The sequence below is a fragment of the Podarcis filfolensis genome, assembly GCF_964270895.1.
Source record: "Podarcis filfolensis genome assembly, chromosome: 13".
NCBI lineage: Eukaryota > Metazoa > Chordata > Lepidosauria > Squamata > Lacertidae > Podarcis > Podarcis filfolensis.
In genome coordinates, this window is record NC_139615.1 from 7,739,981 (window position 1) to 7,812,069 (window position 72,089).

At 40.6% G+C, this 72,089-nt stretch overlaps 1 protein-coding gene and 1 long non-coding RNA gene across 2 annotated transcripts; one reads left to right on the forward strand and one right to left on the reverse strand.

Moving 5' to 3' along the window:
• Positions 1–10,105: 10,105 nt before the first annotated feature.
• On the forward strand, positions 10,106–59,689 carry LOC310748501 (extracellular calcium-sensing receptor-like; the record flags this gene model as incomplete). The annotated part of the gene is made up of 5 exons (XM_083584331.1): positions 10,106–10,260; positions 11,503–11,794; positions 14,869–15,096; positions 15,958–16,084; positions 59,643–59,689. 5 exons carry the CDS (start codon positions 10,106–10,108, stop codon positions 59,687–59,689), a joined length of 849 nt encoding a protein of 282 aa, XP_083440457.1.
• On the reverse strand, positions 25,094–26,097 carry LOC310747215. Its single transcript, XR_014540907.1, has 3 exons — positions 25,965–26,097; positions 25,368–25,431; positions 25,094–25,139 (listed from the first exon to the last, which is right to left on the reverse strand). It is a non-coding gene; the product is annotated as an uncharacterized lncRNA (long non-coding RNA).
• Positions 59,690–72,089: the final 12,400 nt, after the last annotated feature.

Consider the following 72,089-nt stretch of genomic DNA (forward strand, 5'->3'; position numbering starts at 1 on the left):
TTACTCTCACCATTCTAGGAGTAATTCTGCTTTTCAGAACGTGGGAGGGATGTGTAAGAGCTTAATCATAGACATTGGATGGATTGTTGCCAAGTTCCAGGGGATGGGTTTTAACCTGGAAGGGGTTGCACTCCCTGTAAAAGCTCTAGGTCAATGTTCTTAAAATTCAGATTGTTGTAGTGAAACAGAGACCAGCAAAGAAATTGTCATCCTACTTATTGACTGTAACTGCAGTGTAGGACTGTCCTTGTATGATACAATAAAAAGCAAGGTTGAGTTGAGATTTCAAAGGAAATGTTTGTATGTGGGTTTGTGTGCTATTGGGTTGATTATGTTTTAATTTTGATTATGTATTTTGTGTTCTTATATTGTGATTTTATTTGCAAACTGTCCTGAGAGCTGCAGGTATGGGGCAGTATACAGATTTATAGAAGTATACAGTATACAGAGGTAGAAGTGTTGATGCTAAAATAACGTAACTAAATAACATAACATAGCTCTCCTCCATTAGCACCTGTTATTTCTTTGACACTTCTTAAACATTATTGTGGGAGGGAGGAGGGGTTGCTGAAAAATGTATGATACCTAACTCAATGGGACTTGTGAACAGGAAATCAAAGAAAAGTAATATAGAGGGTTTAAAAGATAAAGACGTGAATGTGGAGAAAGTGAAAGTGGGGAATCAAAATGGAGGAAAGCAAAGAAAGAAAAAGAAAAAGGGGAAAGAAAAGGACAACTGAATCTTTTGGAAAGCTAATCAAGTACCAGTTGCGTTGACTAGTAATTATTTTAACTGAAGCGAAGCAGCATTCAAGAGGTAAATATACAAGGTACTTAATCACACAGCATGGCTTTGAGAGTTGCAGACAAAGGGATATGTCTTATTAAATCTTTGGACTTATTTTGTTGGTATTTTTGCGGAATTGTTTATTTTTCACCACCGTTTCCCACTCTCTATCTTGATCCATAAATCCAGTTTGACTGTTACTCTCCTGTTCTTTTTAGGCTAAATCTTGAGTTCGCAGTTCAAGTATTTCTGGGTCTGGTGAATATATTATTAATTGTTATTGATTAAATTTGTACATTTTCCTTTGCGTGTTGATCACAGGACAGTTCAAAACATAAAACTGCAATTAAAAACCACAAAATACATATTAAAACTAAGATCCACAACAAACCAGTAATTCTCACTTTGATTAGCTTCTCTGTTTGTAGCAGTAAGTTGAGCTAATCCTAGCATAACTATGAGCTTAAAGAGAAACCCCCAGCTGTATTTGATTTTCCCTTCCTGTAATTTTAAGGTGCAAAAACATAGTTCCTATTTATATCAAGCAAATCATATTATAATATTCTGAGAAGGAATATTTTCAGTTTAGGGTGAGTTGCTCTATCTGCTCTTTCTAAATCCAGTGTTGACAACTTTAGGTCAAGGATCAAAGTTGTTAACTCTGAAAAAATAAATTGTGCTGGGTCTCTTCTTTCAGCATCTTCCTTGAAGAATGAAATATGAAGGGTAGATCTTTTTGATCTGGATCCCAAGTCCATTATTTATTTTTAATTTCAACATTTCACCTGTAAGCAGGGCAGTTTCTTCATCCTGAAGAGTCTTAATTGTATCTTTAAGTATTTCTTGTTGTTTTACTAATAGGTTTCTAAATTATGTCTGCTACTGACTCCTGCTCGGCCATCTGTTTTGGTTCCTCTGATCTTGAATTTGCCTTGGCTCTTGGAGTTGAAAAAAAGTTTGTAAGATCCTTTTTAGATGTTTTGGAATTGTCATTCATTCCCATCAATGTTTTGCAGGGTTAGAGATTTTCTTGCTGGTTTGGGTCTATACCCAAGCCAATTTTGCAAGTGGCTGTAGAGGAGCTTTGATTCTAAATGGTCATCTGCAATCTGACTTGGCCTTGTGCCCTCTCCTCCAGAAACACTTCTATAATATCAATTCATTTTCTCCTAGCTCACCTACGGCTCCTTTCCTCCAGAGGAAAGTCTCACAAGTCATACGCGATCCTTCTACTGCATGGTCCCCAACTCAGCTCTTCAGTACACAGGGATAATAAGACTGCTTAAACATTTTGGATGGACCTGGGTTGGACTCTTTGCAGAGGATGATAACACTGGAGAATATTTCCTGTATTATATGGAGACATTGCTTACCCAGAATGGAATTTGTTCAGCCTTCACAGAGAGAATCCCACAAGAACCGCATTTAGATAACCTTGATGAAATGTATGAGAAGTGCTTGAGTTTGTATGCAGCATTCACAGAAAATACTGTCAGTACATACATAATCCATGGAGAATCTTTGGTAATCGCATGGCTGAGAACTGTTATATACATGCGAGATCCTGCAGATCATGGACTTAGATCCATTAGAAAAGTGTGGATTATGACATCTGAGATTGATTTCATGTTATTGGACATTCAAAGGGGTTGGGACCTTCAACTTTTCGAAGGTGCCATTTGCTTCACAATTAATTCAAATGATCCTTTGGGGTTCAAGGATTTTCTTCAGAGTAGGAAACCTTATTGTAACTTGAGAGATGGATTTCTCATGGATTTCTGGGAGAAAGCATTTGATTGTAAACTTCCAAAACCCCATGATTCAATGGAAGGCAGTAAAACCTGCACTGGGGAAGAGACTCTGGAGAGCCTTCCTGGGCCTCAGTTTGAAATGCGCATGACTGCCCACAGCTACAGTATGTATAATGCCGTCTATGTTGTGGCCCATGCACTGCACACCATGTATTCTGTTTGGTCCAGCTATAGAGCAATGGAGAGTAGGAAACACTTTGAACCTCAGGAAGTGCAGCCTTGGCAGGTAATGTGTGTGAACTGTATTCTTTCAGTTTGGTTGGCTTAATCCAAGGTAAGAATATATCCAGATTTCCATCCATCAGTAACCACGTCTTCCATGATGGTTTGTGGATTCTCCTTTCCTCCTGTCCATTGAAACCGGAAATAATTGTAGCTTCCTGCCACTGTGTTACAAACTTTCCATCTGCCATATCAAAATGCCTCATTGTTCATATTTGGTATTTCTTAAATGAAACCAAACAATATTGGAGAGGAATGGTAGTTTTAGGTCCATTCCTCCCATCCATCTCTAATAAATAAAGGCTGATTAAAACTTTTGGTCAGCCTGGACAAGGTTGCATTTGTGTGAATATATCAGCTTATGCTTGCTGGTGAAGAGCTATAGGCAGTATAGGCAGTAACACCTTTCATTTTTTAATGAGTTTATTTTTTCATTTTAAGGTTTGTAAACAACAAAGAAAACAATCACCATACTTTTCTATGTATAAGACTAGTGTGTGTGTGTGTGTGTGTGTATATATATATATATATATATATATATATATATATATATATATACACACTAAAGATAATGGTAAAAGGGGAGATATTCTTATTCACGGGGGCAATCTCCCCACATTTTCTTAATTTTAAGTCCCCACCCAAAAATAGGGAGTGACTTATTCATGGGGGCATGTTGTGCACGTAAAAATATGGTAAAATATAACAAGTAAATCCCCTTTGACTTCCCTCCTCCCTTTTTGATCCTCATACCAACATTATTGTCCTGAATCTCCTCTATTACTCCTATATTACTCTATTACTTCTATCAAAACTTTAAAAAGTCCATAATTCCACTTTTACCTAAAACTATTCAATCAATGCTACTAATGATTTTAATTGTTTACAATAATTTTTCAGATACATTATGTACCTTCCCCATTCCTTAATAAAATTTTATTCTTCCTGGTTCCCAATTCTTTCGGTCAGATTTGCCATTTCAGCGTAATTCATCAGTTTTATCTCCCATTGTTCCTTGGTAGGGACTGCTTTTCTCTGAGCTAAAAAATTCTGGGCGACTGTAGTTGCAACCTAAATAGTCTCTTTTTTTATAATAAATTTTTATTGGTTTTACAACATATATTAACACACAAGACAACTAACAATTTACAACATAACACATTAACAAACAAACATTTAAACACATATAATTTCTTAACCTCTCTTTCTTAAACCCTGTTTCAACGACTTCCCCATACCTCCCTTTTCTGCATCCCTGTTTTAAATTTTCCCAGCAACCCCTAATTTCAATACTTGTAATACAATTTCTGATCTTTTTTCTCTTATCCAATTACTTATCACTGCAATTCTATTTTACATTACCCATAACATTTTAGCACTCAATAATTTTACAACAGTTCTTAAGATAAACTTTAAATTTCTTCCAATCTTCTTCCACCGTCTCTTTCCCTTGGTCACGGATTCTGCCAGTCATCTCAGCCAGTCCCATATAGTCAATCACCTTCGTCTGCCACTCTTCCAGCGTGGGTGCAACCTAAATAGTCTCTTCAGGTCATTTGGAATCTCTGCATCTAAAATTCCTAGAAAAAAAGCTTCTGGATACTTAGAGAAGGTCATTTTAACATTTTTTTTCAACTCATTGTATCTCCCAGAATACTTTTACTACTTCACACATCCAACACGTATGATAAAAGTTGCACTCTTTCTCTTTACATTACCAGCCTGCATATGATCTTGATTGATAGGTTTTGGCTTGTTTCCTAGGGGTCAAATACCATTACATCATTTTCATATAATTTTCTTTCAGGATATAGCATGCTGTAAACTTTAAATCCTGGTTCCATAACCTCTCCCATACTTCCAGTTGGATGTTAGAACCAAAACCTCTTGCGCAGTGTATCATCACTGACTTGACCTGTTCATCTTTCGCATGCCAATCCAATAATAATATATACATTTTAGAAAGTAATTTAATCTTATTTTCTAACAGCTCCTTTTCAAATTGAGAGGTTTCATTTAAGAAACCTTTATTTTTCTCCAACTTAAATATATCATTGAGTTGATGGTATTGTAACCAAACAGTTAATATTCCTCTTACATTTTCAAACCTCTTTAATTTCAGCTCTTGAGCTATTCCCATTAATAGTTCTTTATAAGTTACCCAGTCATTTTTCATTTCCCCCGAAAGCTATTGATTCAAGTGGAGAGAACCACAATTGTGTTTTTTGTTCTAATAAACTTTTATATTTCTCCCACACTTTCCTTACTACATTTCACCCACCACTTTCCTTACTACATGGTTCAGAAAACCTTTGTGAACTTTGTCCTTCTCATGCCACAAATATGTGTGTCAACTGAATCTATCATCATGCCCTTCAAGTTCTAAAACATCAGTATTTTTAAAAAATAATATCCATTCCTTTAACCAGCAAAGACAGGGTGCCTCATAATATAATCTCAAATCTGGCAGGGAGAATCCACCTCTCTCTTTGGAATCTATAAACAATTTATATTTTATACTTGGTTTCTTTATGCATGTTATACTTGCAAACCATAGCACAAAAATGTTCATTCATTCCTTGTCTGTATGTTTTTCTCCTTTACTCAGATTCACCCATTCCTTCAAACAATTTCCTTTAACAACTCAGCTGGAGAAACAGTGTTCTTTGATGAAAAAAGGGAATGGGGTAGTGGATTTGACATAATTAATATGATCATGTTCCCAAACAATTCCTTCCTTCGTGTGAAAGCTGGAAGGGTGGAGGATCCCAGGTCACTTGAAGCAAAAAGATTCATCATAAATGAAGATGTAATTGTTTGGCACAGAGGCTTTAACCAGGTGGGGAATCTAGAACACTCCTAGGGATGTAGATGGAGGGGATTGCTTCCCTGTCTGGATGCATAATTTGGATGTGAATAATTCCTTTTGATTGCATATTTCTGCTGTGCATCTGTGATAGCACCCGTTCCTTGAAAACAAAGGAATTGCTGTTGGTCAATATTGAAAACAATGACCTGAATGGATCTATGGCTGCATTGATTATAAGGGATAATCCCAAGCAAAAGACACTGGGTTGATTGACTGCGCATGGTTGTTGTTGTTTGTTGTTGTTTAATTTGAAAATAAGCACTTACACAACATAAAAATAAAATAAAAACTCCCTGTGCAATCCTTTCCTGTTTAACCGCAGGTGCCTCCCCTTTCTGTGTGTAATGAACACTGCCAGCCTGGTTATCAGAAGAAACGGAAAGAAAGAGAACAATTTTGCTGCTATGATTGCATACCATGTCCAGAAGGGAAGGTTTCAAACCAAACTGGTAAGTGATTTGGTACATCAGTTTCCCCATTATACAGGGCTAATTCCTTTTGGGGTCAAATTGGCAACTTACAAGTGTTAAATAAGAATGGTGTGTAAATACGTTTCTGCCTCCCAGGATTGCTGAAGAAGACTTTCAATAAAGCTGCAGCTAAATGCATCCTAATAAGGGAGTGACCTCCATCGCACTGAGCATGATCTAATTACCCAAGATAAACTAAGCAACTAGAAGCAAAAGAAGAATTGAATAGACGTTAAGTGGCATTGTTATATGACCACCAGCTCATTTGAAATTAACAACGATTTGATCATTAAATTCTATCTCTTTCCATGTTTCTTTCAGATATTGATGACTGTTTCAGATGCCCAGAGGAAAAGCATACAAGCAAAGACAGAAATGACTGCATCCCTAAGACAATAACCTTTCTATCTTACCAAGAGTTTTTAGGGATTAGTTTAGCCGTGATTGCTGTTTCCTTTTCCCTGATCTCAGCCTGGGTGTTGGGAACTTTTATTTGGCACAGAGGTACGCCCATAGTCAAAGCCAACAACCGGGACCTCACGTACACGCTGCTCATCTCCCTCCTGCTCTGCTTCCTCTCTACATTGCTGTTTCTTGGAAGACCTAACACAGTGACCTGCCTCCTCCGACAACCAACTTTTGGCATTGTCTTCTCAATGGCTGTTTCTTGTGTGTTGGCCAAAACCATCACAGTGGTTGTAGCTTTCATGGCTACCAAACCAGGGTCCAACATGAGGAAGTGGGTGGGGAAAAAACTGAGCAACTCCATTGTCCTCTCCTGCACTGTTATCCAAGGAAGTGTTTGTACTGTATGGCTGACCACTGCTCCCTCATTCCCTGATTTAGACATGAACTCTGTAGCACAGGAAATCATTGTGCAATGTAATGAAGGCTCCGTTGCAATGTTTTACGCTGTCCTAGGCTACTTGGGCCTCTTGGCTATTGCCAGCTTCATTGTGGCCTTCTTAGCCCGCAAATTACCAGATACTTTTAATGAAGCCAAGTTCATTACATTCAGCATGTTGCTGTTTTGCAGTGTTTGGTTGTCCTTTGTTCCAACCTATCTGAGCACCAAAGGGAAGTATATGGTAGTGGTGGAGATCTTCTCTATCCTGTCCTCCAGTGCTGGGTTATTGGGCTGCATCTTTGCCCCTAAATGCTACATCATAATGCTGAGGCCTCAGATGAATAGCAAGGAGCAACTTATACGGAGAAAGAATTGAAGGATTTTGCTGTGTATCCCATTGTATCCTGTATGTGTAGAGCTCAAGTGGCTTAGGATGCAAGAGCCTACTGTAACATTATATATTTTTAATGTTGAGAGTCCCTGCTTAGTTGCATTTGATGCCCTAAATTCATTTGGAAGCAACTAGTGATGGGCAGCAAATTCAATTAAATTTGCATTTTAATATTTTTTTAAAAATCATGCTTCCTGAAACATTACACAAAACAGAACACAGTTTTATTTCCAAATTGTGACTCTCTTGGTTTTTTTCATGCAGCTCTCGCAGCAATTAATTTGCCGATTGGTACACAAGCTGCATCAAATCAAATAATGTACAAAAGATGTTACACACACACACACGGGAACATTTGTGCAAAAATGGATGTAATAGGAGAAATAAACAGTTAATATTGATGAAACTGCTGGAACTGCTGGAATTTGTATTCCAACTTAATATATATCTTTGACAGTAGATATATACTTTGACAGGAGAGTCAATATACTTATTTGAACAAACATGGTGGAAGATCTAATGACCGCATTATAGTCTCTCCCTCATTACTCACTTTTGTGAACACTTTTGAAGTGTTAGAATGAATGGAAAGCCATTATTTTTCAATATCAGTGACCATATGTCCTTGAATGGAATATATACCTATAATGGAATCTTCAAGAATGAGTGGAGAAATACATGACATGAAAAGACTGAAATAGTCTCATTTCTGGTGAGCAGAGAACATGGCCAACTGACTGTCTTCTGTTGGTGACTTGCCAACAGAGATAATTATGTTGTGATAGAACCTATTTAAGCAGAATAAGATCACTATATTTGGCAAAGAAGAATCCAAATTACAAATAGAGTTATTAAAAAATCCAGAAAAGATATTATCTAAAATGTACAATCTATTATTAGAATAGGAATTAAAAGATTAAGAGATGAAGGAAGTTTCATGTCCTTTTTATTGGCAGCTTTCATGTCACTTTTACTGGCATCTTTGTAATAGAGGGTTAGTCTGCCAACAGGCCCAGTGCCTGAGGCCAGCTCCCCATACAGTGGTACCTCTGGTTACGAACTTAATTCATTCCTGAGGCCTGTTCTTAAGCTGAAACCATTCTTATCCTGAGGCACGCTTTCACGAATGGGGCCTCCCGCTGCGCGTGTGCCTCTGGTTCGCGATTTCCATTCACATCCTGGGGCAAAGTTCGCAACCAGGAGCAGCTACTTTCGGGTTAGCAGAGTTCGTAACCTGAAGCGTTCATAATCAGAGATATCACTGTATAGCACATCCCTGGGGATCATGCCACCTTCCATTCTATGTGCATGACCAAACCAGCATAAATTTAACCGAGGCATTATGTTAACATGCTGAAAATATGAGCACATGTCAAAGCCGTGTGATATGTAAACAACATCTCATGGATGAGAACCCACCACAGTTTTGTCTTGGCATGGAGACACGCCAGGTTGAACAGACCTCTGTCACTTCTTGATCTACAGCCATGTTATTGATTCATTGGGGTGTGGGTGGGTGTTGCCTAGTGGTTCAATACAGGGTTACCCCTGTGCATTTTCTTTTATTCTTTTGTCTCTTGAGCTATGAGCCAAAGTAGTGGCATATCTGATTGGCTGCCATTGCAGCATTGCCCTCCTTGCTACAGTGACGCTGCTGAACTCTAGGTCAGGATGCTGCAGGAGTAGTGGAGAAGGCAAGGGGGAGGGTGACACATTATTCCCTTATTTTGAAATTAAATATGATGAATTTATGCGTATTTCCAGGCAATTTCCCACACACATCAAATTGATACCCTCATGGTAATTTCTACAAAAAAGCATTTATTTGAATTATTTATATGACATCCTATACAAAAGACTTTTCAGCATGGCTAAGTAAATAAAAGGAGCAAGCTAGAAACAAAATAAATAATACAGTAGATACTCCATTTTACACCAGATTCTTGGCACTAAGATTAAATCAAGAATCACTGCTCCTTTCCCTTATTCCACACCTGTTGTTTTTTTTTAGCTGAAAATGTGTTGTTGCACAGAGAAATTGTAGGCATGAATTCCCTTGATAATACTTGAGTTTGATAATAGCTTTGATTATTAGTTTTTAGCTGGGATGTTTCGTGTGTCCAAAGACAATGACTTAACTCTTGTTCCACTCTGCTGCTGCTCACGATGGAAAACTCTAAACCATCTGGCACTGAGGAGCAGAGGATCTGGTCAGATCTGGGAATGGGACAGAGAAAAGAATTGTTCATTACCAAAGGTGCTACTCAGGGCCAAAACTCTGAAGAAGTAATTATCTCTCCCTACAATGATCCAAATATCTATAATTTGTTCCCATAATAAAAGCTGCACATGCTTTCCGGAAGGCACAAGAGAACAGATGATAATAAAATCCAAAAATGGTTTAAAACTCCTGTGCCACGGAGAGCTGGGAACAGAGGCAAGAGGCAGGCAGGGATCTGTCAATTTCATTTCTGAAATTCCAAGTTGTTTTCATGCGCTTTGTCAGAATCAGAGGGTTGGCCATCACAATTACTAAATGTCTGAATTTCTAATCCTTCTATGGAAAAGTAGGACCGGTACATTTCAAGTCTGCATTCTGCTGTGGTTGGACACAAAACAGTCTGCAGTTACAGAAAAAGATTGGCCAGATGTTGTGGTTATTGGTGTTGTTATTTCTTTTTATTCCTGTTGTGCACAAAGTAGATACCATGAAGTGCCCTATAAATGATCCCATCGCTGTTCCACAGGAGTGGTACCAGCCAGGTCACCTCCTGATTGGTGGCATTGCTGGTCATATCTTTTACATTTTCTTTGAAGCTTTCTTCAAGGAAAACCCATCGCAGAATCTGTTTGAGTTTCCGATGTAAGGACCCTTTCTCCCTCTCCATCTTCTGGGCTTTTTTTTTTAATGCACAATTGACAGAAAAGATATTGGTCCTCTGTAGGGAATTCCTCCTCCTCCTCGTTTGAGACTTTTGCATTGCCCTAAGCTTGCAACAGCTCAATAAAGTTATGTGTATTCAGAAACATTTTATTCATGTTGAATCCAACTCTCCTTTTCCACAAACCATGCAACATTTATAACAATCTCTTTAAGTGCAATTTCTCTCTTCCAGAACCCTAGTCTCAGGCTCCACTTATCACTGAAATCTTAAGAGGCTTATAAGGCAACAGTTTAGCATTTCAAAATCAGAATTCACTTTTCTCACTGTCACCATTAGAAATTAATATTGACACAGTACAGTCCTATACATATCTATTCAGAAAGTTGAATGGGTCTTGCTTGCTGATAGATTAATGTAGAATTACAATCCAGCAGTACATTTCTAACCATGTCTAATGAGAAGTAAGTCCTATTCAATTTCAGGAGGTTACACTCAGGTAAATTGGGCTATGATTTCAGCTTTAGTGTGGATCCACATATAAGAAATTAGTGTGGGATAAATTTTCATGGGCCAAAGCACACTTTATTATTTATTCAATAAAATTTATACACGGCTTGATGGCAGAAAACCTCAAAGCACTTTACAAAAAGATAAGGCAATAACATCAAGAAAAAAATTACAATACTGCTTTAAAACATACAAGAGTTAAAACACTAAAACAGAAAAAAACCCTCAGTTTTCTAAGCATCTGAGTAGGCATGCCTAAATAAGAATGCTTTTAGCCGGCTTTGGAAAAGGTAAAATAAAGTTGCTTGCTTGATCTCAATAGGCAGCAAGTTCTGAAGTGAAGGTGCAGCCACACTAAATGGCTGAGTTCTTACAAATGCGGAACAGGTATTTTGTAGTACCTGTAGTAGTATCAGGTATTTGTGTATTTTGTCCCCCCCAAAGTGAGTTGAAAAAGTTATGCAAGTGTGGCTGTAGTGGTGTCGAAGCACTATACAGATCCCAAATGCCCTCATAGCATACATAAAATGCATAATATATATCTGTAATGATAAGTATAGTGTCTATTAGCCAGAAATATTTATTATAAACCACAGGATTTCCCAGTAAACTCAGTCAGTTAGGGAAAGAAATAACCATTGTAGTGGCATGTCGGTTTCATGCACCACAGAATTCTCGTTTGAAATTGTAAATTAATTCCCTTCATCCTGCAGTCTGGCGACAAAATTCTACCAGCATGTCCTTGCTTTGGCGTTTGCTGTGAAAGAGATAAATGAGAATCCCCAAATCTTGCCCAATGCCACTCTTGGATTTCATATCTACGACAGCTATTATGATACAAGGATGACTTATCGGGCCACTCTGGATCTGCTCTTCAAATCCTGTAGTTTTGTCCCCAACTACAAATGTGATTCCCAGAAAAACCTCATAGCCATCATTGGGGGGCTTGGCTCAGATACTTCTTCTCATATGAGGGATGTCATAATTCTTTACAAGATTCCTCAGGTAGGATCTACGAACAGGGGCATTTTCACAAATTACACCCTTTTCTTGATATTCTGGATGTGATTTTGAGCTTTAGCAAGAGGTTATGATTGTGGCTCAAACCGAACAATGTTATTGGTTCTGTTGGTGGATGGTTTCCAAATTTGTAAACAGTGGTTTAGCCAGTTCTTTCTCCAGATGAATTATCTCTGAAACATCAGTTACAGTGTCTTGAGTTTTCAGTTTCTGTCAGTAGAAGCTCAGCATAAGTGTCATGAGTAACAATGTGAATTCTTTAGCACCAGCTAAAGCTAACCTTGGTTATTTTTGTTCCGGTAACCTCCTAGATACTTTAAAGAAAATCAGTGCACAAATGTGCTATACAAAGGAAAGCTCAAGGAATACTGTCACCGTAAATAACAGAAAAAATATGGCCTGGATAACACCTTTCAAAGCTAATGTGCTGATCAGAACTTAGATATCCACTGCATTTTGCACTTCTCTGAATGTTGTGATGCTGCTGTGATGTAGTTTAACCATATTAAAATATCCATCTACATAGTAGCATGTGAAAAAGAATATAAATTTTCTATATGTATTTTGAGGGAAAGCACACATTTAAATTTCTGATACTTAATCCTGACAACATTGATGACACTTTCATCCAAATATCGTAATGACTTTACCCAATGGCTTCATATTTTGAAACTTATCTATATAATAACTCTAAATTTCCTTTCAGTTCACATATGGCTCGTTTCCCCCAGAGAAAAGCACTAGTAATAAGGCCACTTCCTTTTACCATATGGTCCCCAATGAAACCCATCAGTATAAGGGGATTATTCTCTTGCTTAAGCATTTTGGATGGACGTGGATTGGGCTTTTTGCTGTGAATAATGACCGTGGAGAATATTTTTTACAGACCCTTGAGCCTTTGCTTTCTCAAAACAGAATTTGCTCAGCATTCACACAAAGAGTTCCACAACTTCCTCGTATTGATAAATGGGGTGACCTGTATGCTATGCTGAAAAGCTTTTATGCAAGCTGTACAGATGTTAAAGCCAATACATTTATTCTCTACGGAGATGTTTTAACAGTTATGTGGGTGAGATTTCTTTTATTTGCACGAGATCCTGGGAAGGTGTGGATCATGACAACCCAAATTGATTTAACGTTATCAAGCTTGCAAAGGAACTGGGATCTTCAGCCTTTCCAAGGTGCCATTTCTTTCACAATTCATTCGGAAGATATCCCAGGATTCAAGGAATTTCTTCAGAGCAGGAAACCTTACTGGGACCAGGGAAATGGCTTTGTCAAGAACTTTTGGGAGCAAGCATTTGACTGCATATTTCCAAAACCTGGAGTGTCAATGGAGGTGAATGAAACATGTACAGGGGAGGAGAGGCTGGAGACCCTTCCTTGGCCTCAGTTTGAAATGGGCATGACTGGCCACAGCTACAGTATCTACAATGCTGTCTTTGCTGTGGCTCATGCCTTGCATGCTATTTACTCACTTAGATCCAAGCGCAGAGCAGAGATTGGCAGCAAAAGATCTGAACTTCAAAGTCTGCAGCCTTGGCAGGTAATATCTTGAAAAGAAATTCTTCTTGGGTCAGTTAGCTGATGAGTAGGTGATACTGTTAAAAGATTCACACTCACAAATAGATGCTGAAGTGGTATGGTACATTTTATTACCTGGAGGATTTTACTGGGTTCACATTTTCCTCTTGGACATTTAGAATGAACAGAACTTTCATATTCTAATTCTGTTTGTATATTTTCTCTCTCCATAAGGTAAAGGTTAAAGGGACCCCTGACCATTAGGTCCAGTCGTGACCGACTCTGGGGTTGTGGCACTCATCTCGCTTTATTGGCCGAGGGAGCTGGCGTACAACTTCTGGGTCATGTGGCCAGCATGACTAAGCCGCTTCTGGCGAACCAGAGCAGCGCACGGAAACGCCGTTTACCTTCCCACCAGAGCGGTACCTATTTATCTACTTGCACTTTGACGTGCTTTCAAAGTGCTAGGTTGGCAGGAGCTGGGACTGAGCAATGGGAGCTCACCCTGTCGCGGGGATTCGAACCGCTGACCTTCTGATCGGCAAGCCCTAGGCTTTGTGGTTTAACCCACAGCGCCACCTGCGTCCCTTTCTCTCTCCATATATTGTCTCAAATTAGCTCCCTTTCCAAATTTGATCCTTTTTGTATGAAACTCTCTTAAAGTTTTAGGGGAGCTTTTCTAAACAGGAATTTCTTCTTGTCCCTGTTATCAAAGAGCATATTATATCTTTGTTATTTGTGTTATTTAGCAAATTAACTTTGTTAAAAGTAATACAGTGGTACCTCGGGTTAAGTACTTAATTCGTTCTGGAGGTCTGTTCTTAACCTGAAACTGCTCTTAACCTGAAACTGTTCTTAACCTGAAGCACCACTTTAGCTAATGGGGCCTCCTGCTGCCGCTGCGCCACTACTGCACGATTTCTGTTCTTATCCTGAAGCAAAGTACTTAACCCGAGGTATTATTTCTGGGTTAGTGGAGTCTGTAACCTGAAGCGTATGCAACCTGAAGCGTATGTAACCCGAGGTACCACTGTATATAAAAAATGAGTGCCAATTTTGGATTCATTTCTATATTTTGCTCCACAATTCTTCATGATTCCAAAATGACTACAGTGGTACCTTGGTTCTTGAACGCAATCCATTCCTGGAGTCTGTTTGACTCCCAAAACCATTCAAAAACCAAGGTGCAGCTTCTGATTGGCTGCAGGAGCTTCCTGCACTCAAGCAGAAACCGCATCAGATGTTCGGCTTCCGAAAAATGTCTGCAAACTGGAACACTTACTTCCGGGTTTGCACTGCTTGGGAGCCGATTTGTTGGGCAACTAAGCCATTTGGGAAACAAGGTTCCCAAATTGGGAACCAGGATTCTTGTGCTAGCTTGGTTTTAGTTTGAGCAGAAATCAGTTTGCTTTGAGGCACAAAACACCAACAAACTACCAGATCCACCCTCAGCATTTATATCGCAGCATACATGGCTCTTCCATTTAATTTCCACTATGTTGCTACATCTTGGTGTCTTTTTGTCTTTCCAATAGCTCCATCCATTTCTTCAAGCTGTCTCGTTTAACAACTGTGCTGGGGACTCAATCTTCTTCCATGACAAAATGAAAGCAGGGAATGGATTTGACATTGTGAACATGGTCACATTCCCAAACAAGTCTGTCTTTCGGGTGAAAATTGGAAGGGTGGATCTTGAGGCATCTGAAGGAAAAGCATTCATCCTTAATGAAGATCTAATTGTGTGGCATGCAAGTTTTAATCAGGTATGGATTCTGCAGTATTCTTTTGGGGTCCCTATGTTCTTCAGATGGGTCATGCCCTATTGGATAGGGTTATAATTTGAATATGGCTACCAAGCACATTCAAATGTAGATGAAGCATTGAACTGACAAAACTTCCACAGGTTTCTGTAGAAGTGAGACCTGAATAGCATTAAGTATAAACCGCTTATAAAAACATGGCTTTGTGGGAAACTGATAAAAACAGCCACCAGTCAGTGATCTCATTTTTTGTTGGACAGGGCCCCTAGCTTAGTTGCAAACCACATGGATTGCATTGAGAAGTTCTTAGGTCTAATCTCTTCCATCTCCAAACAAGTAGGATTAGAAAGAAAGAAAACCTTTATGTGAAGGTTGAGGGACCAATGGTAAGTGTCTGGACTAGGTGACACAGATCCATTCACCATTCTCCTACACACCTGACCCAGCAGAAAGTAAATTCAGCTGGGTCAGAGTTCTTATCAGGATATGACATGGTCTGGTACATAGATTCCTACTCTTTTTATGCCAACATATAATGAGGCAAATACTCTGGGATGAAGCCAGTAAGTGGATGGACAGTCTGGGAGAAAGGAAGCATGGAGCTGGATAGTTGGGCGAAGGTTTCTTGGCTAAAGGAAGGGGAGAACCTACCTTTGAATATGTTTTTATACATTGCTTCTTAGCCTAGCCTACCTCACAGGGTTGTTGAAGACGGAAATAACCACATGAGCTCCTTGCAGAACGGGGGGGGGGGGGTAATAAATGCAAGGAATAAATAAATGTTGGAAAATCAGTTGTGGGTTTTGTTTTTGGTTTTAAAAAATAATATTTACTCTTCCATGAACTTTTCCTTTTAATGGATAGACAAATCCCCTTTCCGTATGCAATGAATGCTGTCTCCCTGGTCAACAAAAGAAGAGGAAGGAATGGGAAAAATTTTGCTGCTATGATTGTGTTCCATGTCCAGAAGGGAAGATTTCAAACCAAACTGGTAGGTGATAGAGTCCTCCTTCCAATTTCACCATGCAGGGTTAATATGTATATTATACCTATTTACAATAATCATATTACTATGGTGTGCATTTAACCACACCTCACTGCTTAGAATATCAATATATTTCTCTACTGTCTTCCAATATCTTCCAGGTCCTCCTGAAACTACTGTCATCAGAAGGTCCATTCTATACAGTATAGGAATTGGTTTTAAGTATGGTGGCCCCAAACCTTTGGTACATTACAATCACCATAGATACTGCCTTTTTGGTGCTGATTGAAGAGCTGTATTTTTCATTAAGCTTTTCAGTTGGAATTTGGGTGTGTGGGGGGGAATCTGTTCTGTATCTGTACAGGATCTGATTTTTTTAAATGTGTGAAACTGATCTAATTATTTTCATGTACTGTTAAATCTCAGTTGTCGAACATAATCCTTTCCAAAAGCCCGTTCGGCTTCTGAAATGTTTGACAATGAGGTGCGGCTTCCAATTGGCTGCAAGAGCTTCCTGCACTCAAGCAGAAGCCGCGTCGGATATTCAGCTTCCAAAAAACATTCAAAAACCAGAGCATTTATTCTGGGTTTTCAGGAGCCGAAACGTTCCAAAACAGAGCTGTTCGGGAACCGAGGTTTGACTGTATTAAATTGTTATAATTATATTTATTGTTAGTGCATTTATTGTTAAATTCCTTTGAGGTATTTTATGGGAAGTGATTCATAACTGGAATTAAATAAATGCAATGAATGCAATTCTCAAGGAAGTCTTTAAGGACGAATAAAGCTGCAGTCCTAAATAAAGCCCCATTCACTTCAGAATGAGTTACTTGTACATATATACTTCAAAATATCATAGGAACAAATATAGTTAAAGTGGTTCAAACACAATTCTGATTAATTCAGAAGATAAACATTGCTGATGCTTTTGTGTTATTTTTACAAGAATAATTGTAGCAAATGATAAATATGTGACAGTAGGAGAGGAGAAGTAAGCTGGACCAATTGCAAAGCAGGGAAAACTACCACCTTCCTGCTTTGCCTTGCTACTGCTTCCCCCTGCAGGGAGAGAAGAGATGCTAGACCATCCCTGGACCCACTGACCTGATTTGCTGGCCTGACACCAGACGTTTGGGTGGCGTGAGAGTTTAAGGGGGGGGGATAGTTGTTTATCTGCTAATCCATGAACAGGAGTATTCTTTGCTTATCATTTGGGTATAGTTAATATTGTTTGTTATCATTTATATGCTGGGTGTGTTGTTTTTGTTTTTTCATAAGTGGTATGTTAGGCAATATATTAACGTATTATATGATTAGCCCTTTTTTATTCCCTTATGGTGTTATGTGTGTATGTACATTGTAATCCGCTTGGTACTGGCTTTCTGTAAAGAAGATTCCCGTGTTCCTATTTTCTTAGGATGACTGGTTTGCTTGGAACACGAGCAATCACTTCCATAGGGAGGCACATAATTGTTCATAAGTCACTGAAGTTCAACCTATTCCTACTTTTCAGATACAGAATATTGTTTCAGATGCCCTGATGATCAATATCCAATTATGAGCAGAGATAGATGCATCCCAAGAACAATACACTTTCTTTCTTTTGAAGAACCATTGGGGATCAGTTTAGCCTCAACGGCTGTTTCTTCTGCCTTTATCACAGTTTTGGTGCTAGGAACCTTTCTGAGGTATCATAATACCCCCATTGTAAAAGCCAACAACAGGGATCTCACTTACACCCTTCTCATCTGCCTCCTTCTCTGCTTCCTCTCTTCGTTGCTTTTCCTGGGCAAACCCAATAAAGTGACCTGCCTCCTCCGACAACCAACATCTGGCATTATCTTCTCAGCAGCTATTTCGTGCATCTTGGCCAAAACCATCACAGTGGTTGTAGCTTTCAAACCAGGATCCAACATGATGAAGTGGGTGGGGAAAAGATTGGGCAACTCCATTGTCTTCCTCTGCACTCTTATCCAAGCAAATATTTGCATGGTGTGGCTGGCAACCTCTCCCCCCTTTGCTGATTTAGACATGCAATCGGTAGCGAAAGTATTAATTGTAAAATGCAATGAAGCGTCACTTTTCATGTTTTACTTAGTCTTGGGTTACATAGGCTTTTTGGCCATTGCAAGTATCATTGTGTCGTTTGTAGCCCGTGAATTACCTGACAGCTTTAACGAAGCCAAGTTTATTGCATTTAGCATGTTGCTCTTTTGCAGTGTTTGGCTGTCTTTTGTTCCAGCCTACCTGAGCACAAGTGGAAAAGACATGGTGGCTGTGGAAATCTTCTCCATCTTGGCCTCAAGTGCTGGGCTGCTGGGTTGCATTTTTGCCCCTAAATGCTATATCCTTCTGCTGAAACCTGAGCTGAACAACAAACAACAACTACTAAGAAGAAGAAAATAATCTGTGCATTTTTCTGCTATGTGCATTTTTCTGCTATTATATTTTATTTTTGAAAAGTAAGGGCTTAGCATAGAATGATATGGCTATTATATTAATCACAGAATTTTATCTAAAATTCTTTACTAATCTCTCCAGAAAGTTTCTGATGCTCCTAACATTTCACCTCTGCTACTGCACCAATAGCCTGCACCACATAACTGTCACTAGGGCTGCCCCATGTGTTGGATTCTGCACATTTAAGTGAGCCAGGGAGCCAGCTGCACTGTTCTATTGCAGAAAAGCCAGCTTCATTGCAGCATAATATGGGATAGAATGGCATGGCTGTTAAACAACAGAACAATATGAAGATAAAAGATCAAATTCAACTCAACAAAATGATGCTGAGGAGAGCTACAAACATGTGTAGCAGAGAACAGGCATAAGACACAAGGTTTCAAAACACCAATGCCTTTTGACGGCTCATTTAATTGAGCTGAGACACAGTACATGTAGGATTTCCCCTCCTTCCCTGTTCTTATTCAAAAGGCTTTACTTTTGGAACAGGTATAAGGAAAATATTTTCCTTCTAATTTAGGGACTCATGAGCCAATTTGCATGAGAGGAAAGGTGAGTGTTCCTGCCCCTCTATGCCATCCACTACTGATTAAGTCCTAGACGTTTACCTTTTGTCACCACCTTTGCCTCAGTTCCTCACATTCCATTCCTGAGAAAGTTACTTCAGGCAAAAGGACCTGTCCTAAATCTTCTCCTGTGGTGACAACATATGGAAAAAATTCATTCAGTTTTTCTACAGTCTCTTTTTCCTCCCTTCACTTCATTGTTATTGAAAGGCTTAACTTTGGCAAAGGGTGTTTAAAGAGTTAACTGGAGTTAAAGCTGACTGAAAGTCCAGAGGTAGCATTACTATCAATTATATGTTGGGGTGGAAGGTACACAGACTATGAAGGACTTGCTCACATATTTATTGACAGCTGCACAAGTTATTATAGGTAGGAAGTGGAAGGGGCAAGGTGAATATAAAATGGAAGAATTGTACAAAGAGGTGTGGGGTATAGCTATTAATGATAAATTAACTTGTGCTATTAAGATAAGACGGGGGATATGAAGGAGAAATGATTTTGAGGAGATATGGAAGGCGTTTGTAGAATTTGTACTATTAAAATGGAAAGGGGTCGAACCATCGCGAGAGGTGTTGAAATTTTGCGAGGTTGGATTGTTACAATGGTCTGGGGTGCACATATTCAATCTTATTTATTTATTATTACTACTTTGTCAAAATCAAAATAAAATTATTAATTAAAAAAGCTACTAAAAGGAAAAGAAAGGAAGGCCTAACTGCCTTCCAAGTGGTCATCTGTTTCTTATGCATTGAAATAATATTTTATTGTTGTATTTATTTAGCAAAATCCTCTTTGAATTGTGCTTGCACTTCTTTTACAGGATATGTTTCCTTTCACCTTTCTTATTTGGAAAAGGCTTTCTCTGAAGGAAGCTTTCTTGCTGCTTATAGCTTCCTTGACATTACTCATTAATGATACTTGAATCCTGTTGGCCCTGAACCATGGTATGCAGTCCAATAAAATTGCATTAAAAATATATTGATACAAATCAAACCGATTATATATATATATATATAGAGAGAGAGAGAGAGTCTCACAGAATCACAGAGTTGGAAGGGACCCTGAGAACCATCTAGTCAAACCACTGAAATGAAGGAATATGCATCTGTCCCTTACAGGGATCCGATCTGTAACCTTGGCGTTATCAGCACCATACTCTGAGCAAGCTGATGTACATGGTTCTTCCTATCCACATGTTTACAACAACCCGATGAGGTAGGGTAGGCTGAGAGAGAGAAAGCAGCTAGCCCAAGGACATAGAACAGGGCTTTCTAAACTTTGTGTCATGACAGGTTAGTAATTTGGCTGCAGTGTGCAGGTGTGTCACACAAACGGTTCCAACACTCCCACCCACCCACCCACCCTGGGCTGGAAAGGGGTTAGTTTAACCTCTGGTTTGCAAGTAAAATGGAATTGTTATGTCAAAAAATGATGCATGTTTAAAAAGTGTGTCACCAATATGAAAAGTTTGGAAAGCTCTGATATAGAGTGAGCTTCATGACGGCATGGGGATTGGAACTCTAGTCTGAAGCACAACCATAATGGATTGTGTGTGTATATATATATATATATATATAGTAGGGGACAAACCACACCCCATCCCAGCTGCACTCCTGAATAAATTTAGGGACATGACTAGTGTTTAATTTAAATAAATTATTCATATTCCAGTGTGTGTGTTTTTCCCAAAAATATTTTATTAAATTTTAGTAACTAGACACAGGTTACATAGAGAAAGAAGAAGAGGAAATTAGTTTTAAAAGAAAACGGGGGATAATAAGCTGTCACAAATGGCAATAAAGAAATATAGGATACAGCTATGTGATGTACTAAGTCCATAATAAAAAACACACCAAGAAGAAAATTATGTGGCATCTGTAATTATAAAAGGTTTCATCATCTATATAATTACAATTACAAATGTTTATTCCAAAAAAGGAAGTTTAGAAGAACCTTGAACTAGTCTAAAGCCTTATCACCACCATCATCACCATCACCATCACCATCACCATCACCATCACCATCACCATCACCATCATCATTATTTTATTTTATTTTATTTTATTTATGCCCCACCCATCTTGCTGGGTTTCCCCAACCACTCTGGACAGCTTACAGGGTATCTAAAATTATAATAAAAACACCAAGCATTAAAAACCTCCCTAGAACTGTTGTTTATGGCAAACACTTTTCTATTTTCTAAATTTCTATTTCAAATCTTTCCTTCTTCTTTATTCTTTTACTCCTTTTTTCTTTCTTCGTTTATTCTTTTTCCCCTCCTCCTCTTTCTTTCTGAATATTGCTTTATAGATGTATAAATAATTATGTTTATGTGTATATGTATGAAATCTGTTCTGTATTTCCTTTCTTATTTGATATTCTTTTTTTGTATTCAATAAAATTCAATTTAAAAACAAAACAAAACACCTCCTGATACAGGGCCGCATTCAGATGTATTCTAAAAGTTGTGTAATCCTTAACTCCTTTACAGCTGAAGGGAGGGTGTTCCACAGGGAACTCAGGTATAGCTGTGATATCTGACACTCCTAAGCTGTTATAGTTGTCTACTTACAGATCTCACTATTTGAACAAAATACATTCTCAGAAAATCGTTTTTTGGGTGAGTGTTTCCCTAAGGAGCCAACAGTTCCCATTAATACCTATGAGAACATTCTAATGTGTTCTACACCTCAAAATGTTGACCCTCAAAGTGTGAAAACCCCATGAAAACACTCTGAAGCCTTCCAAAAGGCAAACATGGAAGGAAGATCACCTTGTTTCTTTACAGTTCTAAACACACGTCCAACCTTTGGGATATCTGAGCCTGTGGTGCATATAACAAGGTTTGGGCACTAATTACTCATGTTAGAATAAGAGATTTTTCATATAAAAGGCATTTGGATAGTGGGACCTGTGTACAGAAAATATAAATAAACAAATGGCAAAAAAGTGATCTCAGGTACGTTTGCTACTGGTATATATACAGAGAGAGAGAATTTGGTCTTCAACTCTTAACTATCACATATTTAAAATTTACCAGAGCGAAGGGAGAAAAACCTGTTTAATTCTTTTTTCTTATAAGTTGCTCCCTGTTGTTCAGTTCTGGCCTCAGAATAATGATGTAGCATTTAGGGGCAAAGATGCAGCCCAATAACCCAGCACTGGAGGCCAAGATGGAGAAGATCTCCACAGCCACCATGCCCTTTCCACTTGTGCTCAGGTAGGCTGGAAAAAAAGACAGCCAAACACTGCAAAAGAGCAACATGCTGAAGGTAATGAACTTGGCTTCATTAAAACTGTCAGGTAACTTGCGGGCTGCAAAGGCGGCAACGAAGCTGGCAATGGCCAAGATGCCCATGTAGCCCAGGACACAATAAAACATGGTGACTGAGCCTTCATTACATTGCACAATGATTTCTTCTGCTAAAGAGTGCATGTCCAGATCAGGGAATGGGGGACATGTCATCAACCACACAGTACAGATAGTTGATTGAATAAGAGAACAGGGAAGCACAACTGAGTAGGCCAGTCTTTTCCCTACCCACTTCCTTATGCTAGACCCTGGCTTAGTGGCCATGAAAGCTACAACTACAGTGGTAGTTTTGGCCAACACACAAGAAACGGCTACAGAGAAGATAATGCCAAAAGTTGGTTGCCGGAGGAGGCAGGAGACTTTGCTAGGTTCACCCAGGAATAACAAGGAAGAGAGGAAGCAGAGCAGAAGAGAGACAAGGAGAGAGTAGGTGAGGTCCCGGTTGTTGGCTTTAACTATGGGAGTGTCTCTGTACTTAATGAATGTTCCTAGCACCAAAGCTGTGATGAAGAAGAAAGAAAGGGCAACCGATGCTAAACTAATCCCTAAAGGTTCTTCATAAGAAAGAAAGGTCATCGTTTTTTCAATGCAGGCAGTTTTGTTCTTGTTAGGATACTGAGTTTTGGGGCATCTGAAGCAGTCATTCATATCTGAAAAATAAACAAGGTCAAATTTAAATACTGATTGAACAGCACTTTGTCTGCTATGTGACTGCTTCACTGACATGAAATGCATTGAAATGCATGTATTTTAGTGAATTGAAATGCATGTATTTTAGTTCTCCAATATAAATGCTTTGATCTCACTTATTCTGAAAGCTATCGTACTTTTCAACAGTATTTTATCTTCCATATTGCTTCTTTGCTGGCATGAAATGAAACCTATTGGTTCCATGTTTCTCAGTGTTCATATATGAGTGTTTTAAACTCAGTGTATTTTTTTAGGCTTATTAAAATAATTTGTGTGCTAAGTTTATAATATCTGTGTTGAAATCCTTCTAACTGCCTTTCTGTTTCACATACGAACATAAGTGCCTGCTACATCAGGACATCAGGACCGATCTTATTTAGATTCCTAATTTCACAGTGGCCAACCAGATGCTTATGGGAAGCCTGAAAGCAGGACCTGAGTGAAACAGAAGTCTCCCCCAATGCCCACACTTTCCAGCAACTGGTATTTTGAAGATTTCAGTCTCTGATGATGGAGGCAGAGCAAAGCCATCAGAGGTCATAGCCATTGATAGCCTTGTCCTCCATGACTTTGTCTTATCCTCCTTTTAAGGCTTTCAAGTGATTGCTTCCAACTGCATCTTGTAGGAATGAATTCCATGGTTAAATCACGAACTTCATGAAGCAGTTAATTTTCTTTTGCCTGTTCTGAATCATCCAGCACTCAATTTCCAAAGATGCCCACGAGCTCTAGTTTTCTGTTTATCGTATTTTCCCATGCATTGAAGAATTTTAATCATTTTTATCATGTTGCTCCTTTCTTGCTTTTTGCTCTAAAATAACCCCCTGAAATGCTACCATCTAGCCTTGCTACTGTCCTTAGAGGAAGAAAAATATGAGCGCTGCATGACTTACCATCCTGGCTTGAAATTTCCCCTTCTGAACAAGGAGCACAACCATAGCAGCAAAACTTTTCTCCTTCTTTTTTCTTCTTCTGATTGCCAGGGTGACAGTGGTCATTACACAGAGAAAGGGGAATCACCTATCCACAGCAGGAAAGCCGTTCAGAAGATCGGAAAAACTCATTGTTTATTTGACTTGTATTTATGAAATTCACTACTCAGCAAATAAAGGTTTAATATAAAAGAGCTGCATTATGCAGTTGTGTTAACTATGAATCACGTTATTTGGGATTCCCTCCAAACCTATGACAAACTTTGCAATCATTTTGCAGCGACATCCCCAAATTTTGAAGTGTCCCAAAATATTGTCAAACTTCTCCAACAAGGTGCAATGCTGGTCACCCCCATTCCAATATTCTTCAATTCAAACCAAACCTGTGCCAAGGTTTTGCATTAATGGAGAGGGGTGACCAGTAGGGCACTAAGTTTGTCAGGTCAACCATACAGTTCAAGGGCTGTTTCTTCTGCAAAATGCTGGAAAACAATTGAAAAACAGCTCAACAGGACTTCATTTTAACCCTGCCTGGAGATGCAATGGATTGAACCTGGGAACTTTTGCATGCAGTACGTGTTCTATTACTGAGTTATTGTCTCCATGCAATAAGAAAAGAGGTTACCGAATGGGCGCCTATGTAGTAATTTCATGTATGTATGCCAAGGCTTTGCTTTATGTAGATGGAAGATATAGTTATACAAAAATGTAATGTTTTTTTCCCTGTTATCAATTTTTAATGTGCTAGGCAGCCACATTTTTCCTTGGCCATATCAGATAGAAACAACAGTTTTAAACAAAATGGAATTTCCAACACCTAAAGAAAACGTCATAAGACCAGTGAGGAACAGAAGGATTCGTAAACTGCAGACCTGATTAAAACCTCTGTGCCATACAAGCATATCTTCATGAATGACAAATGCTTCTCCTTCAAGAGTATCAGGATCAACTCGTCCAACTTTCATTTGAAGGAAGGACTTGTTTGGGAATGTGATCATGTTTGTGATGTCAAATCCACCTCTCAGTTCCCTTTTATCATTAAAGGACATTGTTTCACCTGCTGAGTTGTTGAATGAAATGCCTTGCAGAAAATGGTGCAGCTGATTCAAACAGAAAAGGGAAAAGAAGGAATATATATATCTAGAATGAAGGCCAAATATCAACAATGGGCTAAATTTATGGAAAGGTTATGACAAAGCAACAGAAGGCAAAAATTCTGTACATACAAAATGTATAGGAAATAATCACAATCACAAAATGTTATCACGTGATGTCTTGCCAAAGAGAAATTCACTGACTGAAATAATATTTTTTTTGCAGCAGGTTACCTGCCAGGGCTGCAGATCTTGAAGTTCAAACCTTTTGCCTCCAACCATTGCTCTTTGCTTTGATCTGTATGAATAAATAGCATGCAAAGCATGAGCGACAACATAGACAGCGTTGTGGATACTGTAGCTGTGGCCAGTCATGTCCATTTCAAACACATGCCCAGGAAGACACTCTAACTTCTCCTCCCCTGTACATGTTTCAGTATCTTGCATGAGCAGATCTGGAAATGGACAGTCAAATGCTTGCTCCCAGAAGTCCTTGAGAAAACCATCACCTGAATTCCAGTAAGGTTTTATGATCTGAAGAAATTCATTGAACTTGAGAAGCTTTTTGGAGTGTATGGTGAAGGAAATGGCACCTTCAAAGAGCTCAAGATCCCAAGACTTTTGAAAACTCAATAATATGAAATCAATCTGTGTTGTCATGATCCACACCTTTCTAAATGATGCGCTTTCCTTATTTTCAGGATCTCGTAGATACATAACGGATCTCAGCCAGCTCAATGTCAGAGAATCTCCATAGACAATGAATGCATTGGCTTTATCATTTGTGACACCCACGTAATACCTATCAAGCATATCAAAAATTTCACCAACCATATCAAAACGAGCTATTTTTTCCATTTTTTGTGTGAAGGCTGAACAGATCCCATGCTGGTAAAGCATGGGCTCTAGGGTCTGCAGGAAATTTTCTCCTCCATCATCATCTGTAACAAAGAGTCCAATCCATATCCATCCAAAATGCTGGAGCAAGCTGATAATCGCCATATACTGATGGGCTTCATTGGGCACCATGCGGTAAAGGGAAAGGTAGTTATCTTTATCACTCTCCTCTTGGGGGAATGAGCCATATGCGAGCTAACAGGAAAAGAACAGACATTATCAGTATTATACAGAACCTCTCTAGCCCTGCAAATGTCCAATAGTGCAAAATAAATTAGGTCCTCCTGGGTAATCAGTTACCCAGGTCCTCCAAGGAGGCAGAGCCTATGGTCAGCTTTGTAAGTCTTTAGGTCAACCTGGCTCCTTGCAAAGACAAATTTTCTTGCAGTTGTTGTGTAGAACAGGTTGGTGGAATTGGAAGTGTCCAAGGTGCTACCTGCTGCCTGTTTGCCTCAGACTTTCACTGGTGTAGCAATCTCTACTGGTCAGGAGTAATCTACATTTTTGACAGACATTCCAGCTTGTAATACTTCAGCATCAGTCATATTCACCGTCTGAATCTCAAAATTGCTTTCAGAATGATAAGAGAAGTGTGTGATTTGTGGAACAAAAATTTATGACCCTACTCATAAAACCTAAGAACTAATCAGAACCTGGACACAGGTGGCGCTGTGGTCTAAACCACAGAGCCTAGGGTTTGCCAATCAGAAGGTTGGTAGTTTGAATCCCCGCAACAGGCTGAGCTCCTGCTGTTCGGTCCCAGCTTCTGCCCACCTAGCAGTTTGAAAGCACCTCGAACTGTAAGTAGATAAATAGGTACCGCTCCAGTGGGAAGGTAAACAGTGTTTCCTTGCACTTCTCTGGTTCTCCAGAAGCGGCAAAGTCATGCTGGCCACATGACCCTGAAGCTGTCTGCAGACAAACACCGGCTCCCTTGGCCTATGGAGTGAGATGAGTGTGCAACCCCAGAGAGGTCTGCAACTGGACCTAACAGTCAGGGGTACCTTTACCTTTACCTTTTACTCATAAAACCTACCTGTGGAATCTTGTAGAGGCTTAAGGTATCAGCCGTATGGAAGGAGGTGTCAGAGCTAAGTCCTCCGATTATGGCGATGAGGTTTTTCTGCGAGTCACATTTATAGTTGGGAGCAAATCTATGCATTTTAAAGAGCAGGTCCATGGTGTTACGATAGGTCAGCCTTGCATCATAATAGCTGTCATAGATGTGGAACCCCAGTGTGACATTGGGCAAGAGGTTGGGATTCTCATTTATCACTTTTACAGCAAATGCCAAGGCCAGGATGTGCTGGTAGAATTTTGTTATCATGCTGCAAATGAGGAGAATTTCAAATTTCAGAGGAGAATTCTATAATGCAGCAAGTAGACAAAACAAATTGCCGTTCTGTCTCAAACTTATACATATTCAATGATAACCTTCTTATCTTTTATGGTGGTCTTAAAATAATAAATATCAAACTCTTCAGCCCTAATAAAATGTATTACTCATCATGCCATTTCTATATTTCTTTTACCACCTTTTAGTTAGCTCTTGTTTGGTTTTTAATATCCACCTCCCCCCCCCCCCAAATGACTGCAACAACATCCAACTGTTTCTCTTTCTACTCCAAATGGACATGAAGCTGATTATTCTATGCATCTAGACCAGGAAAGCAACAATATTTCATTGAATTAGTTACAGTCACTACCATCCTTATACAAGACAGTTTCTGGTATTCATTTATAGGACTGCACTATGCATTTGCTTTAAAAATAATTATCAGTTTAATAAACAAGTTAAAATAAGACAAGTTAATGATTACTTTAAAAGCGACATTGTTTTTAAAAAGAACTAATCAGAACCAACCTAGCACAGTTCTACTCAAATGCAAGTGCAAATGAGTTAAGTGGGGATAATTTCCAAGTATTTTTGTATAAGATTGCAGACTTAGTTTAGGTGCAATCATTCACTTCTAATATACCAGAAGTCACCTCTTCTATGTAAGACAGGTATAGAAAAATAGGGTGAAATGTTTTTTCTTCATCACAATTTTAAGGTTCTTTCCATCACCACTATCAAATATATTCAATTCTAAATTTCACAGAAGAATAAACTAACTCCTTTACTTCACTTCTCTATCACTTTACCATGGTCAGTAATGCATACAGAGCATATTGATCTTTATTTCACTAATTTAATGACTGTGTTCTTAAGCCATAAAATCTCCACGGGGTTCAATCATTTTTGAAGCTTGCATTTGGAGTTCAAGGAATTGGAAAGACAAAAGTTTTGGAATGCAAGTTCATGTCATTGAATTATTTTAATTCAAACAAAAAATAGGAATTTTGCATATTAGAATGAAGAAAACATCCATATTAGTGCATGTAAATAATTGCAATTAGCATGCTCTAATAGTATTTTTTGATGATTTATTATTTATACCTCATGCTAACAAGAGCAAAGCTCATACCTTTTTTTTAATCACCCAAGGCTTGGGAAAGGAATTAATCTCCCATCAACTTACTGTTGCTACAATCAGTTTAACAGACTCCCAACACACACTATATTTTGTTAAAATTTCTAGATTTCACTTATCAGCCAGTGCCAGGTGTCACTTCATAGATGAATGAAATATATTGAAACAGGTTTATATGTCACAAAGCAATTCTCAAACCATGAGGTCAATATTTCACAAAGGAGACTCAAAACAGTGTCTGATTCATGGCATCTTTTCTAGGAAGATTGGACACTTTCAGATTAGGTGCCCCAAGAACATGCACAGCAGTAACCCTATTATCACAGAGAGCAAAGCAATTATTTACTGCCAGTCATTTTAGGAGAATACACAATACTAAACAAACAAACAAACAAACACTGGAAGGACTAATCCAAAAAATGAAGGAGGAGGGAGAGTCTCTTACTGTGGATTATTATCAAACAGATTCTGTGAAGGATTTTCAATGAAGCGTTCTTCAATGATGGAATAATAGAACTGAGAAGCTATCCCACCAATGATGAGACCACCTGACTGGTACCATTCATGTGGAACAGGAAATGTATCAGTCTCAGGGCACCTCATAGCTGCTTTGCACACAACAGGAGGCAGCAGAAAAAGCAAAGTGAATGACCACAGCATCCTTGTAGGCAAGCTTCTCTGCAATCTTGGATGCTCTTTGCCTATCAGTCCCTGCAGAATGACTTAAGCAAACTAGATGGCATGATACCTGGCTCTGTCAATAGAGCACAACAAAAGAGATTGGCACACCTTATTTAAAAATCAAAGCAGTATAAACACATGCTTTGGATGCAAGGTGAGATTTCCAATGCTCAACACTCAGATTTCAAGGCAGACCAATAATATGATGAAAATACTAAATGGGAGAAAGAAAATAGGGAGCCATGGCTACCTCTAGATACTATCCCTATCTCCTCATGATACAGAGATTAATCATTATAATCCCTTTCATGGCTGTTTATTGACAGTTTTCTTATGCCTCTGGTGTTCTGACAAGGTGGGCAAATTATAGTGATTTGGATAATTGTATGGTGACTTAATAACTTTTGAAAAGTTTTAGTTCCAATGAGGGTTGGTGTTTATTTCTTTTATTGCATCATGTTGAGTTCTGTGTTTATTCTCAAATCTGCCTACGATGCCCTATGCACTGCCTCTGCCCTTTTGTGGGACAAAAAGTGGCAATTAGCTTGAAGTGTTCCATGGTATGTGAAAACATCAGCAGGAAAGTCAAAGTGAGTCTATTTTGTATTGTGACTCAAAGCAGCAAATCTTGAAAGAAAGGTGACTTTCCAACTCCAGTTTTGCCACATGACTTGGCAGCTCTTATTTCTCTACGTGATCAATTTGTGGCAAAATCCAGATGTACCATCAAGATGAGGGAAACTATACTATTGTGACAATAACCATGAAATAAAGAGGTGTGACACAAGTGAAGTGTGTTTATTTAAATGGTACTAATTCTCTTCAGTGTGATTTTGCTCAAACTCAGCTGTTAACAATTCTGGCAAAGCCCACACTGCCACCTAGAAGGGGTTGGATTTAACTTCACCTACTTCCATCAGACCCACACCAAAGGGGAGAGGGAGGCCTTCTTGACCCGCCCCTTCTTGGGGCCCCACAGCTCTAAGAAAGTGCTACATGGTAGTTCCAAAGGTGATCTGTACTCAACGTATAGGCCCCAGAACCAAGAAGAAAATAGTTGGGTCTCACATTTCTCTGCATCTGTAATTCCAAAAGGTTTCATGATCTATATCAACCCAATTACAAATGTTTATTCCAAAAAAGAAGTTTAAAAGTAACCTTGAACTGGTCTAAAGCCTTATCACCACCACCACCACCACCACCATTATTTTATTTATACCCCACCCATCTTGCTGGGTTTTCCCAACCACTCTGGACAGCTTACAGCATATCTCAAATCATAATAAAAACAACAAGCATTAAAAACTTCCCAATACAGGGCAGCAATCAGATGTATTCTAAAAGTTGTGTAGTTCTTAACTCCTTTACAGCTGAAGGGAGGCTGTTCCACAGGGAACTCAGGTATAGCTGTGATATCTGACACTCCTAAGCTGTTGTATTTGTCTACTTACTGATCACACTATTTGAACAAAATACATTCTCAGAAAATTGTTTGTTAGGTGAGTGTTTCCCCAAGGAGCCAACAGTTTCCATTAATACCTATGAGAACATTCTAATGTGTTCTAGACCTCAAAATGTTGACCCTCAAAGTGTGAAAACCCCATGAAAACACTCTGAATCCTTCCACAAGGCAAACATGGAAGGAAAGTCAGCTTGTTTCTTTACAGTTCTAAACACACGTCCAACCTTTGGGATATCTGAGCCTGTGGTGCATATAACAAGGTTTGGGTACTAATTACTCATATTAGAATAAGAGATTTTTCAGATAAAGTCATTTGGATAGTGGGACCTGTGTACAGAAAATATAAATAAACAAATGGCAAAAAAGTGATCTCAAGTACGTTTGCTACTGGAATATATATATATATAGAAATAGAGAGAGACAGAATTTGGTCTTCAACTCTTAACTATCACATATTTAAAATTTACCAGAGAGAAGGGAGAAAAACCTGTTTAATTCTTTTTTCTTATAAGTTGCTCCCTGTTGTTCAGTTCTGGCCTCAGAATAATGATGTAGCGTTTAGGGGCAAAGATGCAGCCCAATAACCCAGCACTGGAGGCCAAGATGGAGAAGATCTCCACAGCCACCATGTATTTTCCACTTGTGCTCAGGTAGGCTGGAAAAAAAGACAGCCAAACAGTGCCAAAGAGCAACATGCTGAAGGTAATGAACTTGGCTTCATTAAAACTGTCAGGTAACTTACGGGCTGCAAATGCAGCAACGAAGCTGGCAATGGCCAAGATGCCCATGTAGCCCAGGACACAGTAGAACATGGTGACTGACCCTTCATTACACTGCACAATGATTTCTTCTGTTGAAGAGTGCATGTTGAGATCAGGGAATGGGGGAGATGTCATCAACCACACAGTACAGATAGATTGAATAAGAGAACAGGGAAGCACAACAGTCTTTTCCCTACCCACTTCCTCATGCTGGACCCTGGCTTGGTGGCCATGAAAGCTAGAACTACAGTGATAGTTTTGGCCAACACACAAGAAACGGCTACAGAGAAGATGATGCCAGGAGGCAGGAGACTGTGCTAGGTTCACCCAGAAATAACAAAGGAGACAGGAAGCAGAGCAGGAGAGAGACAAGGAGAGAGTAGGTGAGGGCCCGGTTGTTGGCTTTGACTATGGGAGTGCCTCCGTACTTAATGAATGTTCCTAGCACCAAAGCTGTGATAAGGAAGAAAGAAAGGGCAACCGATGCTAAACTGATCCCTAAAGGTTCTTCATAAGAAAGGAAGGTCATCATTTTCTCAATGCAGGCAGTTTTGTTCTTGTCAGGATACTGAGTTTTGGGGCATCTGAAGCAGTCATTCATATCTGAAAAATAAACAAGGTCAAATTTCAATACTGATTGAAGAAATTTTTGTCTTCTTCACTGATGTGAAATTAGACCTATTGGATCCTTGTATTTTAGTGTTTAGATATAAATGTTTTGATCTCACCTTTTCTGAATGCTATTATACTGATTCACTTCCTACTTTTCAAGTCTATTTTGCCTTCCATATTACTTCTTTGCTGACATGAAATTCAACCTATTGGTTCTGTGTGTTTTAGTGTTCATATATGAGTGTTTTAAACTCAGTGTATTTTTAGGCTTATTAAAATCATTTGTGTGCTAAGTTGATGATATCTGTGTTGAAATCCTTCTAAATGTGTATCTTTTTCACATAAGAACGTAAGCTCCTGCTACATCAGGCCAATGACCCATTTCATCTAGCTTCCTGATACCACATTGGCCAACCAGATACCTATGAGAAGCCTAAAGCAGGACCTAAGTGAAACAGAAGTCTCCCCCGACCTCCAAAGTTGCCAGCAATTCGTATTTGGAAAGATTAGCCTCCGGTGATGGAGGCCCAGCAAATTCATTTGAGGTCATAGCCACTGAAAGCCTTATACTCTAGATGTTTCTCTAATCCTCCTTTAAAGCCTTCAAAATTTGTACCCATCACTGCCTCTTGAGGTAACAAATTCCATAGCTTAATCATGTACCTCATGAATAAGTTAGTTTTCTTTTGATTGTTCTGAATCATCACTCAATTTCCTCATATGCCTCAAATTCTAATGTTATATTTATTCTATTTTTCCACGCATTGAACAATTTAATCCATTTTTTATCATGTTGCTCATTTTTATCATTTTTATCATGTTGCTCATTTTTGCACTAAAATAAACTCCTCAAATGCTATTGTCTAGCCTTGCCATTGTCCTTCTAGGATGAAAAATATGAGTGCTGCATTAACATCCTGCTTTGAAATTTCTTCTTCTGAACATGAAACACAACCATAGCAACAAAATTTACCCATTATTATTATTATTATTATTATTATTATTATTATTATTATTACAAACACATGAATACATCCAATATACATAGATAAAACACAAAAGAAAAGAAAAGAAAAAAGAAAATAGAAAGAAATAGAAAATTAAATAAAAAACTTCAAAAAACAAGTAGAGTGGTACCTCAGGTTACAAATTTAATTTATTCTGGAGGTCCATTCTTAACCTGAAAATGGTCTTAACCTGAGGCACACTTTCGCTAATGGGGCCTCCTGCTGCTGCCGCACTGCCGGTGTGCGTTTTCCGTTCTCAACCTGGGGCAAAGTTTGCAACCCAGAGCAACTACTTCCGGTTTAGCAGAGTTTGTAACCCAAAGCATTTGTAACCTGAGGTACTACTGTGTTTTCACATCAACTTCTACATAGGGTGTTCAAGCCTTCTTTAAACAGCTTTGGCTTGGCTCCTTAATTCGTATTATGACTTCCCCCTATCCATAAATGTACTTAGTAAATCTGTTTTTTCCAGTTACAGATAGGTAGCCGTGTTGGTCTGCCATAGTCAAAACAAAAAATTTTTTTTCCCTTCCAGTAGCACCTTAAAGACCAACTAAGTTAGTTCTTGGTATGAGCTTTCGTGTGCATGTGTATCTGAAGAAGTGTGCATGCACACGAAAGCTCATACCAATAACTAACTTAGTTGGTCTTTAAGGTGCTACTGGAAGGAAAAAAAATTTTCTGTTTTTTCCAGATACCTGTATTCGGATGGTAAATCTTGGAGAGACAGTCTAATTGCCAGTGGGATTTACTCTACACTAAACCAAGTGATGTTCTGGAAGCCTTCCTTTTCCATGTAATTTATAAAGACAGCCCATTCTCTCCTTGTTCTTTCTTAGGTCCGTTAATTTGGCAAGTTCTAAATATTCACTTAATTTTAAGAGCCTTTCTTCTTTTGTTGGGATTGTATCACATTTCCAATGTTTCTGTGCTGGTCCAGGGGGGAGGTTACCGTGGGGCGAGGTCCAGGACCTGAGTTGAGGGTCGGCAGACAGTCCTCCTCGGGTGAAGCGGGGTCCACAGCGAGAAGCCTGGCAAGGATAGGAACTCTGGGGGAACAGGACTGGATGCTGGCCGAAACAGCTCATCAACGACGTTGCTCCCGCAACCTGGGACCGGGCTGACTGGCCTTTATCTTCTCTGATGCCAGGGGCGGTCCCAGCCCCCAGGAGACCCGCCTCTCCTGGCCTTAAGGCGAGCACTCCTCCTGGGAGAAACCAGTTCCCTTCGCCTCTCTGCCCTGAGCCTCTGCAGTTCAGGAGAGGCTGAAGAGTTACTGGACCCAGGGGGAGACTCACCTGTAGGCACTGAGTCCTCAACCACCTCCGGAGCCAGAGTGGATTCCCCTCTTTTCCAGCATTTGTTACTACCGTAATCTTTTAATTCATTTTAGCCAGTTGTGCTGGAGTCATCTACCACCGGTACATCATTTTAAGGAAATTTTCTTTAATCGTGTAACAGGCGCTGCATGACTTACCATCCTGGTTTGAAATTTCTCCTTCTGAACATGGAGCACAGCCATAGCAACAAAACTTTTCCCCTTCTATCTTTTTCTTTTGATTCCCACAGTGGCAGTGGTCATTACAGAGAGAAAGGGGAATCACCTATCCATAGCAGAAAAGTCTTTTAGGAGATCAGAGAAACTGATTGTTTATTTAACTTCTATTAATGAAGTTCACCACTCAGCAAAAAAAGGTTCAATATAAAAGAGCTGCACTATGAATCCCATTATTTGGGATCCCTTCCAAACCTACTACAAACTTTGCAATCATTTTGCAGCAAAACCCCCCACATTCCGAGGTGGCCCAAAATAGTGTCTGACTTCCCCAACCTGTTGCTATACTGGTCACCCCAAATCCAATATTGTCCAATTCACTCCAAACTTGTGCCAAAGTATTGCATTTTTGGAATGAGGTGACTGGTAGGGCCCCGAGTTTGGTAGGTCAGCCACACAATTTGAGGGCTCACCAAAATGCAGTTTGTTCTACAAAATGCTGCGAAATAATTGAAAAATGTCTCAGCAGGAATTCCATTAGCCCTGCCTGGAGGTGCAAGGAATTGCCGTGGGACCTTTTGCTAGCAATATGTGTTCTATTACTGAGTTATTGTCTCCATGCAATAAGAAAAGAGGTTACCGAATGGGCACCTATGTAGTAATTTCATTGATATACCCCAAAGCTTTGCTTTATATATATATGGAAGGTATAGTAAGTATAAATCAAAAATTTACTTCTGCAAAAATGTAGGCTACCCCCTCTCCCTTTTGTCATTTCAAGCAGCATCAATTTTGAATGTGCTAGGCAGCCATATTTTTCCTAGGCCGTATCAGATAGAAACAACAGTTTTAAATAAAATGGAATTTTCTGACACCCAAAGAAAATGTCATAAGAATAGTGAGGAACATAAGGATTTCTAAGATTCAGACCTGATTAAAACCTCTGTGCCATACAATCATATCTTCATGAAAAATGAATGCTTCTCCTTCAAGAGTGTCAGGATCAACTCGTCCAACTTTCATTTGAAGGGAGGATTTGTTAGGGAATGTGATCATGTTTGTGATGTCAAATCCACCTCTCATTTCCCTTTTATCATTAAAGGACATTGTTCCTCCTGCTGAGTTGTTAAATAAAGTGCCTTGCAGAAAATAGTGCAGCTGATTCAAACAGAAAAAGGGAACAGAAGGAACATATATAAAATGCAGACCAAGACTAAACAATGAGCTATTTTCATATAGCTGATAAAAGTTATGACACAGCACTAGCTGGCTAAAATTCTGTACATGCTCAATATACAGGAAAGGGGGCAGTAACAAATTCTTATTTCTTGACACCTGGCCTTCAAGTAATTGACTCACTGAAATAATATATTGTTTGCAACATGTTACCTGCCAAAGCTGCAGATCTTGAAGTTCAAACCTTTTGTCTCTTGCCATTGTTCTGTGCTTTGATCTGTATGAATAAATAGCATGCAAAGCATGCGCCACAAGAAAGACAGCATTGTAGATATTGTAGCTGTGGCCAGTCATGCCCATTTCAAACAGATGCCCAGGAAGACACTCTAACTTCTCCTCCCCTGTACATGTTTCAGTATCTTGCATGAGCAGATCTGGGAATGTACAGTCAAATTCTTGCTCCCAGAAGTCCTTGAGAAAACCATCACCTGGATTCCAGTAAGGTTTTATAATCTGAAGAAATTCATTGAACTTGAGAAGCTCCTTTGAGTGAATGGTAAAGGAAATGGCACCTTGAAAGAGCTCAAGATCCCAAGACTTTTGATAACTCAATAGTACGAAATCAATCTGTGTTGTCATGATCCACACCTTTCTAAATGTTGAGCTTTCCTTATTTTCAAAATCTCTTATAAATATAACACATCTCAGCCAGCTCAGTGACAGAGAATCTCCATAGACGATGAATGCATTGGCTTTGTCATTAGTGATAGCCACATAATAAGTTTTGAGTATGTTATAAAGCTCTTCCACCATATCAAGATTATATATTTTCTCCATTCTTTGTGTGAAGGCTGAACAGATCCCATGCTGGTAAAGCATGGGCTCCAGGGCCTGCAAGAAATTTTCTCCTCCATCACCATGCATAACAAAGAGACCAACCCATGTCCATCCAAAATGCTGAAGCAAGCTGATAATCCCCATATATTGATGAGCTTCATTGGGCGCCATGCGATAAAAGGAAAGCAAGTGATCTATATCACTCTCCTCTTGGGGAAATGAGCCATATGCAAGCTAATGGGGGTGGGGGAAACAGACATTGTAAAGATAAGTATATAGAATTACCTTTAACATGTGGCTGTTTAAATTGAAGGATGTTTCCAGTTGAAAATAAATTTGAGTTGTGGTGATACTTAAGTATTGAAGAGCTGTGGCTTGCATGTTCAAGGTGCTATGCGTGTGTTTGTGGTGGATGTGTTGTGGATGCCAGGGTACATGCATGGTAGGACATCTTGAACTACATACAAGCAGGATCTCTGGGGTCTCTTCAAAGAAGGGGGGCATGAGTTGTCATGACCTATCAATTGGACAATAGAGTACATGACAGGAGACTTTGCTTAGAATGGACTATTTTCAAGACAGGGGAACTACCACAATCTAATTCAGAGCTACATTGGCTGGAAGATACATCTCCCTATAGACATCTGAGTCAGATGATGAATAACATAAAGACACACTCTAGCCCTGCAGATGTCCAATAGTGCAATATAAATTAGGACAACCAGGCTCTCCAATGAGGCAGAGCCTATGGTTAGCTTTCTAAGTCTTCAGGTCAACTCGGCTCCTTGCAGAGACAACACCACTTGCATTTGATGTGTGTCACAGGGTGGTGGTGTTGAAAGAGTCCAAGGTGCTGCCTGCTGCCTGCTTGACTCAGACTTTAACTTGGTGTAGCAATCTCCACTGATAAGGAGTAATCTTCGTTTCTGATAGACCTTCTAGCTTGTAAGGCTTAAGCCTCCGTCATATTCACTTACTGAATCTCAATGCCGTTTTCAGAATGGTTAGAGAAGAGTGTGATTTGTGGGGGGGAAATTCATGTCCCTACTCTTCAAACCTACCTGTGGAATCTTGTAGAGGTTTAAGGTATCAGCCATATGGAAGGAGGTATCAGAGCTAAGTCCTCCAATTATGGCTGTGAGGTTTTTCTGCGAGTCACATATGTAGTCACTCACCACCTGGCCCAGGGCGGAGCCTGACAGGCCTCACAGGGACGGTTGCTGTCACTGCTGCTGAGGCCCAGGGGGATCTGGAGGGGCGCAGAGTTCTTTTTTAAATGTTTTAAAATTTTCCTTTTCCTTTTTATTTTATTTTTTTGTATATGCGGGGACAGGGATGGGGGTGGGATGGATGTTTAGTTGGGAATTTGTTTGATTTTAATGGATTTGCAATTTTTATAGTTTTTTATTTGTATTGTTTTTTGTTTTCTGGGGTTTTTTGTTTTTGTTTTTATTGTTTTAAGGTCTTATTTTGTTCTTAAGGGGAGGGGTCAGGGCTGCCGGGGAGTGGGTCCCAGCCAACAAAATGGCTGGGGCATGTTCCACAGAGGGGGATGCGCTGGGACAACCGATCTCAGTGATCACGGGTAGGAGGAGGAGTTACGCTAAGACCAGACCATATCATTACAGAGGAGGCAGGTTTAGTCGTTGTCTGAGGACTATCCCTGCCTCCGGGTCTGGTCCTGACCGGACGGATACTAGAATCAGCAAGGGATACCCACATGACCTGAAGGTGCTGCTGTGCAATGCCAGGTCATTGATTCATAAGACCACTGCCATCCATGACTTGATCATGGATGGAGGATTTGACCTGGCATGTGTAACAGAGACTTGGTTGGATGAAGCAGATGGGCCTGTTCTTGCTGCTGCTTGTCCACCAGGTTTCTCTTACGCACAGCAACCCAGGCCTTGTGGGCGGGGAGGGGTGTTGCAGTGATTTTTAGGAAGTCATTAGTTTGCACCAGGCGTCCTATTGGGAAGACCCAGTTCTCTGAGTGCATGTTCTGGAAGTTGGGCAATAGGGGCAGTACAGGATTCCTTTTGGTGTACCGACCTCCACGCTGCACCAAGGATTCCCTGCCTGAGCTGCTTCAGGTCGTGGCGGATGTTCTCCTGGAGACACCTAGTTTGGTTGTCCTAGGGGATTTTAATATCCATGCCGACACGACCTTACAAGGGGCCGCTCGGGACTTCGTGGAAAGCATGGCCTCCATGGGGCTGTCCCTGAATAAGTTTCGCCCAACCCATAGCCGCGGACATGCCTTGGACCTGGTGTTTACCTCCATGGATGTTGGTGATCTGACACTAAGTAAAAGCGAAACGAAAGAAGTGCCATGGTCAGACCACTTCCTGGTGCAACTTGACTTCTCCGCGACCCTTCCCCTCTGCAGGGAGGTGGGACGGATTCGGATGGTCCGCCCCCGCCACTTAATGGATCCAAATGGTTTCCAGAGAGTGGTAGGGGATGCTTTATCCCATGTTGATGGCCTTTCAGCTGATTCCCTGGTGGCCCGCTGGAATGTGGAGTTAACCAGGGCTATTGACTGTTTGGCTCTGAAGCGCCCTCTCCGATTTCATGGAGCCCGGACAGCCCCGTGGTTTTCCACGGATCTGAGGGCAATGAAACAATCGTTGAGATGGCTAGAGCGCCGGTGGCGGATGACCCATTCTGAAGCTGACCGGACACAGGTTAGAGCTCAATGTCGAGCCTACCAAGTGGCGGTAGTGACGGCAAAGAAGACTTTCTTCACCGCCTCTATTGCATCTGCAGAAAACAGCAGCAGGAGACTTTTTCAGGTGGCCCGCAATTTAGCGGAACCACCTGCTACATCGGGGCCCAGTACGGGCCACATGATCTCCTGCAATGATTTTTCAAAGTTTTTTGCAGATAAAGTCGCTCAGATTCGGGAAGAGGTAGATGCCACCGTGGGAGCAGGGCCGGGGCGGGAGAGTGCTAGAGTCCTGTCTAGTCAAATTGCGTGGGATCAATTCCAATCTGTTACCTCCAAGGATGTGGACAGGCTGCTTGGACGAGTGAAACCAACCACCTGTCTCCTGGATCCTTGCCCATCCTGGCTTATAAAAGCTAGCCGGGAAGGGCTGGGCGATGGGCTTGGTGGGGTGGTGAATGCTTCCCTCCGTGAGGCAGCCTTCCCAGACCCGCTGAAAGAGCCAGTTATTAAACCGCTTCTTAAAAAACCATCTTTAGATGCGGCCACGATGACCAACTATCGCCCAGTCTCAAATCTTCCATTCTTGGGCAAGGTGATTGAGCGAGTGGTTGCTGAACAACTCCAGGCACGCCTGGAAGAAGCGGACCATTTGGATCCCTTCCAGTCGGGATTCAGGCCTCATCACGGGACTGAAACTGCCTTGGTCGCACTGGTTGATGATCTCCGGCGGGCTAGGGACAAAGGTGAGAGCTGTTTCCTAGTTCTGCTGGATCTCTCAGCGGCGTTTGATACCATCCACCAAAACATCCTTCTGGACCGTCTTGAGGGGCTGGGAGCTGGGGGTACTGTCATACAGTGGTCCCGCTCCTTCCTCCTGGGCCGTGTTCAGAAAGTGGTGGTGGGGGATGAGTGTTCAGACCCCTGGGCTCTCACTTGTGGGGTGCCTCAGGGTTCTGTCCTCTCCCCCATGCTTTTCAACATCTACATGCAGCCGCTGGGAGAAATCATCAGGGGGTTTGGGCTGGGTGTTCATCAGTATGCGGATGATACCCAGCTCTACCTCTCTTTCAAATCAAAACCAGTGATGGCGGTGACGGCCCTGTGTCTGGAGGCGGTTGGAAGATGGATGGCAGCAAACAGATTGAGATTGAATCCTAACAAGACAGAAGTACTGTTTCTGGGGGACAGGAGGCGGGCAGGTGTGGAGGATTCCCTGGTCCTGAATGGGGTAACTGTGCCCCTGAAGGACCAGGTGCACAGCCTGGGAGTCATTTTGGACTCACAGCTGCCCATGGAGGCACAGGTTAAATCCGTGTCCAGAGCAGCTGTGTACCAGCTCCATCTGGTACATAGGCTGAGACTCTATCTGCCCGCGGACTGCCTCGTCAGAGTGGTACATGCTGTGGTTATCTCCCGCTTGGACTACTGCAATGCACTCTACGTGGGGCTACCTTTGAAGGTGATCCGGAAACTACAACTAATCCAGAATGCAGCAGCCAGACTGGTGACTGGGAGCGGCTGCCGAGACCATATAACACCGGTCTTGAAAGACCTACATTGGCTCCCAGTATGTTTCCGAGCACAACTCAAAGTGTTGGTGCTGACCTTTAAAGCCCTAAACGGCCTCGGTCCAGTATACCTGAAGGAGCGTCTCCACCCCCATCGTTCTACCCGGACACTGAGGTCCAGCACCGAGGGCCTTCTGGTGGTTCCCTCACTGCGAGAAGCCAAGTTACAGGGAACCAGGCAGAGGGCCTTCTTGGTAGTGGTGCCCTCCCTGTGGAACGCCCTCCCACCAGATGTGAAAGAGAACAACAACTACCAGACTTTTAGAAGACATCTGAAGGCAGCCCTGCTTAGGGAAGCTTTTAATGTTTGATGTATCACAGTATTTTAATATTCTTTTGGAAGCCGCCCAGAGTGGCTGGGGAAACCCAGCCAGATGGGCAGGGTATAAATAAATAAATAAATAAATAAATAAATAATAATAATAATAATTATAGTTGGGAGCAAATCTATGCATTTTAAAGAGCAGGTTCAGAGTGTTTTGATAAGTCATCCTTGCATCACTATAGCTGTCATAGATGTGGAATCCCAGTGTGACATTGGGCAAGATGTTGGGATTCTCATTTATCACTCTCACTGCAAATGTTTGACTGTCTCCTCAACAGAGACTGTTATTTTCGTTAACTCCTGTATATTTATAGAAAGCTGAGGCAGGGCACTGGTGTTAGTCCCCAGGATCGTTTTCAATGATGTTAGAGTCTCATTTAAATTGGGACGCGGGTGGCACTGTGGGTTAAACCACAGAGCCTAGGACTTGCCGATCAGAAGGTCAGCAGTTCGAATCCCCGCGACGGGGTGAGCTCCCATTGCTCGGTCCCTGCTCCTGCCAACCTAGCAGTTTGAAAGCACGCCAAAAGTGCAAGTAGATAAATAGGTACCGCTCTGGCGGTAAGGTAAACGGCATTTCCATGCGCTGCTCTGGTTCTCCAGAAGCAGCTTAGTCATCCTGGCCACATGACCTGGAAACTGTATGCCGGCTCCCTCGGCCAATAAAACGAGATGAGTGCCGCAACCCCAGAGTCGTCCAAGACTGGACCTAATGGTCAGGGGTACCTTTACCTATATGTCCCAAAACTAGGTATAGCAGTATTCTCTCCATCCTCTTCTTGCTGTTCCTTATTACAAATCCATTAATTAAAACTAAGCATACTAACCACATCTCCATATTGCTTTCCAAAACAGAAAGGACTCTCATTATCACAAAGATCAAAGTCATCATTTACTGCCTGTCAGTTTAGTATGATGCACAATACTAAATAAAGTACTGGGAAGGGATAATCCCAAAAATGAAGGGAAGGGAAAGTCTCTTACTCTGGATTATCAAACAGATTCTGTGAAGGCTTGTCCTTGAATAAATATTCAAAGAAGACATGACAGAACTGAGAAGCAATCCCACCGATGATGAGACCACCTGACTGATACCACTCATGTGGCACAGGAAATTTATCAGTCCCAGGGCACCTCATAGCTGCTTTGCACACAAGAGGAGGAGGCAGAAAAAGCAAAGTGAATGACCACAGCATCCTTGTAGGCAAGCTGCTCTGAAAACGTGGATGCTCTTGTGCCCATCAGTCCCTGCAGAATGACTTCAGCAAACTAGATTGCATGATACCTGGCTCTGTCAATACAACACAAGAGAGATTGGCACACCTTATTTTAGAATCAAAACAGTATAAACACTTGCTTGGGTCCTTGGTGACAATTCCAACACTTTGACCGCAAGACAGACCAATAATCTGAAGAAAATAAGAAATGGGAGAAAGAAAATTGACAGCCCTGGTTGCTTCTTGCCACTACTCCCATCTCCTTGTGGCACAGAGGTTCATTTTTATAACCCCTTTCATGGCTGTTTATTGCCTGTTTTCTTATGCCTCTGGTGTTCTGACCATGTGGAAAAATTATAGTGATTTGGATAATTGTATGACGACTTAATAAGTTTTAAAAAGTTTTAGTTCCAATGAGGTCCCCCCCATCATGTTGAGTTGTTTGTTTATTCTCAAATCTTCCTACATGCTGCCTCTGCCCCTTTGAGACACAAAAAGTGGCAATTAGCTTGAAGTATTCCATGGTGAGTGAACACCAGCAGGAAAGTCAAAGTCAATCCATTTTGTGACTCAAAGTAGCAAATCTTGAAAGAAATGTCACTGCCCAACTCCAATTCTGCCACATGACTTGGCAGCTATTATTTCTCTAATAAATTTGTGGCAAAAACCAGATGTGTCATCAAGAAGGGTGAAATTATACTATTGTGACAATAACCATGAAATAAAGAGGTGTGACACAAGTGAAGTAAGGGTAAAACATGGGGTTTTGTTAAGTTAAATTGTGCAAATTTTCTTCAGTGTGATTTTGCTCAAACTCAGCTGCTGTTAACTATTCTGGCAAGCTACATACTGCCACCTAGAAGGGGTTGGATTTAACTCCCCCAACTTCCATCAACCGGGCCAGAATAAAAGACAGCCAAACATGGTACCACTCATGTGGAACAGGAAATGTATCAGTTACAGGGCAACTCATAGTTTCAGCTTTGCACAGAACAGGAGGCAGCAGAAAAAGCAAAGTGAATAACAACAGCATCCTTGTAGTCAGTCTGAAAATGTATCTGCTGAATGACTTAAACAAACTAGATTGCATGATGTCTGATTTCCTGTCTGGCTGCCATGACTGATGGCTGTGTCCATATCACCAGAGACTTTTCGTGTGGATAAGGGAGTAATTAGCATCCTGAAACTCCACCAGGATCGTGGGGGGGGGGCAGCTTCATCTGCAGCCACCTGATACCTGCTGTCCATCATGAGGGAATGTGGGGGCAGGGGGTGTTGGATGTAAAATGCAACACACACCTAGGTAACTCTCCGAAGCTGTCGCCAGGAGCGGAGGACACCTGTTTATTTTTAAAGACAAATTTTGGACTTAATTAATAGACATGCTTTGAATTAGCGGAGATAAAATAACTTGCTAATTTAACCATCCACTGAGAAGGATTAGATCTCGAGAAGACCTTTGCCATAACTAAGACACCGCCTGGAATATGTGAATATGTGAGTGGACACTAAGTTTAATGGGTGAAAGGATTGTGTGGAATTTGGACTATGATTTAATCAAGAGAAAGATGAAAGGATTCCCTGGTTGGATTTACTGCGTTAGTGTGGAGGCAACATCTCATTAGCAGCTGGCAAGAGGCCAAAGATGAGAATTCTGGACACCTGCCCAGGATTAATGGCGGACAGTAAGACACTTAAAATTACTCCTGAGAGCAGGAAATGAATGCAGCCGCTGAGGAGTGAAAACTATACTGCAAAGGACTGACAGGCTAATTAATCCATGGATTAATTATACAGCTCCGGGGGGAGGTACAGAAGGGAATTCTGGAAAGCTGTCCAGGGCTGATGGCATCTCTTTGTTTGGGATGAGGGATATTATGGCCACTGTGGGCAGAAATAGGAAATGGACCGGCTGGAGGCGGATTACAATAAGGAAAATTCCACACAGAGCTATAAAGGAAAAAGTTGAACAGACCAGTGGCTGAAGAAATAAAGGACAGTTAAGTGAAGGATTAACATCGGAATGGTTTTTTGATGAATTATGAAACGCAATGTGATGTTAGATGATCAGCACTCTGCGAACTTCAGAGCAAGGTAAACCACCCCAAAAAGATATACAATTTGGCATTTATTTGGCTCTTTGTTGATTTATTGTAATTTGAAATGTTTCAATGTAGTTTTTATTGGGTGATTAAAATGGAAAATTTAATAAATATTATTTTTAAAAAAATAGATTGCATGAAGCCTGGCTCTGTCAATACAGCACAACAAGAGAGTTTTGTACACCTTATTTGAGAATCAAAACAGTCTAACACATGCATTGGATGTGAGGTGAGATAACCAACACTCTGATTTCAAGTCCAACCAATAATATGAAGAAAATATAAAATTGGGGGGGAAGGACTGAAAGTCATGCCTGCCTCTTGCCACTACTCCTATCTATTCTTGTTACAAAGTTTTATTTAATATGATCACTTTCATAGCAGTTTATTGGGTGTTTTCTGGTGCCTTCTGAAATGCCTCTGGAGTTCTTACACGGTGAATAAATTATAGTAATTTGGATAATTGTACGGTGATTTAATAACGTTTTAAATGTTTTTGTTCCAAGGGTTTGTGTGGTTTTTGTTTTTGCGTCATGTTGAGTTGTGTGTTTATTCTCAAATCTTTCTACATGTTACTCCATCCCTTAGTGGCACAATTAGCTAGAAGTGTTCCATGGTAAGTGAGCACCAGCAGGAAAGTCAAGTTGAATCCATTTTGTTTTCTGACTTTAAGCAAGAAGTCTTCTAATAATGGTCACTGCAAAACTTCATTTTTCAAATAATTTGATTAATGTTGTGCAATATGTGACACAATAAAAAATGAAACATATTTGTCAGGGAACTGCCATCGGAACTAGAGGAGGAGGCGAGGCTCCACAGCGATGCTGGAGAGGGGCCAAGCAGGGAGAGAGGCAGGTCTCCGGCGGGGGAAGAAAATCAGCGCAACACCAGGGATAGAGGGGGGGTTGATGGGGGAAGCAGAGGGGAGGCTCCAGGACTCTTCGCAGGAGACCAGCGAGGAGAGCACAGGTCCTCCGCTGCCCACACCCACCCTGCGCAGAAGACTTCCGTGCAGGGAGAGTAGACGGAGACTTGGCGTCAAAGAACTTCTTTGCTGGAAGAGGTTCAAGAAACACCCACTGACGGATTCTGCCAGCAACTGAACAGCCACGGAGTGGATGGCTGTCCAGACAGAAACGGTTTAACCAGGCAACCAAGCCCAGAGCGGCGGTAACTTACGCACGAGCAACCCCTAAAGCCATCACAATATTTAACACAAAATAATAAAGAAAATAGTACAAAGAGAAAGAAGGAGTAAAAAGAGAGCAAGAAAAAGAAGAAAGAGAAAAAGAAAGAAAACTTAATATCTATATTGCTTCCATAACCTTTCTATCTTGATCATCGATTGACATACAAAGAAAGGAGTCTCACCGGCTCTCATCTAATAAAGCCCCCCCCCCTTCTCAGCCTCCCACCCTGAGAAAGACCACTCTGGCAAATAATACACAATAGATTTGTGGTGGAAGGCAGATGTGTAATAAAGAAGGGGGAAATTATACTGTTGAAACAATAACCATGAAAGAAAAAGGTGTGACACAAGTGAAGTCAGGGTGAAACGCAGGGCTGTGTTTATTTAAATTGTGCAAATTACCTTCACTGTGGTTAGATGTTAACCACATATGTAAGTTGCACACTGCCACCTAGAAGGGGTTGGATTTAATGCCAGCTATTTCCATCAACCCTACGTCTAAGGGGGGAGGCCTTGTTGACTAGGGTTGCCATATTCCCCAAAGTGAAAAGTGGAAAAGTTGTTGAACTTCTTTTTGTCATGCATCTGGGTTCAACAAACTGCATTTCAATCATATTGCTACATAGAGTTGGAAGGAACCCTGAGGATCATCTAGTCCAACCCATGCAATGTAGGCCTGTGCAGCTGTCCCTTACTGGGATCAAACCTGCAACCTTGACATTATCAGTGCCACGCTGTAACCAACTGAGCTATCTGGCTACCTTATCCTCAATGGAAGTCACAGTGATGTACATGGTTCTCCCTATCCTCATTTTCTTCTTACAACAGCCCTACGAGGTAGGGTATGCCGAGAGAGATAAAGCAGCTAGCTCCAGGACATAGAGCAGAGCTTTCCCAACTTTGTGGTGTGAAATGTTAATGTTTCAACTCCAGTGTGTAGGTGTGTCACATGAAGGGTCCCCACACTTGTCCCAGGGATGCAAAGGGGTTAGTTTAACCTTCGGTTTGCAAGTAAAACTGAGTTAGTATGTCTCAAAATGATGCAAGTTTAAAAAGTGTGTCAAGAACATGAAAAGTTTAAAAAGCTTTGAAATAAAGTGAGCTTCATGGGGATTGGAACCCTATTGTGAATCACAACCACAATGGATTATATATATTTTAGGGCTTTGCACAGCTTTCAACCCCATCAGCCCAATAACTGAGATCTGGTGGCATCAGGTTGGCCCACCCTGGGTCCAACTAGGGACCACCCACACCCCATCCCAGATGTAATCCTGAATAAGTTTTGTGACATGGCTAATCTTTAATTAGGTTTTTAAAATAAATAATTCACATTCCACAATGTGGTCTGTCTTTTTCAAATATCTTTTATTAAATTTAACTAACCAGTAACAGGCTACATAAAAATAAAGAAAAATGAATTAGCTTTAAAAGAAAAAAAGGGGGAGAATAAGTTGTCACAATTGACAATAAAGAAATTTGGATACAGCTATGTGATATTCTAAGTCAATAATAAAACATACCAAGAAGAAAAGAATGTCCTGTCTGTAATTACAAATGCTGGCTCCCTCGGCCAATAAAGCGAGATGAGTGCCGCAACCCCAGAGTCACCCACGACTGGACCTAATGGTCAAGGGTCCCTTTACCTTTACCTTTTTCATGTTGAAAGAAAAACAATTACAAATGTTTATTTAAAAAAAAAAAAACTTAAAAGGTAACCTTGAACTAGTAGGAAGCCAAATATTCACATACAGCTCTGGTACTTAACACTCCTGAGTTGTTTTTATTTGTATCCTCTGAAATCACACTACCAAACACAATGCATTCTCAGGAAATTGTTTCTTAGGTGGCTGTTTGCATAACAAGTCAACAATTTCAAATGTGTTTTCATTCTCAAAGGTTTGACCCCCAAAGGATAAAAACCCCAGGAAAACCCTCTGAAGCTTTGTGAAAGGCAAAGAAGGAGGAAAACTTTGCTTATTTCTTTACAGTACTAAACACAGTCCAAAAAGTTTGGATATCTGAATCTGTGGTGAATATCACAAGGTTTGGGTATGAATTACTCATGTAAGGATATGTGAATTTTTGTATAAAAAGCATTTAGATTTGCATGTATAAAATAAAATTAAACAAGCGGCAAAAAAGTGATCTCAAGTACTTTTGCTATTGGAATATGCTCTTACCTATCACATATTTCAAATCTACCAGAGCGCGGGAGAAAACAATTGTTTAACTCTTTTTTTTAATAAGATGTTCTCTGATGTTCAGTTTGGGCCTCAGAACGATGATGTAGCATTTAGGGGCAAAGATGCAGCCCAATAACCCAGCACTAGAGGCCAAGATGGAGAAGATCTCCACAGCCACCATGTATTTTCCACTTGTGCTCAGGTAGGCTGGAAAAAAAGACAGCCAAACACTGCAAAAGAGCAACATGCTGAAGGTAATGAACTTGGCTTCATTAAAACTGTCCGGCAATTTGCGGGCTGCAAATGCGGCAACGAAGCTGGCAATGGCCAAGAGCCCCATGTAGCCCAAGACACAGTAGAACATGGTGACTGAGCCTTCATTACATTGCACAATGATTTCTTCTGTTGAAGAGTGCATGTCCAAATCAGGAAAGGGTGGATATGTCATCAACCATGCAGTACAAATTGTTGCTTGAATAAGAGAACAGGAAAAGACAATGGAATTTGTCATTTTTTTCCTTATCCACTTCCTCATGCTGGACCCTGGCTTGGTGGCCATGAAAGCTAAAATCACAGTGATAGTTTTGGCCAACACACAAGAAATGGCTACAGAGAAGATGATGCCAAATGTTGGTTGTCGGAGGAGGCAGGAAACTGTGCTAGGTTCACCCAGAAATAACAGTGAAGAGAGGAAGCAGAGCAGGAGAGAGACAAGGAGAGAGTAGGTGAGGTCCCGGTTGTTGGCTTTGACTATGGGAGTGTTTCTGTACTTAATGAATATTCCTAGCACCAAAGCTGTGATGAGGAAGAAAGAAAGGGCAACGGATGCTAAACTAATCCCTAAAGGTTCTTCATAAGAAAGGAAGGTTATCATTTTCTCAATGCAGGCAGTTTTGTTCTTGTTTGGATACTGAGCTTTTGGGCATCTGAAGCAATTAGTCATATCTGAAAAATAAACAAGGTCAAATTTCAATACTGATTGAACAGTACGTTGTCTTTTATGTGACTGCTTCACTGACATTGTATTTCTTTTTTGGATAAGAACATATGAGTCAGCTTAATCAGGCCAATGACCCATCTCATTCAGCTTCCTTTTCTCGTTGTGGCCAACCAGATGCCTATGGGGATCCAGCAAGCAGAACCCGAGTGAAACAGAAGTCTCCCTTGACCCCTCACACTTCCCAGGAACTGGTATCTGGAATGATACAGCTTCTGACCATGGAGGCATAGCAGAGTTCATAACCATTGATAGCCTTCTCCTCCCTGAGTGTCTAAAATTCTTTTAAAATTCTTTTAAAGTGTTCCATGTCCATGTCTATCCTGACCTCTTGTGGGTGGAAATTTCATAGTTTAATCATGTGCTCCATGAAGAAGATAATTTTCTTCTGTTTGTTCTGAATCATCCAACTTTCGATTTCATTAGATGCCCCTGAGCTCTCATGGTATTAGAGACAGGTATCCCCACCCCTTTATCTGATTTCTCAATGCCTTGCCTAGTTTTATACATTGTCATTATCTTGCCCCTTACCCACTTTTTGATCTATAATAACCCCCTCAAATGCTACTGTCTATTTTTGCCATTGTCCTCATAGGATGAAAAATATGAGTGCTACATAGCTTACCATCCTGGTTTGAAATTTCCCCTTCTGAACATGGAGCACAACCATAGCAGCAAAACTTTTCTCCTTCTTTCTTTTTCTTCTGATTGCCAGGGTGGCAGTGGTCATTACATAGAGAAAGGGGAATCACCTATCCATAGCAGGAAAGCAGTTTCAGAGGATAGGAGAAACTGTGTTTAGTTCCCTACTCAGCACAGGTCTTTTTCAAAGAATTGTCCTATACAGCTGTAAAATTCCATTATTTGGGATCTCCTCCAAACCTATGATAAAATTTGCAATTATTTTGCAGCAGAAACTTTAAATTTTGCAGTGCCCTCAAAACTGTATGGCTGATATTCCCAGCACGGTGCTCTATCGGTTACCACAAATGCAATATTGCCAAAATCACTCTCCCTTGTGCTAAAGTCTTGCAATAGTTTTGCAGTGTTTATAGCATAACTCCGGGGGGGGGGGGGCGCGGTGGGACAGAGTAACTGATACATCAATCTTGGTTCCTAGTTAACACCACTCAAAATTCAGCACTGTCCGAAACACTTCAAAACTGTGCCAAAGTTTTGCAATCATGGATTGGGGGTGACCTATGCCAAAGTTTTGCAAATGTTTTACAGCATTTCATAAGTTAAACTTCACCATTGCAAAACTTTGGCATAGGTTAGGAGCAGATCCCAATGTTTTTCATAGTTCACCCAAGTCTGTGCCAAGTCTGACTTTTGGTCCAAAAATTTCACCAGTATTTCCTTTCTAACCCTGCCTGGAGATGAAAGGGACCTTTTCCCAGCAGCACATGTGTTTTTACTAAGCTATTGATAAAGAGATTGACAAATGGGGGAATCTGAATAAATTTCATGTGGATATTCCAGAGCTTTGCTTTATATATATGCAAGGCACTGTAAATATAAACCCCAAATTTAGCTGTTCAAAGTTACATAGGGCTGCCATACCTCTAGATTTTCCTGGACATTACAGGGATTTCAAAGGTGGAAGTTATATCTGGGGGGGACTTTACGGAAGGCGGTGGTTTCTCCTGGATCTTAGGCAAGTAAACAAAAAAATTGTGTTGGTTTTTTTTTGGGGGGGGGGTGTTATTTAAAAAAACGCAAGTCATCAATTTTGGGATCTTGCTAAGGAAATGCTCAACAACAGTTGAAATATGGCAACCCTAAAGTTGCATTAGGGATGTGGGTGGCACTAAACCACAGAGCCTAGGGCTTGCCGATCAGAAGGTAGGCGGTCCAAATCCTCGCGACGGGGTAAGCTCCTGTTGTTCAGTCCCAGCTCTTGCCTACCTAGCAGTTTGAAAGCACGTCAAGTGCAAGTAGATAAATAAGTTCCACTCTGGCAGTAAGGTAAACGGCGTATGCATGTGCTGCTCTGGTTTCTCCAGAAGCAACTTAGTCATGCTGGCCACATGACCCAGAAGCTGTCTGCAAACGCCGGCTCCCTCGGCCTATAGAGCGAGAGGAGTGCGCAACCCCAGAGTCATCCATGACTGGACCTAATGGACAGGGGTACCTTTACCTTTAAAGTTGCATTGAATGTGCCAGAGAACCAATTTTCCCCCTCTGCCCTATCAGATAGAAACAGCAATTTTAAAGATGGGAATTTCTGACACCCAAAGAACATGTCTTAAGAACAGTGGGCACCAGATGGATTCTTAGAATGCAGACCTCATTAAAACCTCTGTGCCACACAATCATATCTTCATGAATGATGAATGCTTCTCCTTCAAGAGCATCAGGATCAACACGTCCAACTTTCACTTGAAGGAAGGACTTGTTTGGGAATGTGATCATGTTCGTGATATCAAATCCACCTCCCATTTCCCTTTTTTCATCAAAGGACATTGTTTGCCCTGCTGAGTTGTTAAACGAAATGCCTTGCAGAAAATAGTGGAGCTGATTCAAAGAGAACAAGGGGGGAAAAGAAAAAAGAAAAATATATACTGAAGGCCAAATATAAAAAAATGAGCAATTTCAATCCAGTGCATAGAAAAGTTAGAATATTGCAGTAGAAGGCTAAAATTCTGTACATGCTAAATATACAGGAAAACGGGTGCGCACAAAATGTTATCACTTTAAAAATATCATATTTCATGATTTGTGGCTTTGGAGTAATTGGCTAACTGAAATAATATTTTGTTTGCATTGTGTTACTCCCTTTTATATGACTATTGCTTATGAATCTGCACCTAACATAGACCAAGTATTAAAAATGAGCTATTTTCATTTAGCAGATAGAAATGTTACAAAATGATATCACTTTAAAAATGTCCTGTGTCACGAAGTTCAGACTTGGGGTAATTGGCTCATGGAAATAATATATTGTTTGCAACATGTTACCTGCCAAGGCTGCAGATCTTGAAACTGAAACCTTTTGTCTCCTGCCAGTGCTCTGTGCTTTGATCTGAGTGAATAAATAGCATGCAAAGCATGAGCGACAACAAAGACAGCATTGTGGATACTGTAGCTGTGGCCAGTCATGCCCATTTCGAACAGATGCCCAGGAAGACACTCTAACTTCTCCTCCCCTGTACATGTTTCAATATCTTGCATGAGCAGATCTGGAAATGTACAGTCAAATGCTTGCTCCCAGAAGTCTTTGAGAAAACCATCTGCCTGGTTCCAGTAAGGTTTTATGATCTGAAGAAATTCATTGAACTCAAGAAGCTCTTTTGATTGAATGGTAAAGGAAATGGCACCTTGAAAGGGCTCAAGATCCCAAGACTTTTGATAACTCAGTAATATGAAATCAATTTGTGTTGTCATGATCCACACCTTTCTAAATGATGTGATTTCCTTATTTTCAGGATCTCGTATAAATAAAAGAAATCTTAGCCAGCTCAGTGTCAGAGAATCTCCATAGACGATGAATGCATTGGCTTTATCATTTGTGACATCCACATAATATTCATTGAGCATGTTGAAAATTTCACCTCCCAAATCAAAATGAGCTACTTTTTCCATTCTTCGTGTGAAGGCTGAACAGATTCCATGTTGGTAAAGCAATGGCTCCATAGTCTGCAAGAAATTTTCTCCTCCATTGTCATCTGTAACAAAGAGTCCAACCCATGTCCATCCAAAATGGTGAAGCAAGCTGATAATTGCCATATACTGATGAGCTTCATTGGGCACCATGCAGTAAAAGGAAAGCAAGTGATCTATATCACTCTCCTTTTGTGGAAATGAGCCATATGTAAGCTACAAGGAAAAGTGCAGACATTATAAAGGTACGTGAGTCTAAATAATTTTTTGTGATCATTTTTCTGCTCATTCAACAAATGTTTGTTGAATAAATTTCGAGATGGTTAAACTGAATGCTTCTTCCAGTTTAAATTTTTAGAGTTGTGGTGATATTTTCCAATTTCTGAATATTTTATTTCATAAAGTATTTGTGTCTTGTCAGACATGTCCCTTTGTTTCATTTGTAGGGTGCAATCCTAATCTTGAATTCCTCTGTCTGTGGAGATTTAGCATTTGGGAGAAGCTGCACTACTTGGATTAACCCCAGATATATCTTTGCCATGTCTGATATACTGGCCAAATTCCACTAATGCACCAGAAGAATGCTACTCTAGTTGACCTGTTTGGAATCATGAATGAGATGCACACGGCACAGGGAAGTATCACAGTTACCCTGCAACTGGATTGAGGAACTGTGGTTTACCTGTTCAAGGTGTTGTGTGTGTGTTTGTGGTAGATATTTTTTGAATGCTTTTGTACTTCCTTGCATGGTGGTATGTTGGTGTCCTGTGCTCCTTCCAGCCAGGCTTTATGGGATCTCTCCAAAGAAGGAGAGCACGAGTTGTCATGACCTATGTGTGCTGCAATGGAATGCATGGCTGGGGACTTTCTTGAGAACAGACTATTTCCTTGGCAGGAAATTCAGGGCTAATTCAGGGCCACACTGATTGGAGGACACATCCTCCATAGTCCTCTGAGCCAGATGATAAGTACTGTACAAAGCTTCTGTCTCTCCATTCTTGCAGAACTCAAATATTACAAAATAAGTTAGCACCCTTTCATCAGTCATCTAGGTTATCCAGGGAGGTAGAGTCTAAGGTCAGCTTTATAAGTCCTCAGGTGGTCCAGGCTCCTTGCAGAGACAACTTCACTTGCAGTTGAAGGGAGGTACAGCGTGTTGGTGTTGGAAGTGTTCAATGAACTGCCTGCTGTCTCCTTGACTCAGACTTTCACTGGAGTAGCAATTTCTACTGGTAAGGAGTAATCTACATTTCTGATAGACATTCCAGCTCGTAATACATAAGCATCAGTCATATTCACTTTATGAATCTCAAAATCATTTTAAGAATGGGAAGAGAAGAGTGTGATTTGTGAGAAAAAAATTCATGTCCCAACTAATAAAACCTACCTGTGGAATCTTGTAGAGGCTTAGTGTATCAGCCATATGGAAGGAGGTATCAGAGCTAAGTCCTCCGATTATGGCTATGAGGTTTTTCTGCGAGTCACATTTGTAGTTTGGAACAAATCTATGCATTTTAAAGAGCAAGTCCAGAGTGTTACGATAGGTCATCCTTGCATCATAATAGCTGTCATAGATGTGGAATCCCAGTGTGACATTGGGCAAGAGGTTGGGATTCTTATTAATCACTTTTACAGCAAATGCCAGGGCCAGGGTGTGCTGGTAGAATTTTGTTATCATGCTGCAAATGAGGTTAGTTTAAGATTTCAGAGGAGAATTTTACAATGCAGGAAGTAGACAAAACAAATTGCCTTTCTGTCTCAAACTGATACATATAGAACTATAACCTTCTTATCTTTTATGGTGGTCCTAAAATAATAAACATCATACTCTTCATCCCAAATAAAATATATGATTCATCATGCCATCTCTGTATTATGTCTTGTTTGAATCTTAATCCCAGTGGCCCCCCCTTCCCCAAAAAACCAATAATCTCCACCTCTTTCTCTTTATACTCAAACTGGCTATGCAGGTGTCCATTCTTTGCATCTGGCCCAGAAAAGCAACAATATTTCAATGAAATTCTCTCAGACAGTCTCTGATTCATGAAATATGTTCTAGGAAGATTAAACAGAGTCTGTGCCCCAAGACTAGGTACAGCAGTATCATCTTGATTCTCCTCTTCTTGGTCCTTTTTACACATCCATTTGGTGCAATTAAAACCAAGCATACTAACCACATCTCCATATTTCTTTTCCAAATAGAAAGCATTCTCATTATCACAAAAGACAAAGCCATCATTTACTGCCTGCCAGCTTAGTAGGATGCACAATACTAAATAAAGTACTGGGAAGGATTAATCCCAAAAATGAAGGGGGAGGGAGAGTCTCTTACTGTGGATTATCAAACAGATTCTGTGAAGGGTTGTCCTTGAAGAAATCTTCAATGAAGGAATAATAGAACTGAGAAGCTATCCCACCAATGATGAGGCCACCTGACTGGTACCACTCATGCGGAACAGGAAATGTATCAGTCCCAGGGCACCTCATAGCTGCTTTGCACACAACAGGAGGCAGCAGAAAAAGCAAAGTGAATGACCACATCATCCTAGTAGACAAGCTTCTCAGCAATCTTGGATGCTCTTTGCCTATCAGTACCTGCAGAATGACTTAAGCAAACTACATTGCATGATTCCTGGCTTTGTCAATACAACACAACAAGAGAGATAGGCACACCTTACTTTAAAATAAAAACAGTATAAACACATGCTTTGGATGCTAGGTGAGATTTCCAACACTCAGATTTCAAGACAGACCAATAATCTGACAAAAATACAAAAGGAGACGAGGAAAACTGGGAGCCATGGCTGCCCCTTGATACTACTCCTATTTCCTCATGGTACAGAGGTTCATTATTATAATCCCTTTCATGGATGTTTATTGACAGTTTACTTATGCCTCTGGTGTTCTGACAAGGTGGAGAAAGTATAGTGATTTGGATAATTGTACGATGACTTAATAACTTTTGAAAAGTTTTAGTTCCAATGAGGTGTTTTGGTTTGGTTTTTTGCATCATGTTGAGTTGTGTGTTTATTCTCAGATCTTCCTACGTGCTGCCTCTGCCCCTTGGTGGCACAAAATTGGCAATTAGCTTAAAGTCTTCCATGGTAACTGAACACCAGTAGGAAAGTCAAAATGAATCCATTTTGTTTTGTGATTCAAAGTAGTAAATCTTGAAATAAAAGTCACTGTCCGACTCCAGTTTTGCCCTATGACTGGGCAGCTGTTATCTATCTACAGAATAAATTTGTGCCAAAAACAGATGTGTCATCAAGGAGAGGAAAAGTATACTCTTGTGACAAAAGCTATGAAATAAAGAGGCATGACACAAGTGAAGTAAGGGTGAAACATAGGACTGGGTTTATTTAAATTGAGCAAATTCTCTTCAGTGTGATTTTTCTCGAACTCTTTTGCTGTTAACCATTCTGGCAAGCCACTCACTGCCACCTAGCAGAAATTGGATTTAACTTCATCTACTTCCATCAGCCCCACACCTAAGGGGGGAAGGAGTCCTTGTGGACCCACCCCTTCTTGGGGCCCCACAACTCTAAGAAGGTGTTACATATTAGTTTCAGTTGTGATCTGTACTCAATGAGCAGGTCTTAGAACCCAGAAGAACATAACTGGGTCTCACATTTCTCTTTAAAGGTTTCTAAGGGTGCTCACCAAACAGCTAGCTGCTAAAATACTGTCCTTATCAGCCACATAACAGCCACATGCCATAGAATCATAGAACTGCATTATGTGACCCATGAGAGCAACAAAATAAGCAGATTGTACAACAGTGGAGGGATATAATCAGTTGAAATCTTTATTGACAGCAGCAGGCATGACATTGGGTCTCAGAATTCCTTATTCTGAGGGCCTTCTCGGTAGTGGCACCTGCCCTGTGGAACGCCCTTCCACCAGATGTCAAAGAGAATAATAACAACCAAACTTTTAGAAGACATCTGAAGGCAGCCCTGTTTAGGGAAGCTTTTAATGTTTAATAGGTTATTGTATTTTAGTGTTTGGTTGGAAGCCACCCAGAGTGGCTGGGGAAACCCAGCCAGATGGATGGGGTATAATAAATAAATAATAATAATAATAATAATAATAATAATAATAATAATAATAATTCCAGACGACCCATTTTGATGGAACGAATCTGCTGGGTTTAGACCGCCCCAAACCTATTCCATGGGAGTCAGCCACTGTTGAACCATGTTGTGGTGCAAGCCAAGCAAGCAGGGTCTCAATGGGTGACTGAGATGCAGATTCTGCCAAACCAGCTGGTTCCATCATCCCTGCTAGCTAGGGATTATGGGAGCTGTAGGCCAAAAACATCTGGAGGGCCGATGTTCCATCTTTGAGGAAGCCTGCCTTAAGGGGTAGCCCCAAGGCCTCCAGGGCTGATCTTGGCACTCTGGCCATCTTATACCTGGTCAACCATGATCCATCCTGGTGAATGAACAGCTGGCTGCTAATGGTGGGCTGCAAGTTCAAAAGCCATGCATGTCCCTGAGTAAACAAATTATGCAGCAAAGTATAGCATGGAAATACAGGCAGTAAAACCTTAAACTTTGCCCTTTAAAGTGAGTTCCAAAGTTTCCCACTTCTCCCAGTGTAGGGAAATGAGCACAAGTTTGGTAAGTTAGAAACAGTTTACTTAAAAATTATTCATAGGTCAAATGCACTGCTTAAGAAAACAGGCAGTACAACATAGTTGCAAAGTGGTGAAAGTTCCTCAATTATTGGCATAGAAACTCAAGACTGGCTAGAGACAGCCACATACTAACCAGCTCAAACCTTTTCACACATGGAGTTTCTCAGGTAGACTGAAAGGGAACAAAATCTTGATTACCTACTTTGTTCCACGGTGAGCAAAACCTTGAAGAACAGCTTATTCTATGATATTAATGCATTAATTAGACTTAATTCATGCACTAATTATATTTAAGTATGTTGGTGATATGAGGCTGGTTAACAAATCCAGAAAAATAGAACAGGACTTGGAGCAGCAATGGAAATGATGCACCAAGACAGATAGATCATTTTAAACAAATATTAGTAATAATAGACGGGGGGGGGGGAAGAATTTAAACCCTTACCTTCCATATATTTAATTTTTTCCAGAATAAGGTGAAACCAAAACTATTATTTAGTTATTTCTTCTTATAAGTTGCTCCCTGTTGTTCAGTTCAGGCCTCAGAACAATGATGTAGCATTTAGGGGCAAAGATGCAACATAGTAAACCACCACCGGAGGCCAAGATGGAGAAGATCTCCACAGCCACCATGCCCTTTCCACTTGTGCTCAGGTACGCTGGAATAAAGGACAGCCAAACACTACAAAAGAGCAACATGCTGAAGGTAATGAACTTGGCTTCATTAAAACTGTCAGCAGGTAACTTGCGGGCCGCAAATGCGGCAATGAAGCTGATAATGGCTAGCAGGCCCATATAACCCAAGACACAATAAAACATGGTGACAGACCCTTCATTACATTGCACAATGATTTCTTCTGTTAAAGAGTGCATGTCCAAATCAGGGAATGGAGGAGACGTCATCAACCACACAGTACAGATAGTTGATTGAATAAGAGAACAGGGAAGCACAACTGAGTAGGCTAGTCTTTTCCCTACCCACTTCCTTATGCTGGACCCTGGCTTGGTGGCCATGAAAGCTACAACTACAGTGATAGTTTTGGCCAACACACAAGAAACGGCCATTGAGAAGGTGATGCCAAAAGTTGGTTGCCGGAGGAGGCAGGAAACTGTGCTAGGTTCACCCAGAAATAACAAGGAAGAGAGGAAGCAGAGCAGGAGAGAGACCAGGAGAGAGTAGGTGAGGTCCCGGTTGTTGGCTTTGACTATGGGAGTGTCTCTGTACTTAATGAATGTTCCTAGCACCAAAGCTGTGATGAAGAAGAAAGAAAGGGCAAATAGTGCTAAACTAACCCCTAAAGGTTCTTCGTAAGATAGGAAGGTAATCGTTTTCTCAATGCAGGCAGTTTTGTTCTTGGTCGGATACTGAGCTTTTGGGCATCTGAAGCAATTAGTCATATCTGAAAAATAAACAAGGTCAAATTTCAATACTGATTGAACAAATTTTTGTCTTCTTCACTTACATAAAATTACACCTATTGGATCCATGTGTTTTAGTTTTCAGATATAAATGTTTTGATCTCCTTATTCTGAAAGCTATTATACTGATTCAGTTATTACGTTTCAAGCATATTTTGCCTTCCATATTACTTCTTTGCTCACATGAAATTCAACCTATTTCTTCCATGTGTTTTAAGTGTTCATATATGAGTGTTTTTTATTTTGGTTTTTTGGTTTTTAAATTTATATTCCGCTTTATGTTTTTAATAAAAATCTCAAAGTTGTTTACATCATATTAAATCAATAAATCAATATAACAATAGCAGGGTGATGTTCCTCCAGCCTCATTGAGGGGCCTCTTTAGCAGGACTGCTGAGTCTGGACCTCGTCCCCTACCCCAGTTGGAAAGGTAGCTGCCTGCACGTTCAAAAGGGCCTTGCAGGGAGCTGCCTGCATGTTCAGTGTATTTTTAGGCTTATTAAAATCTTTAGTGTGCAAAGTTGATAATATATGTATTGATATCCTTCTAACAGCATTTCTTTTTCACAAAAGAACATAAGCACCTGTTACATCAGGCCAATGACCCATCTCATCCAGCTTCCTGATTTCACAGTGGCCAACCAGATTCCTATGGGAAGCCTACAAGCAGGACCTGAGTGAAACAGAAGTCTCCCCCGACCTCCACACTTTCCAGCAACAGGTATTTGAAGATTTCCATCTCTGATGATGGAGGCACAGGAAAGCCACCAGAGGTCATAGGCATGAATAGCCTCATCCTCCATGAGTTTGTTGAATCCTTCTTTAAAGCCTTGAAAATTTGTGCCCATCACTGCCTCTTGAGGTAACAAATTCCATAGCTTAATCATGGACTTTATGAAGAATTTAATTTTCTTTCACCTGTTCTGAATCATCCCACATTCAATTTCCTCATATGCCCCAAACTCTAATGTTATATTTATCCTATTTTTATCTTGTTGCTCCTTACTCTTTTTGCAGTAAAATTACCCCCTCAAATGCTACCGTCTAGCCTTGCCATTGTCCTTGTAGGATGAAAAATATGAGTGCTACATAACTTACCATCCTGGTTTGATATTTCCCCTTCTGAACATGGAGCACAGCCATAGCAGCAAAACTTTTCCCCTTCTTTCTTTTTCTTCTGATTCCCAGGGTGGCAGTGGTCATTACACAGAGAAAGGGGAATCACCTATCCATAGCAGAAAAGTCTTTTAGGAGATCAGAAAAACTGATTGTTTAGTTGTCTTCTATTAATGTGGTTCACCACTCAGGAAAAAAAAAAAGGTTCAATATAAATAGCTGCCTTACACAGCTGCGTTGTCTATGGATCCCATTATTTGGAATCCCATTGAAACCTATGGCAAACTTTGCAATCATTTTGCAGAACAAACTCCCCTTTTTGCAGTGTCTGACTTTCCCACCAAATCCAATATTGTTCAATTCACTCCAAACCTGTGCCAAACTTCTGAATTCATGGATTGGGGTGACTGGTAGGGCCCCAAGTTTGGCAGGTCAGCCACACAGTTTGAGGGCTCTCCAAAATGTTAAGTTTATTCTGCAAAATAATTGAAAAACCTCTCAGCAGGAATTCCTTTTAGCCCTGCCTGGAGATGCAAGGTATTGAACCTGAGACCTTTTGCAAACAGTATGTGTTCTGTTACTGAGTTATTTTCTCCATGCAAGAGGAAAAGACGTTACCGAATGGGCTCCTGTGCATTAATTTCATTTATATACTCCAAAGCTTTGCTTTATACATATATATGGAAAAAATAGCTATTAAAAAATGTACTGGTTTTTTTCCTTAGCATTTCTAAGTGATGCCAATTTTGAATGTGCTCGGCAGCCACATTTTTCCTTGGCCATATCAGTTAGAAAAAAACAGTTTTAAACAAAATGCAATTCCTGACACGCAAAGAACACATCATAAGAACAGTGGGGACCAGAAGGATTCCTAGAATGCAGACCTGATTAAATCCTCTATGCCATACAAGCATATCTTCATGAATGATGAATGCTTCTCCTTCAAGAGCATCAGGATCAACTTGTCCAACTTTCATTTGAAGGAAGGACTTGTTTGGGAATGTGATCATGTTCGTGATGTCAAATCCACCTCTCAGTTCCCTTTTTTCATTAAAGGACATTGTTTCTCCTGCTGAGTTGTTAAATAAAGTGCCTTGCAGAAAATAGTGGAGCTGATTCAAACAGAAACAGTAAAAATAAGAAAAAATATATATAATGAAGACCAAGTGTCAAGAATCAGATACAGTGCTACTTCGGGTTACAGACACTTCAGGTTACCGACTCCACTAACCCAGAAATAGTACCTCGGATTAAGAACTTTGCTGCAGGATGAGAACAGAAATCATGTGGCAGCAGTGCAGCAGCAGCGGGAAGTCCCATTAGCTAAAGTGGTACCTCAGGTTAAGAACAGTTTCAGGTTAAGAATGAATTAATTTCTTAACCCGAGGTACCACTGTATTTTCATATAGCATATGGAAAAGTTATAACAAAGCAATAGATGGATCTATACTGTACAGGAAAGGGGGAACTAACAAAATGTTATCTCTGGACGTCTGGCCTTGGAGAAATCGACTCACTGAAATAATATATTGTTTGCAACAGATTACCTGCCAAGGCTGCAGATCTCGAAGTTCAAACATTTTTTCTCCCCCCAGTGCTCTGTGCTTTGATCTGTATGAATAAATAGCATGCAACGAATGAGCCACAACAAAGACAGCATTGTAGATATTGTAGCTGTGGCTAGTCATGCCCATTTCAAACAGATGCCCAGGAAGACACTCTAACTTCTCCTCCCCTGTACAGGTTTCATTAACTTGCATGATCAGATCTGGAAATGTACAGTCAAATGCTTGCTCCCAGAAGTCCTTGAGAAAACCATCACCTGAATTCCAGGAAGGTTTTATGATCTGAAGAAATTCATTGAACTCAAGAAGGTCTTTTGAGTGAATGGTAAAGGAAATGGCACCTTCAAAAGGCTCAAGATCCAAAAACTTTTGATAACTCAATAGTATAAAATCAATTTGTGTTGTCATGATCCACACCTTTCTAAATGTTGAGCTTTCCTTATTTTCAGGATCTCGTAGAAATATAAGAAATCTTAGCCAGCTCAGTGACAGAGAATCTCCATAGACGATGAATGCATTGGCTTTATCATTTGTGAGACCCACATAATAACTTTTGAATATGTCAAAAACATCATGCATCATTTCAAAATGATATGTTTTCTGCATTCTTTTTGTGAAGGCTGAACAGATCCCATGCTGGTAAAGCAGAGGCTCCAGGGCCTGCAAGAAATTTTCTCCTCCATCATCATCCGTGACAAAGAGTCCAACCCATGTCCATCCAAAATGCTGAAGCAAGTTGATAATCGCCATATACTGATGGGCTTCATTGGGCACCATGCGGTAAAAGGAAAGGAAGTTATCTATATCACTCTCCTTTTGTGGAAATGAGCCATATGCAAGCTAATGGGGGGCACACAGAAATTATAAAGTTAAATATAAAGAATTACCTTTAGCATGTGGCTGTTTACTCAACAAATGTTTGTTGAAACAATTGCTAGTGTTCCAGACATTTAAGTTGAAAGATGCTTCCAGTTGAAATTTAATTTGAGTTGTGGTGATACTGAAGTATTGAAGAACTGTGGTTTGCATGTTCAAGGTGCTGTGTGTGTGTGTTTGTGGTGGATGTATTTTTGTGGATGCCAGGGTACATGCATGGTGGGATCTTGAACTACATCCAGGCAGAATCGCTGGGGTCTCTTCAAAGAAGAGGAGAATGAGTTGTCACGACCTATCAATGGGACAATAGAGTGCAAGACAGAAGACTTGTCTTAAAATGGACTATTTTCATGGCAGGGGAACTACCACTATCTAATTCAGAGCTACATTGGCTGGAGGATACATCTCCCTATAGACATCTGAGTCAAGAGCAACATACAGAAACTCTCTAGCCCTGCACATGCCCAATAGTGCAAAATAAATTAGGACCTTTAATCAGTTATCCAGGCTCTCTAAGGAGGCAAAGTCTATGCTCAGCTTTCTAAGTCTTCAGGTGGTCCTGGCTCCTTGCAGAGACAACTTCTCTTGCAGTTGATCTGTGCCATAGGGTGTTGGTGTTGGAAGTGTCCAAGGTGCTGCCTGCTGCCTGCTTGACTCAGACTTTCACTGGTGTAGCTATTTCTACTGGTAAGGAGTAATCTACGTTTCTGATAGACATTTCAGCTTGTAATGCTTCAGCATCCGTCATATTCACCGTCTGAATATTAAGACCACTTTCAGAATGGTAAGAGAAGTGTGTGATTTGCGGAACAAAAATTCATGTCTCTACTCATAAAACCTACCTGTGGAATCTTGTAGGGGCTTAAGGTATCAGCCATCTGGAAGGAGGTGTCAGAGTTAATACCTCCGATTACGGCTATGAGGTTTTTCTGCGAGTCACATTTGTAGTTGGGAGCAAATCTATGCATTTTAAAGAGCAGCTCCAGAGTGTTACGATAGGTCATCCTTGCATCATTATAGCTGTCATAGATGTGGAACCCCAGTGTGACATTGGGCAAGAGGTTGGGATTCTCATTTATCACTTTTACAGCAAATGCCAGGGCCAGGATGTGCTGGTAGAATTTTGTTATCATGCTGCAAATGAAGTTAGTTTAAAATTTCAGAGGAGAATTCTACAATGCAAGAAGTAGATGCTACAAATTGCCTTGTCTGTCTCAAACTGATACATATTGAACTAAACATTGTTATCTTTTATGGTGGCTCTAAAATAACAAATATCAAACTCTTCAGCCTAAATAAAATGAATTATCATCATGCCATTTCTATATTACTTTGACCATCTTTTAGTTAGTACTTCTTTGATTTTTAATACCCCCCCCCGCAAAAAAAAGACTACAACAATGTCTACAGCTTTCTCTTTGTACGCAAACTGGCCATGAAGGAGACTATTCTATTCATCTAACCCAGGAATTCAACAATATTTCATTGAATTAGTTACAGTAACTACCATCCTTATACAAGGCAGTTTCTGGTATTCATTTATTGGATTGCACTATGCATTTGCTTTAAAAATAGTTTTCAGTTAAATAAACAAGCTAAACTGAGACAAGCTAGTGATTACTTTAAAAGCAACATTGTTTTTTTAAGAAGAACTAATCAGATCCAACCTACCACAGTGTGATCCTATACATTTCTAGTCAAATGCAAGTGCAAATGTGTTCAATGTGAATAACTTCCAAGTATTTTTGTATAAGATTGGAGACTTGTTTTAGGTGCAATCATGCATTTCTAATATACCAGAAGTCACCTCTTAGATAGCTGTGTAAGACAGGCATAGAAAAATGGGGTGAAATGTTTTCTTTTAATCACAGTTTGAAGGTTCTTCAGCTTTCCATCAACACTATCAAATATATTCAATTCTAAACTCCATAGAAGAATAAACTAACTCCTCCAGACTTATCTTCACTTCTCTATCACTATACCATGGTCAGAAATGCATACACAGCATATTCCACAGGGTTCAATGATTTTTGCAGCTTGCATTTGCAGTTCAAGGAAGATAAAAAGAGAAAAGTTTTTGAATACAAGTTTATGTCATTGAAGCATCTTAATTCAAACAAAAAATGGGAATTTTGAGTATTAGAATGAAGGAAACATCTGTATTAGTGCATGCAAATAATTGCAAGTAGCATGCTCTAAGAGCTTTGTTTGATCATAGAATCATAGAATCATAGAGTTGGAAGAGACCACAAGGGCCATTGAGTCCAACCCCCTGCCAAGCAGGAAACACCATCAGAGCACTCCTGACATATGGTTGTCAAGCCTCTGCTTAAAGACCTCCAAAGAAGTAGAGTCCACCACATTCCTTGGCAGCAAATTCCACTGTTGAACAGCTCTTACTGTCAGGAAGTTCTTCCTAATGTTTAGGTGGAATCTTCTTTCTTGTAGTTTGGATCCATTGCTCCGTGTCCGCTTCTCTGGAGCAGCAGAAAACAACCTTTCTCCCTCCTGTATGTGACATCCTTTTATATTGGTTTATTATTTGATGGTTTATTATTAAACCTCATGCTATCTACAGCAAAGTTCATACCTTCTTTTTATCACCCATGCCTTGGGAATGGAATTAATCTCCCATCAACTTGCTTCTGCTACAATCAGTTTAACAGACTCCCAACACACACTACATTTTGTTAAAATTTCTAGATTTCTCTATTTCACTTTTCAGCCAGTGCCAGGTGTCACTTCATAGATGAATGAAATATATTGAAACAGGTTTATATCTCACAAAGCAGACTCAAACGGTGTCTGATTCATGGCATTTGTTCTAGGAAGATTAGACACTTTCAGATTATGTCCCCCAAGAACATGCACAGCAGTAACCCTTCCATCCCCCTCTTGCTGGTCCTTGTTGGTGGAAAAAAACAAGGCATACAAAGACTCCCTCCCTTTCTCCACACTGCTTTTCAAAATAGAAAGTATTATTATTACAAAGAGCAAAGGCATTATTTATTGCTAGTCAGTTTAGTAGAATACACAATACTAAAAAAAAAAAAATACTGGAAGAATTCATCCCAAAAATGAAAGGGGAGGGAGAGTCTCTTACTGTGGATCATCATCAAAAAGATTATGTGATGGGTTTTCCTTGAATAAATCTTCAGAGAAGATATAATAGATTTGAGAAGCAATACCACCGATGATGAGACCACCTGACTGGTACCACTCATGTGGAACAGGAAATGTATCAGTCTCAGGGCACCTCATAGCTGCTTTGCAAACAACAGGAGGCAGCAGAAAAAGCAAAGTGAATGACCACAGCATCCTTGTAGGCAAGCTTCTCTGCAATCTTGGATGCTCTTTGTCTATCAGTACCTGCAAAATGACTTAAACAAACTAGATTGCATGATTCCTGGCTCTGTCAATAGAGCACAACAAGAGAGATTGGCACACCTTATTTTAAAATCAAAGCAGTAAAAACACATACTTTGGATGCTAGGTAAGATTTCCAACACTCAGATTTCAAGACAGACCAATAATCTGACAAAAATACAAAATGAGAGGAGGAAAACTGGGAGCCATGGGTGCCTCTTATTACTACTCCTATTTCCTCATGGTACAGAGCTTCATTATTATAATCCCTTTCATGGATGTTTATCGACAGTTTACTTATGCCTCTGGTGTTCTGACAAGGTGGAGAAATTATAGTGATTTGGATAATTGTACAATGACTTAATAACTTTTGAAAACTTTTAGTTCCAATGAGGTGTTTTGGTTTGGTTTTTTTGCATCATGCTGAGTTCTGTGTTTATTTTCACATCTGTCTACGTGCTGCCTTTGCCCCTTTGTGGCACAAAAAGTGGCAATTAGCTTGAAGTCTTCCATTTTAAGTGAACACCAGCAGGAAAGTCAAAGTGAATCCATTTAGTTTTGTGACTCAAAGCAGAAAATCTTGAAATAAAAGTCCAACTCCAGTTTTGTCACATGACTGGGCAGCTCTTATCTATCTACAGAATAAATTTGTGGCAAAAACAGATGTGTCATCAAGAAGAGGCAAATTATACTATTGTGACAAAAACCATGTAATAAGGAGTTGTGACACAAGTGAAGTAAGGGTGAAACACAGGTCTGTTTTGGGTTAAATTGTGCAAATTTTCTTCAGTGTGTTTTTCTTCGAACTCAGCTGCTGTAAACCATTCTGCCAAGCCACACACTGCCACCTAGAAGGGGCTGGATTTAGCTACTTCCATTAACCCAGGACTTGCCAATCAGAAGGTCGGTGGTTCGAATCCCTGCGACGGAGTGAGCTCCTGTTGCTCGGTCCCTGCTCCTGCCAACCTAGCAGTTCGAAAGCACGTCAAAGTGCAAGTAAATAAATAGGTACCGCTCCAGCGGAAGGTAAACGGCATTTCCGTGCACTGCTCTGGTTTGCCAGAAGTGGCTTAGTCATGCTGGCCACATGACCTGGAAGCTGTATGCCAGCTCCCTCAGCCAATAAAGCGAGATGAGCGCCGCAATCCCAGAGTCGGCCACGACTGGACCTAATGGTCAGGGGTCCCTTTACCTTTAAGGGGAGAAGGAGGCCTTGTTGACCCACCCCTTCTTTGTCTCAGTTGGTGACCAAGATGCAGATTCCTACCAGACAGAAACTCCAGAACCAAGTTTGGGGGTGCCATGTCAATCCACCCCTCAGGTCATTTATAGCCCATCCATACTACTCTAATCATTCCCAATGTCATTTCTGAGACAAGGTAGTACCAACTGTGGTCCAATTTCTGCCAAACCAATCTGTTCCCACAGCCAATCCAGAAGGCCTGAATAAATATCTTCCAAACAAATGTGATTGCCCATCCATCCAGGTGAAACAAGTTCACAAGCTCAAACCTGATTGTGGGTGACAGATTTCCAGGCTCCCCTGTGCAAATACATCACATGCCACTGCCTTAGTGCTTTTTGTGAGGCCCAAGCTCCCCTCCAATAGCATTGCTGCAACCAAGATGACCAGGCAATACACACTTCCAGGTGGCTGTAAGAAAACTAAACATCTTTTTAAATGGCCAACTCTAAGACAACAGCCTTCTGTGTACACAGGTCATTCTCAGCCAGAAGAATGACCTGCATGTGACGCGGTCAGAAGCATTGAATGTGTTTGGAAAGCATTGATCTAAACTCATACCACTACAACCCACTCAAAACCCCAGGAAACATGCCCCCAAGAAACATGTGCCCAACATCGAAGGCATAGCTGTTGAGACTACAGCATTAACCTTGTGTGTCATTCCTCCCAGTGCATTTTACTGAGCCCAATGACACACACCTGTTTGCAGTCTGAAAGTAAACAAACAAAAAAGCAATCAAAAATACAAACTAGAATTACTGGCAGTAGGGCACCCCCAGACAATGGCAGCATGGCTCTAAAATGCACATGAACTCCAAAGACCCATAGCCATTATCCACTTCTCACTAAGCCACCAAGAAGCAGCAGAATTAGCAGCACCAATTTGAAAAGAGTGAGTCCCATATCCCAAGGCCTCCAGGGCTGCTCTTACCACTCTGGCCACCTTCATTCTGGTCAACCGGGATCCATCCCGGTGAATGAACAGCTGCCTGCTAACAGTGGGCTGCAAGTTCAAAACCCATGCATGTCCTAGAATGGACATGGCCATGGAAAGGGAAGAGTCCGAACAAAAATCTAGTGCCCCTATCCCATTGATCAGTCTTTGAACAACATAGGAACACTGGTAGCTCTGAACAGGGGTGCCAACTCCTGACTTCCGGTGCTTTCTGCCATGATGGAGGCATGCCCGCATGAACGGAGCTCGTTATGCGGAGTATAAACAAGGATGATTAAGGGCAATCGTCTTTGAAAACTCCCTCCAGGAATGGGGGGGGGGGTTGAGCTACATTTACAGATCATCTGATACCTGGCTCTCATCCTGGATGGAATCTGAGTGACAGGAGGTGCTGAGTGCAGCCCTACATCGGAGCCATTATGAACAAATGTTCTTTTGTATCTTAGGATTTTGATTGATTGGACCTTATCTACAGGTGGACTAAGGAGAGAAGATAAACTGCTAAATAAATCAGCCACTGAGCGACAACACTTTGAATTGGAGAAAGAAGATTTTCTTCGTAACAATGTGAGGTATGACGGGGATGGGGGAGTCCTCACCCTCTTTCTATATATTATGCTTGCTGTTTCAATGATTCGGCAACCCTTCCCCTGAGTTCTAATGGATTGATTATAACCAAGACAAAAATAAGATAATATTTAAGGATTTTATTTGGAGCCGGACTGTGTGAGAATGTTGAGATGATTGATCAAACAGAGCTCCCACTGAATTGCAATTAAAGCTATGGTTCTTTGATCTACAGTAGCCCTGGCAGAACATCAGGTCATTAAATAAGTATTGGATGAGAAAAGATATGTTGGAGGTCTGCCTGGAGCTATGGTGGAGTGCCAGACCTCCGCTCAGACAAACATGGCGCAGTGACACAGCGAAAATAATGTTTGAGAGCAGGAGACAGAGCGAGAATGTGGAAGAATAAGTGTCTATTAGGACTGGATTACATCAGGAAAAACGAAGAAACAAAGGGAGAATCAATATCTCACACAGGAAATTTATTGGAAATGAATTCCTCTTGCAGAAATAAAGTTAATAAATACGTAACCAGAAATGAAAGTCAAGAAACCAGTGCCTACTAAACAAAGGATAAAGATCGGAAATGTCATATATGGATTAATCAAGATTATGAAAGCAGGAAGAAATAAGAATTATATATCCTGAAAATCAGTACACGTATAGTATAAGTACACACACAGGTATAAGACTTTTGAAAAATTGGCTTTGTTTTCTTTTAATTGGATTATAATTTGGCATTGTGATATTGTGTCCTTTATTGAATTTGTATGAAAAATAGAAATAAAAATTATACAAAAAGAAAAAAGAACAGGGGTGCCAACTCCTTGGGGCTGAGACCTCTACAGCTCCCCCCTGAATTTCTGCTGGGATGGGGCTCAGCCCCCTCAGTCTTGAGGGGGTTGAGGAGGCCTGGTGGTAAGTTGCCTGAGGCTGTGTGGCATCTCCTAACACTGAGTGTCCAAGCGGGATGTCACCCTGGGCTGTGTGGCATCTCTTGATGCTGTGCAGCCTGACAGGATGTTGCCCTGGGCCATGCAATGTTGGAGAGGCCATGTGGAGTAGTGTGGCCTGGTGGGCGAATGTCGTATAAGGAGGAGGCGCAAAGAGGTGTGTTTTCAGCTGTCTTGATTCCCTGTAGATGCAACTGTTCCAATAGGTCTGCACTAAAATTGTTAGAGAATTTCTGGTCAATGGAGGCAGCTTGTCTCTGGATAAGCTTTGAGTTACCAAACCCATATTTGTTGAGCTTTTGTTTACCAAGCGTTTAACTTGATTACCATTATTTGCAACCTAGTTCTCTGATATTTCAAACAATGAAAGTTCTGGATCCTCAGGACCTCACTGGAAAGGTCAAGCATTGTACCAACTGAGCCAGGAGTAAACAGGCTTCTATGGCTCTTCCCATGTTTTAAGCCTACTTTTAAGCCTATCAGCCTACTTTGCATCAGTAAAAAAAAAAAACCCTCTTCTTGTGAGCAGAGAATCCTCTCATGCCAATTATCTTTTGAAACTCAAATTTGGAGTAGAATATTTTGCTGAGATCAAAAGTATGTACCACATAAAATTAAATACAAAAAGGGCAGCAGGGAACTCAAGGAAATGATTTCCATTTACTGTGTGACACAATTCACTTGACGAAGGCACCAGAAGTTATTTCTATTTTTCTAAAAAACAGAACAAAAAAACCCTTGCCAGGTGTCTGCTTTCTATGAACCTGCTTTGTACTTCTACCTTCCAAAGTATCCTACAGCTCTGTTTCATCCTTTAGTTTAATGATTTTTTTTTCTAATATATTTATCACTGAATCCTATATAATACTGTTGTGAATTTGCTTCACATTCCATGGAACACTGCATAATTTCTGGGTGCCTGCCAAGATCCAGGTTTTCGTCAAGTACTATTTACAACCATAACTTTCATATATTTAAATTTTACCAGAATGAGGTAAAACTAAAACTATTAATTAATTATTTCTTCTTATAAGTTGCTCCCTGCTGTTCAGTTTGGGCTTCAGAATAATGACATAGCATTTAGGGGCAAAGATGCAACACAGTAACCCACCACCAGAGGCCAAGATGGAGAAGATCTCCACAGCCACTATGCCCTTTCCACTTGTGCTCAGGTAGGCTGGAATAAAAGACAGCCAAACACTGCAAAAGAGCAACATGCTGAAGGTAATGAACTTGGCTTCATTAAAACTGTCAGGTAACTTGCGGGCTGCAAATGCGGCAACAAAGCTGGCAATGGCCAACAGACCCATGTAGCCCAAGACACTATAAAACATGGTGACTGAGCCTTCATTACATTGCACAATGATTTCTTCTGCTAAAGAGTTCATGTCCAAATCAGGGAATGGGGGACATGTCATCAACCATACCATACAAATACTTGCTTGAATAAGAGAACAGGAAATTACAACTGAGAAGGCCAGTCTTTTCCCTATCCATTTCCTCATGCTGGACCCGGGCTTCGTGGCCATGAAAGCTACAAATACAGTGATAGCTTTGGCCAGCACACAAGAAACAGCCATTGAGAAGGTGATGCCAAAAGTTGCTTGCCGGAGGAGGCAGGAGACTGTTCCAGGTTTCGGCGGTCAGGCATGCACAGAAGCACTAAATGACACTTTGCGCATGCGCAGAAGCACCAAATCGCAACCTGCACATGCGCAGTCTCACAGACTCGGGTTGCGAATTCTGCAAGTTGTGAATATGCATCCCACACAGATCACATTCACAGCCCTAGTGTCCACTGTACAATTGCAAAACTTTGGCATAGGTTAGAAGGGGATCCCAATTTTTTTTCCATAGTTCACACAGCTGCCTTATGCCAAGCCTGGCTCTTGGTCCAAAATTTCACCACTATTTCATTTCTAACCCTGCCTTGAGATGCAAAGGACCTATTCCCAGCAGCACATGTGTTGTTATTAAGATATTGATAAAGAGGTTGACAAATGGAGGAATTTCAAGTAATTTCATGTGGATATTCCAAAGCTTTGCTCTATCTATACATCTATCAACTTGTTTGTCGTTGATCTTAGGCACAAACCCCAAAAATATTTTTCTTGGTGTCATAGTAAAAAAAAACTTCAAAAATTTTGGGGTCTTCCTAAAAAAAAGCAAAAAAAAAAAAAAAAAAAGAATAGCTGAACAACTGTTGAAATATGGCAAACCTTAACAATGGGGTCAGAAGGATTCCTAGAATGCAGACCTGATTAAAACCTCTGTGCCACACAATCATATCTTCATGAATGATGAATGCTTCTCCTTCAGGAACATCAGGATCAACTCTTCCAACTTTCATTCAAAAGTTAAGTGGTCTCGGCGGCCGCCCCCAGTCACCAGTCTGGCTGCCGCATTCTGGATTAGTTGTAGTTTCCGAGTCACCTTCAAAGGTAGCCCCACGTAGAGCGCATTGCAGTAGTCCAAGCGGGAGATAACCAGAGCATGCACCACTCTGGCGAGACACTCCGCGGGCAGGTAGGGTCTCAGCCTGCGTACCAGGTGGAGTTGGTAGACAGCTGCCCTGGACACAGAATTGACCTGCGCCTCCATGGACAGCTGTGAGTCCAAAATGACTCCCAGGCTGCGCACCTGGTCCTTCAGGGGCACAGTTACCCTATTCAGGACCAGGGAGTCCTCCACACCAGCCCGCCCCCTGTCCCCCAAAAACAGTACTTCTGTCTTGTCAGGATTCAACCTCAATCCATTAGCCGCCATCCATCCTCCAACTGCCTCCAGGCACTCACACAGGACCTTCACCGCCTTCACTGGTTCTGATTTGAAAGAGAGGTGGAGCTGGGTATCATCTGCATATTGATGGACACCCAGTCCAAGCCCCCTGATGATCTCTCCCAGTGGCTTCATATAGATGTTAAAAAGCATGGGGGAGAGGACGGAACCCTGAGGCACCCCACAAGTGAGGGCCCAGGGGTCTGAGCACTC